The following is a 60,948-nucleotide window of genomic DNA, read 5'->3' on the forward strand; positions in this document are numbered from 1 at the left end:
GAGGAGCATCAAGGCAGAGGAGCATCACTGGGGGTGCCCCAAGGGCTGCGCTTTCCCAAATCGAGGAGCCCCTCACAGGCAGGCAATGCATCTATCTTATACTCTCTGTACATTTATTATACATACTCTACAAATCTCAGGTTCTAAATTACACAAACGCATCCTTAAATGTTTCCATTCAAAAAAATAGACATGTGCAGCTCTTGAACACGCTCCCCACTGCCTTTGCCACGGTGAAGCTCTTCGCTGTCGCCGTCTGTTGAGAACTGGGTCCAGCTACAGGCTGACGTGTGGATTTGGGGTGACGGGCAGGAGCTGGCTCCGTTCCCTTCTACGCCTCCTCTCCTCTCTCCCACACTCCCCGCAGTGGCTGTGGGATAGAAATCTGTTTCTCATGGCCCAGCTCTGACCAGGGCGTCCTCCAAGCGAGCTGCATCTTCCCCCACCACTTTTACAAGTGATACAGCAGACGGCCAGTATTTCTTCATGTATTTATTGATTAATAGCAGCATTTTAGATAAGCGAAGCCCTGCTGCCTTTGAGGGCAGGAATAATGTTGGGTGTAGGTGTCATTCAGCTTTGCGGTCATATGGCAAATTTTATTTGGGGGTTGCTTTCCATCACATGAGCATCTGACTTTTTTATTTGGATTTCTAGAGGGCTTTAGTTCTGAGTTTCTGTTTGAAGCCAGGGAGGCGAGAGGGCAGCAGGGTTGGTGGGAGCTCAGGTTTCCTCAGGAAGCACACCCTGCGCTGGGAGATTAATATTGACCACGGGAGCAGCACGGGGATGGGGATTTACAGCAGTGCCTGGTTTTTCACAGCAAGGGTGAAAAAACCAGGGAAAACCAAGAAGCAAGTGAGAGGGATGGAATCCTATCTCCAGAGCTTCAGATCGAGATGTTCATAAGCCAACAAGTTGTTGGGCTTGATGAACGTGGCAGAGTGATGTTCAACAGCCTGTGTTGTGCCGGAGATCAAACAAAGTGATCTCCTCTGCCTTTAAAATGTATGAAGCTGCAAGATCTTAAGGGCATATAAACTTACTTTGATTGCAGGGCTGGGATCTTGGAAGTTGCATTCCTTTAATTTCCTTGAGCTGGTTGGTTTCCCTGTGAAGGACATGCACAGGGTGGTGAGTTTTCAATGGAAACTGGTTTTGCCTCATTTTCCACTTCTCTCCTGCTACAAGGAAAGAAGTGCAGAGCTCCGGAGGCCTGCCTGCCTCTTTCTATGCAGACAGAAAGGGCTGGGTGTCTGTGTTTAATTACAGCCTGAAAGAACTGCATTTAAAAGACAACAGCAAGCTATTTAATTAATACTTATCATTAGCACACATAGGAATGCCTAGCAGCAAATTGCAACAACAAAGCAACTCCTTTTTTTTTTTTCCCTTGCACTTGGGATAAATTAATTTAAAAAAAGAGTAAACAAACATTTTGCACCAGATTTGAGATGACTTTTTATGGAGTGAAAGTACTGGAATAGTAGGTGTTACCCTAGGACAGCAGAGATCTATAAGAGCAGGCTTTTCAATCTCCAGGTCTCCTGGAGAAGAAGCTTATCTTCATCTATCCATCTATCTATCTTTCTATCTCGGCATTTACACAGGGCTCATCCCCACGTCTGAGCGCCTACTTGTCTTCATACCTGTCCATAAATTACACGGTGCCCCCAGGGCATTATAAATAATAATTCAACTCCCAAACCTTCAGAACACTGTTTTAAAGCATTGGCTTATAATTCACCATGGTGTGGACTCCGCCTCCCAGCCCATAAAGGTAACGTTGGAGCAGAAGGACGTGACGTCCTGGTCAGCGGAGGAAATGCCCCAAAATCAGTTCCTTGGGTGGGAGAGATGGGGTGGGTGGCCATGAGTTGGAAGATGGGGATGGACATTGTGGCAAAGCATGGGGGAAGGCGCGACTGCTCAGCTCGTGGAAAATACGTAGCATCCTCATCCACAGCCCATTGGGGAATTTTATATCCCCCAAAATTTTAGCTCAGCCAGCACTGCAGACAGCCTGTCATCCCATGTCCCCCTTTAATTAATAGTACTCTTGATGGCACTATTAATGGCTGGAGTGAGGAACCACAGCATGACTCCACTGCTGATGTCTCCACACCAGGCGACGAGTGCTAGCTCGGAGGCAGATGGCTTAAAGGGTAGACCCCACGTGTAGCCAGACAGATCCCAACTTCTGCTGGGACAGGCACCCCAATCCCATGTTGGACATGCCAACAGATGGCTACAGGACAGAAAGATGCTTTGGTATGTGTGAGCTATTGGGTAGAAACCTCCAGCTGAGCCATGGGGGCCCTATTCCTCTATCCCAGTCCATTGCATCTCCATCCCAACACATTATTTTGTCCTTGAGGTACATAGACATTAGGAACACGTCCCAGCCATGTCCCTCAGTGTGAAGGGTGTCCTGACCTCTGGGGGAACATGGGGTCCCCGCGGAGGATGGCCACGGGCTTGTGGGCATCACTGTCTCCTGGATCACGTGGGTTGGATCTGCTCGGGGTGAGGGACCTGAAAAGGGAATTTTTGCTGGAGAAAAGCATGAGCAGTTGACGTATGAGATGAATTATTTCACAAGTCTGGCCTGGATTTGTGATCAGCTCTGGAAGGTGCAGAACTAATATATCATTAACCCTGGGAGCATGTCAAGCTGCCAGAGCCCGCAGCCACCCATCAAAGTGTCGAGTGAGGAGATACCCCCTTTCTGCACAACTTTCCTCCCTCCGTTTTCCATCTTTCCATGAAACAAAGCTGACCTTTTCTCGGCTGGAGACCTGAGAAGGAGTGAGCAGAGCCCCGAGCACTTGTTTTGGGGCCGAAGTGGGAGCTCCCGGTGTGGGAGCAGCCAGGGATGCCACGGTCCCTGAGCAGGCGGTGGGACACGACATGCCCACGAGGCCAGGTCCATCCCCGCATCCCGGGCACCCGGGCCACCACGTGCGGCCATGCATTGCCCTCTGTGGGAGCGTGGCCACCCTGCAAGCCAAGCCTGTCTGTTCTCCCTCTGCCTCCACTCCAGGTGTGAAACAGGCTTTTCCTGCTGCGCTTCCGCCCCAGAAATCGCAGAGAGAGTTTCTGGAGCGTGCTGCACAAAACCAGTACGGTTTGGACTGGGGGAGAAGCAGCACCCTCAACCCATAGGGGTATCCTCAGGGATGGTTGAGAATTAAACCCTTTTCACCCTGCATGGGCATCGTCTGCAGCGAGGCTGGACCCTTTTACCCATCCTACTGCTTCGGGGCACTGGGATGGGAGCGTGGGATGTATTTGCCACACTTTCTGCTTGCAAAACACACCAAGGCTTTGGCAGGCTGCGAGCCCAGTGCCCCCAGCCCCGTGCTTCCCAGTGATCCCTGGCCGGGGATCCGGGTCCGGTCTCTCACCCTCCCGCCTCCCCATTCCTGCTCCAGTCCCGGCCAGCAAGCTGGATTTGCAACCTCTCACTTGGATGCGGAGCTGGGTGCAATTTCAAGCCTCTCCCCCCCTCGTGGGGTGTCTTAAGCTATGATTAAGAGCTAAATTACAACTGGGCAGCCATCCCTGGCCGAGAACCGCAAGATTTGGGGAGGCAGCTATTAAAGGCGGTGGAGTCCAATGAGAATAACGTGGGCATCAATGAAAGGGGCAGCTGATTGCGGGGGTCAAACAGGATCAGGGGGGTTTCTCATCGGCACCACCAGTGTCTTGCTGCTGCACCGGCCCCCATTGCAAAGCCATCCTTTGGGGCAAGGTTATTCCTGAAGACAAGGCTGCGTTGCTCCTTAAATAAGAGGTATTTTGCTGGCCACTTTGGCTCTTAAAGAGGGGTAAATGATGGCCTCGTGAAGCATCAGACCTTTCCTGGACCCCACCACCATTTTCCTCCCAGCTGCTCGATCCATGCAACCAGTAGAGCTGTTAGCATTAAAAACATCCAGCATCCAAGCGCTGTGGGGTTTTGCATCATTTTCAACCAAGCTGTTTCCCTCAACCCCGTTAATTAGGATGGGGCAGCCTCAGCCCCCACCTTGGAGGAGGCACGGGTCCCTCCTCTCCTGCAGGGTTTCGGTGGGATGGAAGGAGGCAGCGCGGGGCCGTCTGTGCCGGGGGGAGCGAGGAAAAGGCTGCCCAGGTGCCAGCAAGGTGGCTTGCAGCCCAGGCAAAGCTTCCCACCCTTCCCGCACGTTCTGCATCATCCCATGCCGATTCACTTCACAGAATTTACTTTTACCCTGCTAAATGCCACTAAACCTTCAAATTAATCCTCCCATTACAGGACTTCCTTTGATGTCAAAGGGGGAATTTTTTTTGATGGCAAAGGGGGATTTTTCCCCCCTGGTGTAATTCCTATTTTTTTCCCCCCCTTTTTAGGCACAAGAGATTCCTGCCAGATGCATGACTTGTGGAGGCAGCTCCCACACAAGGTATTTATATATTTATATGTATATGATGGGAACGTGGCATTGAAAGACCTGAAGTTTCAGGCAGAAGATAAGGGGAATTTCCCATTTCCTATTTGTTTCAGTGGAAGTTGCCCGGGAAGAGTCTGCAGCAGGACTAGGACCAAAAGCTGCAAGTTATGGCACTGGAAAGTAGCTCCTTAAGATAAACATGTCCAGGGAAAACTTCGGCTATTTAACTCTATGACTGACCAAGTTTCGATGCCTGGGAACGATCCCTGGCACTGCTTAAATTACAGGGATGGGTAAAGCAGATCCGCTCCAGCCATGCATATGTTTCTCACTGAGCATCTTGGGTGCTACTGGGATTGCTGGGCTGAACATCCCAGCACGGGGCCAGAATCGCTGGATAATGCTCAGGAAGCTGGTGCCTATGGGTAGTGCTAAGGGAGCTTTCTGTAATAGCTAGTAATGATAGAACAGGTGGGTTTATTCAAGGTTTCAATCAGTTTTTATGAATTACTAGGAAAAAGGGGATACAACTGCAGAGCTCTTTACTGAAAATGTTATGAAATAGTCTATATAATTCAACAGCGAAGTGTGTTCTTGCTAATAACTCATTGCATGGAGAACATAGGCTCCTCTCCCAACATAACACTGGGCTCTCCTGGAAATGGAAAATGAGCCAGCCGTGCCCCAGTAGCTCAGGTCTGCGTGCCCCCCTGCCCAGCAATCCCCCACCGCCGTGCCATGGCTTCGATCTGCTCCCGGAGTGCCTGTGCCCAATCCTGTCCCCGCTCCAGGGGAGTGGACCTGGTCTCCATCGCTCTTAAGGCAGTGATTTCAGGGGGGACCTGGGGAACCAGGCCAGCTCGGAGCAGAGCATCCTGAAATTTGGCTGCGGAGGCTGGAGCTAAGCAACACCGGGGCATGCTGAAAAGGAAAGAAAAGCAAGAAAACTTTTGATGTAAGCGAGCCCTGAGGTGGAGGTGCTGCAGGAGCAAAGGGAGAATTGATGCTCTGGTCCCCGACGGTCCCACCGCAGCTTTCCTTACCTGTTCGGCTGCGAGTAGTGGTAGTGAGCAGCCACAGCAGAGTGGGGACACAGCAGGTAGCGGTTTTCCTCCCAGCAGCGCTGCATGGCTCGCACGATGTCCTCGTCGGAGGCTGAGCATGAGCGTAGGGTCTCAGAGAGCTGCGGCCCCAGGGGAAAGGTTTGGGTTTGCACAGGGCATCGCCACCCCATGGGTATCCAGCCGGGCTTGTGCCACGGGCAGTCGGAAAAAGCAGTTGGAAATAGGGATGCTGGAGGATGGGGTTCCTTAGGGACTGAAGGAAAAGGGGTTGCTGCTGCAGCCGGCAGATGAGGCACTGCTGGAAAAGGCCACAGGTCCGGGGTGCGAGCAAGGGGTTTCCATCCCCAGGTGCTGGGAGCGTGGGAGGAGAGGAGCTGAGATTCAGCCCCTCAGCTCTGCACTGCTATTTGCAGGCTCCAAGGGAGTTTCTGAGAGCTTGTAAAACCCACCCCAGTGTAATAGCTCTTCTTTCTTTTAATAATGCATTTTTTTAGTATTTATTTTGCTTCTGCGCAAGCAGGAGCGGGTGCCGGGCAAAGGATGCTCAGTGGGGGACAACATGTGTTGGATGGGAAGAGGCAGGACTTTGCATTTGGCCAAAAAAACCTCACAACTCATGTGTTTGTTTTCCTCTTGTACTTCTCTCAGCTTTGTGTTTGTGCTCCCATTTGGGACAACGATGAATTGCAGCACCGATCCCAGCAGACACACTCCCAAAGGGCACATTCGGTTTGTGCTGGCACCTCCTGCACGAAGCCTCGGTGCACAGCTGATGCCGGCACTGGAGTGGTTGCATGTTCTACTTAAATAATTGTAGGCAGTTTTTAATCAGTTTTGCAAAGAAGAAAGAGGTTTCTTTCAAAAAAAAAAATCAAAAAGGGGGTTTTAACATCTCCATGCGCACACACTGATATAAAACTCCTCTGGCCTCACACTTAAGTTTTTGGTTGGAAACTCTCCACTATGATTTTTTTATTCTGAAAATGAGTTGAAAACAACTGGTAGCAGTAAATCTCCTTACACAGGTATACACACGGCACCGCATGCGTGAGGAACTGACCTTTCTGTGCAAATCCTCCGGCAGCTTAAGGCTTTTTGACACGCTGAATCGCTCCATCAGCATTTTTGTCAGGCGGCTGTCGGAGCCCAAGAGTAGCCAGAGGATCCTCTCCATGTTGTAAGGCTCCTGGGATAACAAGGCAATAGGTGAGCAGCGGAAATTTGAGCATCTTTAGCAGGGGGAGAGCAACTGTGTGGATTCTCTGATGTCTAATTAGGGTTGAGGTCCTACTGCCACGTTTTTCTTGGTGGCAGCTGGGGTGGGCTTTGTGTCTTCCCTCCGCATACCTACATCCCAACACAAGTCTTTGAGACCTCTGACCTGTCAGAGCAGTCTGGCAGTGACCATCGAATTAAAAAAAAAAACCCTAATGAAGGGATCACTGATAAATCAACAGTGTGACCACATCTGTACAATCACCTTGAGGAACCCAGGCTAATAACACACTATGTATTTGAGAACCAGAAATATCCAGCTGTTTACTCGGTGTTGTAGATGCTGCTGTGAGTCACCCAGCTCCCGCGTGACTTAATGAGACACCCAGCTCCCTGTGGGGCTGACTGATAATCTTTATGAACGTATAAGGCACATATAGGGCCTGACTGGCCTGTATGGCTATGTAGCAATCGGCGTTGCAACACTGCAGCAAAACTTGGTGCAAGACCGTACAGGAGGGTCCCAAACGAGTTTCACTGCTCACTGTCTCATTGCTGCATGCTCACAAGCACCAGGAAACGTTCATCCAGGTGATTTGGCCAAGATACTTTGTAGGAACGGACAGGACAAGGGGCACTGACTACGGAGTCCTCATCACATCTCCTGGGTTCAAGTCCTGGTCTTGGATGAGCTCTTTCTATCTTTTAGGAGCTGACAGTGCCTGTGACCTTTTGTCTCTCCATCCTGTCCTACCTTGGTGAGTCATCAGGACTTATTCAGCCTTTCGTGTCCTAATCTGGGTGGTTTATGGCCCGAGTCCTGTTCTTCATCTTCCCACCACCATCTCCCAGAGCCTCCAGCCTGTAATCTTCAGTCTAGTCTGGGTGTAGCCTGCCCTTTGCTTTAGGCTGTCCCCTGGTTTAGTCTGTCCTCTGCTTCCAAACCTGGCTGTCCTGAGAAACTACGTGTCAGCCTGCCTGGACTTCGATGACCTGCTACTGGAGGTGCCTCCAGCACCGTCCTCCTGACACCCCTTCTCCTGCTCCCACATCCAGACCTTCCCCTTCACCCTCCATGCCTTATGGTTTCCACTACAGGTCACTACATTGGCACCAGTAAGTCAAACTGGGCCAGGACACTGGTGCAAGCACTGGCCTTGCCATTTAAGTTATTAGCCAGCTCTCTGGTCTGGTTTTGTCCCATGCTGCTAGAGTTGTCCAGGAGAACGTTGGGGCCCAGTTTGGAGGACAGGTCATGCTGGGGACCGTTCCTAAGGAAAGCTGTGGTGTGTGGACATGAGCTGCATGGTGCTTCCTGACCTCAGGGCCAGAGAACAGCCCCTGTTTGGCTTTAGGTACTGCAAAGACACAGCATCTGCTGTGATTCTCCTGGGATTGCTCCTTACAAGGCTCATGCACACTAGACTTTCTGCTTCACCTTCAACTCTTCAGTTAGTGTTTAACTGGAAAGTTTTCTCTGCTTTAGCTTAGTCTGCAGAAGAGGCAACCTAAAGAGGTTGTGCACTCTCCATCCTTGAAGGCTTCCAACCCCTGGCTGGACAAAGCCCTGAGCAACCCTGTCTGACCTCAGGGCTGACCTTGCTTTGAGCAGGTCCCAAATACAGACCTCCTAAATACCCCTCCAGCATGACTGATCTGTTGAGCTATGGAAATATTTGCATGGATGCTTCAGATGTGAGCTGAACAATGATGTCCCATGAAGAGGGATGTGCAGAGGGATACACCCATCCAGCTCCTCGGGAATCTCTGAGGAGCCCAAAAAATTCATGCCTCAGAAGGAAAGTCAAGCTGCAGACCACAGCAGCCTGGTGATGGGGGGATAATGACTTAGTGACTGCAAAGCACGGCAGTTCCTCCAGGCTCCCAGGTCCTCCTAATGTGTTTGAACAGCTTTTGGAAAATCCAGGTAGCTTAAGGCCACAGTGATCCAACACCAAGCGTTTCACGCTTTGGTCACTTGTTTGGAAGCAGATCCAATCCCTGTGGATCACAGGGTAGGTATGAAATGGGAGGTATTTGCTTCCAGGTGTTTGGTTTCTGTACCTTCATGACTTTTCATTTCTGAGGCCTTTGCCTGCCTGCTGAGACTTGTTTTGCTCTGAGCAAGCAGCAGATGGCCATAGATGAGGCATTTCTTCTGGACTTCCCTACCTTCTTCCTGGTCTCTTCTCTTGCTTTTGGTGGAGCCTTTCAGAAGCATCAACAAAACGCCTGAGACATGATGGGATTTATAATTTTCCAAGTGTCACATTTTGAGAAAACATCCCTCTTGCTAACCTTGCACATAACAAAACCCCAGAAACCCAGCATTTAAGAATGAAAATTACAAAGTCAAGCCCTGAAAAGCGAGGAGGAAGGTGTTTGATCTATCTCAGCTCAGCAGTCTGCAGCATAAATGCTCAATATGAGTCACACCTCTTAATGCATCACTGAGAGGCACTGCCAGTGGCAGAATTATGCTTTCACAAACCAGGTAGAACAGAGTACAAGGAAAAAAATTATAAAAATATATATTTGGTATTTTCCCATTTTGGCCAATTCCTTACATACCTGAATATCCATGGCTGATGCTAATGTAGACTTCACGCTCTCTGACAGTGAGAAATCTCCATGTTGAACAGTCCTATGAATGATGTCATTGCTGTTAACCACGGCAACAAGTTGAATCGGGAGACCCATTTTCTGGGCAATACAGCCAGCTAGAAAAAAAGTGAAAAAATACATGCATGCCTGATGAAGAAACATTCAAGGGAGATTTAGCAAAGAAGTCATTGTACAAAGTGATTGAGCATACAGGTCAGAAGCAGACACAAGCGACATTCCCTAATGGACTCTGAGATACCCGTCTTTAACATTTTGATAGAGCACCAGATTATAAAATCCAGGGATGCAATGCTCCACCTGCCATCGAACACTGACCCTTGGGCATCTCCACATTTAAAGATGGATGGGAAGGGGACCAAGAGGTCAGACAGCTGCTGTTCAAGGAAGAGAAATGAAAGTTTGGGGCTCTTGCAGCTTGTTTATGCTGCCTTAGATGGGCAGCCTGGAAGTGCAGTGAATGCAATTGAGTACATTGAATCCTTTATTGCTTTCATAAGACAGTTGTATGCCTATTTTGGGATTGAGGCAATCAAGGACTCACATTTAGAAGGCCAGATTATGCAATTAAGAGTGGTTCTCTTGACTGCACGCTACCATGCAAACCAGAGTAGGAACAGGCAGGACTCCACACCTCTGTAAATGTCTCATTTAGGAAACCAGAGCCACAGTATTTTCCCTCTTTTCTGGATCAAACACATTCTGTCCTCTTCTAATGTGCTCATCCTGAAGATAGCTACAGTCATCATCAAAGGGTGGTTTGGGATTTTCTGCACCTTGCAAATCATCAGTGACACCCGAATGAGTAATAGCCATACATGAGTAATAAAATGTAAGTGGTTCTGAAGAAATCCTACCAGAGAGTGGGTGTTTTAATAAATAGCAATACCCAGTATCTGTAAAGTGCTTTTAGTCCATAGCTCACAGCACTCTCTCTCTTCCTTATCTAACCTATCTTTTTTTCCCTTCACCTGTGATATTTCCTCCTCCTCCTGTTGGCACAACAATTTCCACCATTGGCAGGGGGGTGGTATCCAGGGATGGGGCGCACTGAAAGTAAGCATAGAAGTGGTGAGCAATCTGCACCATAATCCTAGACCAATTGACCGAATTCAAGCTCATCAGATTGTATTTTCTGGCAAAATCGACATCAGCGAACAGTTCCTTGATGGGCTCATCGATTTCATCGCTGTTCCCATGAGCTGTCAAAAGGAGAATGGAAAGATTAGATCTGCCAACATCAGCGCATCAGGCACAAGGTATTTCTGCTCAGAAATAGGGCCAGTCTCAAGCCCTGGGGTTTTCTGCGGCCAGGGCCGTCCTGAGCTGCCCATCTGCCTCAGGGGTTGAGTAGCACCGCGTGGATGCCGGGTGGTTTCTGCAGACACTGCACTCTGGGCTCCTGCTTATACCAAGTATATATTTGCCAGGATGGCAAATGCCTGCATCCCCTCTGAGATGCCAAGGTGAGACCTGGCTGAGCGGAGGAGTCCATGGGACAGCTCAAGCATCCAGTGGTGATTCCGAACCATGGGGACGGCACAGCGGTAGGGGATGGACCACCCGTGAAGGTGAGGGGACAGAGGGAAGGGGAGACTCTTGATCCTTTTAGTGCCAAGAAACGGTGCTGAATTCAGTGCAGCTAAACACCAGCCACCTGCATGGAGGCAGCTTTGATCTGTGGCCAGGAGAAAAGGAAGCCTTGAACCACTTGGTCATCAAATTGGGGATGTCTGCTACAGGCTCCTGCGAGCCAGATGTCTGGGCATGGTGACCACGATGGCAATGACCCAGCTGGCTGCAACTGCTAAAGCAGCTGGCCCCTGAGACTTTTAGGGTCATGGTTTTGACACAGCAAGGCCATAAACTGGGCAGTCCAACAGCAGTGCCAACCAGCAAAGACGTGGACGTTGTCTTCAATGACAGTGGTCATCTGAAGTTCCTGTATCTCGGTGCAGAACCCCTTGGGCAGCACAACAAAGATGTCCATGTTCTTCTGCCCTCTCACACTCTCGATGGCCGAGCTCCCCGTGTCCCCAGAAGTCCCTGTTTCAAAGTGAGGGAGAACCAAAAAAAGCAAAAAATTGATGCGTCAGTCAAACGTGCATCTCTGCAATTTAAGAAAAAATGCAGAGATGCTCCATGAGATGTTATTGTGGCCCCAGCATTGCCTGGAGATCACTCACCAGCCACCCACAAGGCAAATACTACCCTGGGGCATCAATGGGAAGGGCCATGGGATGACAGTCGTCAAGGTAAAAACCTGCCCAGAAATTTTACCCCCACAAAGAGGCATACTCACCCACCAGAATAGTGACGTGCTGCTTTTTTTTCTCCAAGAAGTACTGTAAAAACTGTCCTGTGCAGGACAAGGACAGATCCTTAAATGCGTAAGTAACCCCATGCCAGAGCTCCAAAACATTCAGCCCATCTTTCAGCCTGGACAGATGGACGATGTCCTTGTGTCTGAACCTGCTGAAGGCCCTGTCAATCAGGTCTAGAGGGAAAATGGTTAGAGGGGCTGTTAGATTGGGTAGAGGAGTATTTTTCTGACTCATGGTTTCCTGCATCTGTGCTCTTCAAGCTCCTGGGAAGCTTTCTGCACACCCTAAGACTCTCAGTTACTGGAGATGTGACAGATATCCAACAAGTTATTCTTAGTTATTAGGAATAAACCAGCCCAGCTTCATTGTGTTCGATAGCTCTAGGGCAAGTAACCCCAGAGGACATCTGACACAATCAGAGCAAACTGTGTTAACACACAAAATACAGGAAACCCAAATTTTATCATAACACACCGTTGAGACAGAGGTTGTAGCTGCCCTCTGGTGGAAGTGATAGCTGTTAAGTGTTAAAAACATTAAAAATCAGATCTCGGCGAGAGCGTGGAGCAGCAGAAAGCTCTGGTGGGAGGGCAGGTCAGCAGAGCAGCAGGGTCCCCCAGCAACAAGCAGGGCCATGGCATCAGCCATCGCGATTGCGGTCACCGGAATCCCTATTTGCACACAGGGGACACCTTTTCCAGGAGGTAACAAATACCGGCGGGGTGGCAGAGAAGAATAGGGTAGAGAAAGGAGCAGGCAATGGTGCAGCAGGCTCCATCCTCTGGGGGGTGTGCGAAGAGGAGGGGGCAAAGGCGGGCAAATGCATCTGAACACCCCAAAATCCTCGTGCACACCCCGGCGAGCAGCTCTCTGCACGGTTGAGGCTCACCGTGGAGCGTGCTCGGCGGGACCAGCTCAGCCGTGATGAAGAGGGAGCACAGCTCCTTCACCAGCTCCCGGTAGGGAAGGCGGCTCCACCTCCGAAGGGTGTCCCGGTCCAGCGAGGGGATGCGCTGGGGCATGAAGAGGCCCCCGTCGGGTGCATAGCCGGAGAAGAGGGCTCCCTCGAAGTCGACGGCCCCTGCACCTCCCCGCGTGCTGACGTACTCCATGGGTGCTGGGGGAAGGCACCGCAGTCACTGCCACGGCCCCAGAGCATCCCCCCTCCAGCGGGACCAGCCCCACATCCCAAGCTGACTCCCCCCAAAACTTCCCAGGTGGACAGACAGAACTCCTCAGGGAAGAAAACGCCTCTTCCCCTGGAAAAAAAAAAAAATCTCACAGCGTGGGGAGTTAGAGCAGACAGAGCCGGCGGAGGACACGCAGCATTTTGCAGGCAGTGGAAACGCTGCCCGAGATTTGCACCGAGGTGGCTGGAGCCTCCTCGTCCCGCTTTCCCTGCGCCCTTCCCACCCTGCCCCGGAGACACTTCTCAGGCTGAGCAAAAGCCCCGACAGCGCAGAAGTCACTGCGCAAGTACGTCATGTCCCCTGCAGGCTATTTGCAAAAGCTGGAGTTTAAAAATTTTAAAAAAAAAAAAAAAAAAAAAGAATAAATAAATATGTTTTTAGAGCAGGTTGATTTTGCTCAAAGGGGTTAAACTAAGGACAGGATTTAACTCAGTGTAGGAAAGGCTGAGCTAAATCCACCAGATTCACGCAAATCCCACGGAGCAGCTGCCGGCGTTGCCGGAGAGCCCCCTCTCGCCCCGATCCCATGAACCCCCCCAAGCCGTTCCCACCTCAGGCACTCCGGCCGGACGGTGCAGCCCCTCGGCACGGCCACAGGCCTCCTGACCCCACGCAGGGCCAAGAAAGCGGCCAAGCGACCCCCTGCCACCACCGCCACTTGTAACCCGGTCACCCTTTGCGCTTGTGCTCACGGAAAAATTCTCCCCGTCGCAACCCGCCAACGTTTCCCCTCGCTGCGGCAAGGGGCAGCGAGCATGAGCTGCAGCTGGGGAGGAATCTAGTTAAATATTAGGAGATAGATTTTAACCCTGAGGGTGATCAAGGACGGGGCGTAGAGAGCTTCTCGTCTCCGGTATTACCGCAGAGAAACTCAAAATTCAACTGGGGAAGCACCGAGCCACCTGATTTAACTGTGAGGTTGGGCTTAAATTTGAGATTGAACCTGCTTAAAGCAGGGTTTGGGTCAGAAGCCTGCAGAGGTCCCTTCCAACTAAAATCAGTCTTTAAATCAGCTGTGCAAAGCCTAGTGTTCAACCTGCGAGGCTGGGATGTCATAACAGTCCCATCCCACCGATGGGGAAACTGAGGCACGGGAGGGAGAGGGGACGTGCACGAGGCTGCGCAAAAAAACTCAGTTCTCCTTTGCAGGGAAGGGCTGTGCACCCCTTCCTTTTTAGTTTAATCAATAATAAGTGGGTTTTGAAGGGCAAGGTCAGCACAGGACTGGTGGCTGCGTGGACCCGGGGTGCTGCTGGACCGCGTGCAGGGACTTCAGCCCAGGAAGGCAAGGTGCAGAGGTACAAAGAATGGCTGATAACAGCCAGCCACGAGTCAGGAAGCCCGTGTCTGCAATAAAGGACACGTAGCCTGCCAAAGCATCAGAGTCCGACCCGACACGCTTTGCCTCTTTAGCTCTGGTGAGTAACTGGAGCCGTGAGAAAAGTCTCTGGTCCAGTTCTTGCCCTGGGCACTGATGGGGAAATGGGCTTTTTCTACACCCAGCATCCAAAAAGGAGGGTTTCTGCAAGCTCCTCAGTGGGAAGCAGAAGCTGAATTTCAGGCTCTGGGCAAAGTTGCCCGTGATTGAGTTGCTCAAGGTCGAACAGGGCAGCTGTAGCAGAGCAGGAAGCAAACAGCAGCTTTTTAATTATAGAACTGAGCTTACCCAGTGGGCCAGAGCACTGTTAATAGTCTCCATTTTCTGATGACCTCTAGGAAATCAGCTAGAAAGGGAGCTACTTATCTATAATTATAAAAGTTTTATCACCCAACCAGCCTGCATCTCCCCACCATAGGGAGACCTCCGTGTTCAGTGTTTCTCATTACATTGCAAAGACGAAGCCTGAGCCACCCAAACCTGCTGTGGCCCCGGGGTCCTCCCCATACCCACAGCCCCCAGGTCCTCACGGCACATTGGCATGTAGTGGGGTGCTGACCCTGTAACGGGCACCTCTCCCCATCCCAGGTGTGCATCCAGGTCCTTCCACAAGGTGCTGGAAAAAACACACAGCAGGGTTGGACCTTGTTCTTCAGGGATGCCTCAGGTTTAAATCGGTGGTGAAACCTCCCCAGGGCCACCCCTGGAGTCACAGAAAGCCTCCAGGGTCACCTGGCCAGTGGAGGCGAGTGGCCGATGTCCCTGAAACAGAGCCTTAGCTCCCCATCGTGGGCCAGTGGTAGCTGACGACACAAAAAAATTCAAGTAGAATCTCTGGGCAAAGAAGTGACATACTAGAAATAAAGAAAATACTAAAAGCTGCAGGATACACAATTTGCCTCCTCTACTCTAACCTCTCCCACAACGGTGTGCCAAGGTGAATTCAGGATTTTCCTTCCTTGCAGCAGTCTCTGCCCACGCAGAGGCAGAGCACACTTTGAGCCCAGCTCAAATTTAGGCTAGAATGAGGACAGGATCAAATCCCCAGGAAAAGCTGCACAAGCTGGTAGTTCTTATTACCAATGTAATAATTTAATATCACCAATGTGCAGCTGATCATCTCCACGAGGGTCAGCCAGCACACCCCAATGGGACCTCACCTACTCCCACCACCATTAGACTTTATGCCTCTGGGCATTTACTTACCATATGTCTGATTCTTTTAATGTGTGCCTTAGCTGTGTGAGATGACTTCACTGATTCATCTAGTTATTTTTTTTTTCAGGTGAAGAGCTTACAATGCGATTGATGATCCCTTTAAGCATTACATCCCTCTGGGGTGCATGCAGGAACTCTGCAAAAAAAAAAAAAGGGTTATACTAGGATACTTGCTGTGCTGCATTTGCAGACAGAAATAGCATCAGGGCTGTTGCCAGCTTTATCTATGCCCTCGGCCTATCAGCGGTGATAGCCCTTGCTAATGAGGTCATCGTTTAATGCTGTGATGGCAGGGGCAGCTTATGTGGCAGCCACAGGTGAGCACAGAACACAGGGCAAGCACCTGGGTCACGCACCAGGAGGACAGTGCCGTTTATTGGGAGGGCTTTTCCCATGCTTGGCCCTGCAATTTCCATGCATTCCAGTTTAGAGTGCCATTTCTTGAATATTATTTTGAATTTTAAAAGAAAGGAGGGGAAGAGAGTGCCCGTGCTGCTGCATGCCAGCCCGTCAGGGCTCATCCACCGCAGCAACAGATCAAGAGCTGAAAAATATAATAGCCTTTAATTAACCTGGTCTTACTCAGTACCTCTATATTCCTGCCGGGATTTGCACTTCCACTTTGGACCTTGTCTGTTCCTGAGCAGTTCGTGCACTTTGGACCCACATGTCAGAAACGAGCTGTAATTGTAAACACCAGCTAAGGCTGCTGTCGGACTTTTCTAGTTTTTTTTTGTACTGCGTCAATTTTACATCCCTCCAGACAGAATTTCCCCAGCCTCCCCACCCACCAAAGGCATCCCAAAGCGTGGCGAGGCCTGAGGAAGCAGAAGGGCACATACACCAGCGAGAAGCCAATTTTTCCCTGCACAAGCCCCCCCCCCCTCCAAAATTCCAGGTCTCACCCCAGAGCGTTGCAGCACCCGAAGGAAAGCACCGCAACCCTCTCAGCTTCGTCTTTGCTGAGCAGTTTTCTATCCTCTCCTGGAACGGGCCCCTCTATACGTCCCAAGCACAAGCAAGGCGTTGGGTTTGGGTGCCCTTTCCATCTCCCCCCACCCCAGCAGAGCATCCCACGGACCCCCGCGAGTCCCCGTGTCACTAGATGGCGGCAGCGCCTTGCGCCCACGGAGGAGATGCACGAAGGCTGCAACCTCGGGGATGCCTTGCTCTGCTCGCACCCAGCCTTTCCCACCTTCCCACTGGTCCCTCCGCCTTTCGGGCCACGGAAACCCAGCCATCCCACTGGGATTTCAAGGAAGAGCAGGGAAACGTTTCTCCAAAGAGGTCCATTTTGGAGGCGAGGAAGAGGAGGCACGGGCGACGTCCGGCGGTGGGAGGTCGGGCTGCGAAGCTGGGTGGCCTGAGCCGACGCAAGAGCTCGTCGAGGTGGGAAGGGGGTTCTCCGTGTTCACCCCATCTTCTCCCCGAGATCCATCCTGGGGTTTTATCACCCTCCTTCCAGCAGGGTCTCTCCTTCCCTGGGGGTCTCTGGAGCCTACCCCCAGGGACAGACTCAGAAAGGGGCACGTGGAAAGACCCCCAACTCGCAACCAGGACCAGAGCACGCCAAATTTAATAAAACGGCATCACATAAGCCCGAGCAGCACAAAAATCTCCCCATATCTCCCAGTCCTGTCTCTGTCTGCAAGCTCTCTGGTGTCTGAAAACCATATACAAACAAAATGCTTTCAGAGCTCTAAGTGACCCAAGCAACTCCAGGCAGGTCCAGTAAGCAAGTGATAAGGACATTTGGGGTTTTGCAATGCCATTTACTATCCCATACAGAGTATGACCCAGTGGGAAGCGTGTTATGTTGCCCGAGAAAAAATATATAAGCTTGTTGCTGGGGATTTTTGAGGAATTTCTGTGTCCCCTGCCCTCTCATGCACAGAAGTATGAACTTTGGCAGAGAAAACAGGGAGATTCCTGGTAAAAACTGTAAGGTTTTGGCCAGAAATCAAACTATTTCAGTTCTGCCTTTCTCAGAGGCAGACCCACACGTTGGTGAGGTTTGGAGATCCATAGCAGGAAGGGGGCTAGGAAAGTTTGCAGAGAGTGTCTGCAGCTGCACAGGCAAACGTGCACCCAGAATCATTTGTTTGAGCCTCATGTCATGGAGATACAAGGCAGAAATGTACAACTGTAAATGAATTAAAGTGCAAGAACCTGCCCCTTTGTTACGGCAAATGTAGCTCTTTTCCCCTCTTTCTAAATCTGATATAAGTTGCCAGTATCTCAGCTGACATGAGGTAGGACTTCCACGTGGGACACATTTTCTCATCTACAAATGTACACACACACACACACACTTTTCCACCTCCACCTCCGGTGATTTTGCAGGGCAAGGAGCTGCCAGGGCATTGGCTCTTTCCCCACGGCTGGGTGCGATGCTCTTTCCTCACTGCGAGGTGTTTCACAACAAGCTCAAGGACATCCATGTTGTGGTTTGGGTCTTGTAGACCAAAGTGCAGGACCCACTCGTAAAGGCAGAGCAGAAAGGAAATGCGAGGATGGGATTGTGCAATGCTGGCTCCCGCGGTGGGACATTGAAGATGCTATTACCTGCAGAGCGTTGTGCAATCTGGTCCTAATATGCCAAAGTTTACATTAAACCCCAGGGCCAAATTTTATCTCAAAATCTACAGACCCATAGGATATGGGGTCTGGGACCACCCGCTAGGGACTCGACAAGGAAGATGCTGTGGAGGCTGAGCAGTTACAGCATGTTTGCTTTATCAGCTTCTCCAGGTGACTTTGGGAAAGTCAGTCAGGTTCTGTGTGCTCTCTTATGTGCTAAATGGGGATACCTGTGCTCAGAGAGGTGCTTTAACTACAGCAAACACGGCAGCAGCACCAAGCAGGACATGCACGGTGGCAATCCTGGGCTTTGTCCACAGCTCTGGCCTTGCTGGCACCATGGTCACGTCCCATAAAGGATCTCCCTGGTGCTCCATGGTGAACCTGGTGAAAACTCTGGTGCTCTCAGACCCCATGCAACCTCTCTGCCCTCCTTGCAGCAGTGTCCTGCCTCAGCACTAAGCCTCTGGTTGGTGCATAGCTCTTGTGTCATTGCTTTCCCCAGCCAAGGAGCACCATCTGCTAGTCTTGGGGTCTTTTGTTTGGACTTTCCTTTATTTTAAACAGAAACTGTGGTTGTATATTTGGCTGAGAGAGAGACAGGAACGATGGTCTTTGGCACAGCGTATCTGCACATTCACTCTGGAGCGGTGAAGATACCAGGGAGATGATCACCCCGGAGCATGAGGCTCCACTAGATATCATAGGTGTGGGACACCAAGTCAATTGCTTTGACAGCGATACTACATTTATGAAAAGCCATTTCAGGGAACGGGACATTCATATAGTGCGTGTGTGTGGTGAGATGGGTTGCACATCAGGACGGACGTGCAAACAGTAGGGCACGCAGATGTACAGGCTCCTCCTCATGTCTATATGGGCCTGAGAAGCTCTGCTTGACTAATTAGCTGCAACCCACTGTGAGCAGTCATTAAGTGAGCGGCTGTGCTTGATAAATCAGGATAGAGGAGAGCACAGGCCAGCTGGAGACGTGAGCACAGGCCCACAGCGACAGCCAGGTGTCCCTCCAGGATTGGAGCTCATCTGACCATCTGTAGGGTCTTGGAGGCTGCTGCTCTGTGCATCCCAATATGCAAGTCTCCACTTGGTCAGACCAAGGTATATTTATCCCCACTGTGTCTCAGGGGCTTTTCATGCGCCCGGATCAGACGGAGACATCTGCACTGCAGACGTGTGGTGGGGTGAGGTGAAACACATTTGCATTGGTTAAATGTTCATTGGCTCTGCTTTGGGGGACTCTTCCAGACCTTCCTTACTCAAGAATATTAACTGCTAATGGCTCCATTTCTTTCCCAACATTTTCTTTCCCTGCCCTGGCACAAACTAGCTCCATAAGCAACAAGCACCATCTTCAGTCCTTGTCCCCTGACTCCATAAGCTGGGCAGTGGGATGGAGGACACCTTCATCCCACCAAAAGCCAAGCTGCAAGGACAACACATGCCCTCTGAGGGGCTGAGCCAGGGACCACGTGCCCGGAGAGAGGCAACAGCACTACACTGCAGATGTTTGAGGCAAGAGGGTGGGAGGCAAGTGGCAAAGCCAGCAGCTTTATTCCTGCTATAAAGCAAGACCCCGACAGCAAAGGCCAGCTCTTCTGTAAGCTCTGCTCCTCAGGTGGTCATAGGCAAGCAAAGCTCAGGCAGTGATACGTCTCATGCTATCAGTGAAACCGCTGCCTTGCCCTTGAAGAAGCAATATTGAGCCTTTGCTCCCTTTGGGACCTTTGTAAAAGAGTTGACAAGGGCTGAGGGCTGGCCTTTGCTGAATTTTGGCATTAATGAAAAGCTTTATCAAGCAGCAGCGCTCTGTACAAGCTGCCGCTTTCGGCAGTCTTATCAAGGCTCTGATAATGGCATATCTAATCTAAACCAATATGAACTGGTGCTTGCATGTCTACGGCTTGGAAGTTACAGCTTGGAGGCAGCCAGCACCCAGGAGACTGCCACAGCTGTTTTAAAAAGAGAAAAATGTAGGAAAGGTGCCGTATTTCATCTCAGTGCTGTCTTGGTAATGCAGCACAATGAAAACTTGGTGGAAACCAAGAGGGACAGAGAGTTGACGGTGGCAGCAGCATCTTTTCCCATCCCATCCAACCTTTTGAAGCAATGCAGTCATGTGGCCTGCTGAAGAAACCTTTGTTCCTCAAGGTTAAAGATAATCAGACCAAAGATGTGAAAACTAGGCAGCAGACCAAGTTCCCAGGTACAAGCAGAGCAGAAATAGGGATCACCCAGGCAATAATGTGGGTTGAGAAAGAGGGAAGCCCACCTGGGGATCTGTGATTGGCAAGCTTGTGTCCAAGCTCTTCAAAAAATGGCTAGGGGTTTTGGGGTGTCCAACTGGATCTGCATTAGAGAAATCCACAACTAAATCAGCAAAAGCCCTGGCTTGTAGCCTTTCACATTTGGGCTAAGAAAAATTCAGCGTAGAGCCCAGTCCCAGATTCCCAAAGCACTGAGGTGAAACCAAAGGCTTCACAAAGTCTCGGGAGTCATTGGTGGGATGGATAAGAAGAGCAGAAGAGATAGAGGAGACGTGCATGAAGACATTCCCAGACCTCCACAAGGCTGCCAGGTACCCCGTCCTGGGCTAGAATGAAGTGCCTCTCCCCACACAGCGCTCCAGCTATAAAGTCCCTTTCATAGTTCAGAGCTTAAATAAGAGCTCTAGTTCAAACTGGAGGAGGCAGAGAAGGATTTTTGCTGCAGGACCCGAGACTCAAAATCCTATTCCCCACCATAACGTCCAAATCATCAAGAAGAAGTGCATGTAGGAGGGTGGTTTCCCAGTGCCCTGGCAGACATGGAGTAAAAGTGGGAGCTGGAACTGGGAATCCCAGGGAAGGGTTGAGGGAAGGTGATAACAGCCTGCAACTGCTCCACGGGCAGCTACAGAGACGACAGGGCCAAACTCTTTTTGATTACGGCAGATGTTACAACATGAGGCACTGGCCACAAATTGCACTTTGGGAGGTTTGGGTTGAGCACCTCTTTTTCAAAAGCTGGGTGGTGCAGCCCCAGGATGGGTACCCAGTGAGGCAGAGAAGGTGGTTTTTGAGGTTTCGCCAAAGCCACGGCTGAGCTGATCTGGTGTTGGTGGTGGTCTTGCTTTGAGCAGGAGGGTGAACCAGAGACCTTCAGAGGTCCCTCCCAAAGTGGCATTTCTTTGATTCATCACCTTGGGACACAGAGCATTTGGATACCTCCATGGCTAGGAGAGACCTCAGAAGATTTGCATGTACATATCTTCGATTCAGGTGCGAAAAGCAGAAATGAGACACTTGGTCCTTTTTTTCTGAAAAGCTTCTAAGATCCTACGCTTTATTTTCAAAGCAACTTAAACACAAAAGTACCCGCTGGCTTCCCACAAGACATGGCTTCCTCAATAATTTTTGAAAATAATCCATGCCTTTTCCTCTTTCTACAAACCAGGTCCAGGTTTTAGGGTATGGATTTAGTCTCAATCAATTGGTCAGTTGACTTGGCCTTCTGTTAATGTAAATCAGGTGCATTTTCTTGGCCCTGGAAAGCTAAAATGATGTCATGTTTTAAAAGATCCTGTATGCTGGTGGGGAGATGTACAAGTATTCTGAACTTTGCTATTGAGATTAAGTTTATCTCACCTGCTGTTTGCTCAGCAGGCCTGGCTAGATAATAATTACCCTGGCCAAATTTCATTCAGTAAAGGTTTCTTCTTTTTTTATAAGAACTTCTGCATTTCTTTACTAGGGGAAATAAAAGCACGCAAGCCTGACAGAACACTTGCAGACAAAACAAAGAGGTTTTATTTTTGATCATTGATCAAAAATCAGTTGGTTGCATTCCAAACTTGCCAGCAGTGATCCATAGTCCACATTTATCCAACACACCGAAGCTGGGTGCATAGATATTTTATATCTATCCACAATAAGTGGAAGAGGAGAGGATGCCTGCAGAAAACAACTTGGGTCCCAAATGGGGTGAATTCTCTCATGAGTTGCCCGTTTCTGCCAACTACTCAAAACAATTTATGGCCAATTACCAAGAGAGTCCTGAAAAATTATATCCCCCTTTTAACATTTGATGGATGACATCCAGACCTTAGGAGCCTGGCCTGCCCAGAGGGAGTTCTCACCCAGTTTCTGGTGGTTTTCTAAGTGGTTTAGCTCCAGATTAGGCATGATAACCATTTAAAAGTCTGTGGTACAAAACCTGGTGGGCTTTTCCAAATCCTTGTCTTAGGCTCAGGTCTCATTAGCTTGGTGGTTGTATCTCCTTTCAAGCTGGAATGGGTCTCCCAGGGAGATTGCGAACCTGGGAAGTCTGTGGTGGCTGAGATGTCAGGCTTCCTCAGGGGCTGGGGAAGATAAGATGCTCCTTCAAGCAGCTAAGATTGGTTTCATCTTGGATAATATGAAACATTTACAAATGCCCTAGGCATGTAGGCTTCATTTGGAGAGGCTGGAGGGGGATAGGCAGCCCCGGGACACTACTCATGACGTGTTTCTCCTATTTCTCACCTTCGACTTACCTCGCTGTCAGCTCAGAGGTAATCATGGCACTGGACGTGGCTGAGATTACCTGAGAAAGGTCTCTCCCTACTGACTTAGTGGTTACCCCTTCTCCCTAGCCTGCATGTGGAAATGGGTGATAACTGGGCATCCCCCCTGGCACTGGGATGTGGTCAGATGTGGCCGGTCTGGGAGTGCATCTCGCTGAAAAATTAATAGAAACCACAACTCCAGGCTGCTCCGGTTGATGACGGTGGGGCGAAAATGAGCCGTACGGAGCTTTCCCATGGTGATCACCCCACAGTGCATTGGGAGCGCTGGGCTCCAAAATGAGCCAGATGATAGAAAAATATTCAGGTGTTTTTTTCAGGTCTGAATCTCTCTCCCCACTGTGCAAAGAGAGGGGACCCGAATTGCCTGGAGGAGCTGCTGGAGGTCCAGAGCATGAATGTGTGGGAGGCACACGTGTGCTTCCAGGTGGTCCGTGGCTGGAGGACATTGCCTGGTGGGAGGCAGGGAACTGCCAGCTCCGGCTGCTGCCAGGACCCGGCCGGAGAGGTCAGTCACCACTGTGCCCATGAAGAAGACACCGAAAAGGGGCATGTGGCAGCACGGCCTCGCGTGACCCCAGGGTATTCACCCAGGGCGGGGGGAAAAAATGAAATGCAATTCCTAAGGTGATGTCATTCCTGTTGGGAAGCGGGGGATAAAAGGGAAAAAAGCTGAAAAGCTGTTTGTTTGGAGAAATTGCTGAATCAGCCCACCCCTCATGAGTGCTCTCTGAACCTGCCTGACGCCCTCCATGGTTTGGAGGGGTGATGTCCTCTGTGGACATCCCCCCCCCCCAGCCAACTTCACCTACCACCCACCCCACCGGCAGAGTTTTTCCCTCTCCTGCCTTGTCAGGCAGACGCTGCCTGTACTAATTAACCAGAAACTGAGGCTAAACCTAGCCCGGGCAGCGTCACTGCGCACCACTGCAGCACAGAGCGTGGAGGAGGGCGGCAGCCCCGGGCTGAGCCTGCAGGATTGGGACAGTCGGCTGCAGAGGGCTCTGACACCATCTCCAGATTGGAAGGAGACAGGGTTTTTTTCATGCTTATCCACGATTTGACTTTTAAAAAGCCAAAGATGCTATGAGAAGGCAGAGTGGAAGAATTGCAAAGAATTGGAGAAGGCATGTGAGTGAAAAAGGGGAAAATCCCTGAGCTGGTGACTTTGGGAGGCAGGAGGAATTCGTTGGGGCAGAGGATGAGATGGGAGCAAGAAGGTGAGCCTGGGAGTCCAGACCCAGAGGGTGGATGCTCAGATGCCGTACAGCAACTCGGGATGCTCAGCCGAGGGGACCACACTGGGAGAGGAGCCCAGCCCCAAGTCCTGCTTTGGAGGGAGGAATTGGGCTCAGCTTGGAGGCTGCTGCTGGCCCTAATTCTGATGTGGCGTTTGGGAGAAGTTCAGCTCTGAGGGCTGGGATGCTCCTTCAGTACGAGTGACTGTGGCTCCTCTGGGGAAAGGAGACGAAAGGTGGTTTTAGTGGTGGCTCCTGGCAATAGCCTTGCTAGATGACTAATGGCACTGGTCCATCTATCCACATGAAACCCCTTTCTTGGAGGCAAGGCCATAGTGATGGAGTCTGAATTAAACTGCAGCCTTCAGCGTGGGCCAATTCAAGCCCAGGATTTCATTTGGAGTCATGTTTTCTCCTTAGGGGACAATGATGATTTTGTGACTACTGCTACACCTGGGTTACACCAAAACCTACCATTACAGAGGACCGCTAGGCATATGAAGGAATTAGCAAGTTAGTGTCTGCCAGCGTGCAGTCACTACTCTTCATGCCAATGCTAAAGACCCAACGTGCACATATCAGTGAATACAAACCCCACCGGTGTCAGCTCCAGGGGACACCATAATCTTTCACTGCTTTCTCCTCTTCCAGATGTGCACTTCCAGACTGCAAGCTCATTAGATGATTTGGCTCGTTCCTCTGATAATTGATCTCTTTGCACAATTTTTTTTTAATAATTGTTTATGGATGCCACGTTGCTACCTCCATAAAATGGGTTTACGGAATTTTCCCTGCCCCCACATTGTAAACTGAGGTCTGTAAAATGTAGAGCAATTTATCACTGACCATTGCCCAGTTTTATGTTAATGTTTGAACATGGCCATAAAATTACATCATCTTACCTCTGACCAACTTTTAAGGCAAAAGGACCTTATAAAACCAAGCTCTGCTTACCAGCAAGGCACCTTCTCTTGTGTTGGGAGCACAGAGAGCTTTTCCATCATGAGCTTCACTGGAAAGTACGAACTCCAGTCCCAGGAAAATTTTGAGCCTTTTATGAAAGCCCTTGGTAAGTGCCTGCATGAGCTATGTGCTGCTTTGCCTCTGCAGATCCCACTGATATTTGGGAATCTACCTGTGCTGATGATGTAGATTGAAAACATCTCTCAGATTTCCTATTTCTGTCTGTGATCTTGCAATTACTGGGGTTTTTTAAATGTATGTGCGTGGAGATGTGATCTCAAAATAGAAGAGAAAGCATCTCTCTGGCTGGTGGCTGGAGGTCAGACGCTGGGTGAAATTTTATGGCTTGCAGGAGAATGGTCCCAGCAAGCTCTGCAGCCACAGGCCAGCACAACAGAGTGCTGCACACACGTGATAAGCCAGCAGGACCTTGGTGGCTTAGGGCAGCTATAGATCTGCTCCGTCAGGCTGTGAAAGTTGACGGCGAGCGGGACATCACTCAGCCCACCGTGCTGCTGCTTAGCGATGCTACAAAGCCCCAGATGCCACCATTCGTTGGAAAAATAGTCGGGGTTGTTTAAATGCTTAATGATGAATGTGGCTAGCTAGATTTCCACCAATGTCCATGGCAGGGAAGGTGCTCCTGCAGAGATTCAAGAGGCTTTGCACTAATTCTGCACAGTTATGTGCTGGAGGGGCTCTACCTGTCAGATCAGCTTCAGGCTTCGAGAGAAGACTTCAGTGAGCTGGTTCTGAGGGAGCCTGAATCTCATAAAAAAACCCACTTGGTTCTCCCATTCTGCCTTGATTTATTCCGTTTTCTCTGCTTGCCTCTCAGTGAAGGAAAGAAAACAGTATTTTTTCTTTCTAATTGATGCTTAGCCAGGAAGTTCTGCTCCCAACCAGGTCAGTGAGACGAGGGAGATGTTTCCACACTGGAATAGAAATCCTCCCAGCTGTGGGTCCCCGAATTCTGCTACATTCATTCAGCAGTAGCAACCTGCCCACCGATGGCTCCAAGGTCCACCTAACGTCTCTTGTTCCCGGGCAGGGCTTCCCGATGATCAGATCCAGAAGGGCAAGGACATCAAGAGCATCTCAGAAATTGTGCAGGATGGAAAAAAGTTCAAGGTTACTGTGACCACTGGCTCCAAAGTGCTGCACAACGAGTTTGTCATCGGGGAGGAGTGTGAGATGGAGATGCTGACAGGAGAGAAAGTCAAGGTGAGTGATCAGCTCCTCCTCTGCCAGGGCTGCAGGGGCTCAGGGATATTAAATTTCCTTTCCAGCCATTCCCTCTGTACTTGAGCAGAGGGAATGACGAGACCACGGGTGTTTATCTGACACAGGGAAAAGACCTGGGTAATTCCCCAGCCTGGTTCTGTCTATCACAGTTTGTGTGCATGATTTAATACAATGGGAAGGGGCTAATTGCTGAAACCAAGTCTCGGATGTGACACCCGCTGCCCTGCAGGTCCTCAGCAAGTCTCTTAGGGACACATTTCTGAAAATGACACTGGAAGCCAGTGTTTTAATAGCCCATTTGGAAAAGGGGGATAGAGATGCTTTGATAAATTTTTCTGACAGCAAAAGGTCTGAAAGATTTGAGATGGAAAAGGGTTGACTTTCTGTCATGTTGCAACATGAAACATACTCCCACCTTTGTTTTGTTGACTTAAAGGTAGTGCAGGAAAGTCAGCCAATGAATCCTAAACCAATAAATCTCTCCTTTTAAGTCCCAGCGGCTGTTAGCTTCTCTGCTAGCCTTTTCCACTGCTTCTGTTTGTACTGGGTGAGATGATTTGGCAAGGTGAGGATCCATCACTCTTCAAATTGGGTCAGCTCCCGTTCCTGGACATTAGTTTCCAATGGTTCGTGAAATGTCAGGACGGCGCCACGGGCAAATATTGCCTCTCACCTCTACCTTGGGAGAAGATGATACTGCAGGGACTTTTGAAAGCAGGAGGGATGATCACCCAGTGAATTGGGCTCTTAGAGCCACACCAGCTATGTCACGATTTCCAGCATCATTGAATTCCCTTGCACATAAACTAGGGGGAAGTGGCTGTTAGAAGAGTTTTACCCTCCATAAAGCAGCAACTCAAGGGCAGATGGACATGTCTTCTAGCTGGACAGACAGATGATCAGAAATGTTTTTTGCTGGGTTATTTATTTGAGTAATTTCAATGATCAGTGACAGCTGCCCTGAGGATGCTGGTGCTGTCTGTAGCCTCTGGAGGCAGAGACTCAGCAGATGTGCCTGTCCCTCTGAGAGCTTTCCAGCCACAAATGAGTATCTGAAAGCTCTTTAAATAGTTTCCCACCTTGACCAAGATTCCCCCCAGCCCCATCCTGTCACCCAGCTCCCCGTCACCCCACCCCAAAGGAGGTTGCTGCAGCAATATGCAATAGGTGGGGGGTGGAGAGGAGTTGACATGGGATGCCCTGACCCAGCTGAGGTGGCTCTGCAGTCCTCTCCTTGGAGGCGTGCAGCTCCCCTTGGTCCGGGTGCTGCATGAGGAGCTGCCCCAAGGAGCATCAGGGCTGCATGGAGGCACCAGCATTGGCAGGGTGAAGAGCCTTCCTTCTTCTTCCTCGAAACTCATGTGTTGGTGTGATGCCAAGGGATGCCAAGGATCCCTGCTGTGGCATCTAACAGTGCGGGAGCCATGAGTCAGTCTCAATCTGAAGGGGAGAGAAGTAGGTACGGCAGCAAAATCACATCCCTGGAGAGGCCAAAGTAAACATCCATACACTTGTGTTGTAGTCACCACCACCACAACCCTCTGTCCTCCTCCTCCCAGGAAAGCCAAAATCACCAGGGGAGCAGCTTGCTCCAAACAGCTTGCAGAGGGGATGGTGGCAACTCAGTACAGAAGGGGAAGGACAAAATGCAAGGGTTGAGATGGTCTCAGCAGCAGCAATAACGTGAATGCCTCTGTCTCCTTCTACCAGGCTGTTGTTCAGATGGAGGGTAACAACAGACTGGTCGCAAACCTGAAAGGGCTGAAATCTGTCACTGAACTCAACGGAGACACCATCACCAATGTAAGTGTAGAAGAAGAGAAAGGCAATGGCTGGAGTAATGGTGCATACAGCTGCCTTCAGCGGCCTGGCCCTAGAAAGCCTACAGAGATGCTGGGGAACTTTGGGAGGTGCTGGAGATGAGCATTTGCTTTGCGCTCAGGCTCTGCAGCCAAAGTTGATCAGTTGGCCAGGCACTGAAGGCAGTTTTTCATTATAGTCTGATCCAAAATGTACTCTTTTAGACCCCAGTAGGCATTGCTGATCAAAGTTTCATATAATAAAGGCATGTTCTCACCCACTCAGCAGTATAGATATGTATGTGTCTGGGCTTGGCACTTTTAAAGAGAGAGGTGCAGCAGACTGATGCCAGTTGAGGGATGCCAGATTATCCCTACCTGCTTTGGGATATTCATGAAGAAATCCAAAGCTTTAATAATTCAGTTTATAGGAGATAGACTGGGGACCAGTCTTGTTTTGATTTGCAAGACCAGATCCTTTCCAAGTAGAGTTTGGAGCCAAGCACCATGAAAAGCTAACACTCTCCATTTGTTTTTCAGACACTGACCATGGGAGACCTCACCTACAAGAGAATCAGCAAGAGAATCTAGAAACCCTGCACACGCCAATCATTTTACTGTGTAAAATGTGTCCATTAAAGTAAAATTTATATTAAAGGCCTCTTCATTATCATCAACCTCTTCCCTGTTGCTATAAAGAGATGCAAGCCTTCAAAACTCACGCAAGCCCTGGTAGAAATTGGGCAACAGGCTGAGGCAAACCTGTGCTCATGTCAGTGAATGGAGCAGGGCTAGGGCACAGGCTCAGAGCCATTGAGTGACCCTCTGAGATGTGCTCCACGCCGATGAGCGTTCTTCCAGCCCTTTCCTGGGGAGAGGTGTCAGTTCTCTGCTGGGGATGTCCCGGTGGGTTGTGCACCCATGGCTGCCCTGGCTGGGTGGGTGGAGGAGCACTGGGCAGGGAAAGGGCTCTGTTCCCTTTTCTTACAAACATGGCCAAAGTGACCCGAAAGGGACTGGCAGGGCCAAAGGATGGGTGGTTTAGGTGGGCTCAAGGAAATGTCAGTGATCCTGCCCAGAAAGCTGCCTTGGGGAAGCGACTAGCATGGGAGCAGTTCGGGTGTCCCAACTGCCATCTTCATCCTCACACCTCTGCAACAGGACCCAGCCCTACAGGCTTTGGCCACACCATCCTCACCTCCTCCCCATTCCTTCCCACCAGCAGGAGGGCCCCAGACAGCCTTCAGACTTGTCCAGTGTGTGTTTCACCCCAAACCACACCTGATAAATTGGGTTGAACTGGAATTGAACACTTCTCCCAGGGTGAAATACAGGGTTTTTTTCCTGGCAGGAGATGGGTGCTGGTTGTTCACAGTGCAGATACAGAAGGAGCACCAAAGTCATCTCCCACACTCTTGCTTGGCACTGGAGGCTGGATGGAGATGTGGTTTGCTGATGAACACAGGAGAGGAAAGCCTTCTTAGCTGCCTTTTCCAAGCCCTGTGCTTTGACAACGATTGGGAATCATCACTGGGAAATTGGTATATAGCTGGTGTGATATACCTAGCTGGGATGATGTTCTTACAACTGCTCAAAGCTGACCAGGATGTTAGGAAAACACCACAAGTGCTTTCTCACCTCCTCCTGCAACCCCAGCATGTGCCACTAAAGGACCACTTTGTCCTCACGTGCATCTCTCCCATGACTCCTCTCTCCTCAGGGAAGGTTTCGATGTTACAGGTCAACATTGATCCTCATGCTGAGAACTGAACCAATATGGATTGTCACACTGGGCATCAGGTGGGCACCTCATGGACAAATGCAAGGGCTTAGCTCAACAGCGCCTAAAAAGCAGATGTTGGCCTCCAGTGAACTCATCTTAGATCTGGAGAAACATCAGCAAAATCACTGAGAAATGTCAAAGAGGAAAAGCCCCAGGTTTGTTTTCTTGCTATTCTGCTGAGGAGCAGGTAGGGCAGTCTTGAACAAACCGTCCCTTTTCATCTTTTGGCTGCCACTGAAGGTCTGGAGCAAACCAGTTGGATTTTAGGTGGGCAGAAAGCAAAGCCTGGTTTTTATCTAGAAATCCTTAGCCACTGCTTTTAGACTTTTCCTTAGCTCCGTTGGCTGCCCACTGGCAGCTAATCCATGGACTATCCCTTTTTTGCTCGGTGTAAAATTGATTAAGCACCTGTCTAAGCTGAAAGGCAGGTGCTGAAAGGCATCAGGGCCCCCAACTCACCCTGAAGGTGAGCAAAGATGGATCCCCCTCCCTGGAAACCACTTGTTCAGTTAGAGCAATCCACACAGCCAGTGCACCACACCAGTGCAACTGGCTTCTGGCACGGACTCATCTCATGTCCATCTGCTGCCATCACTGCAGACGTTTTCTGATTTTTAACTAAGGAGACTAATTTACCATAATTAATTTATCCTGATGTAGGAATTCCACGTAGTCTTGCTTGCAAAGTGCCCACAGTTTGATGTTGCACCCATGTCAGCTGCAGAATCATTTTTCATCAGTTTTTCATCAGAAAAACACCACTTTACACAAAACACCATCTGTGGGTCTTACTCAGTTTGCACTCAATGCCCACAGGCATATATGACACTTTTTGGAACCAGCTTCCTACTTCTACCGTCCCTTGGTCAACCACCCATGGACATCACTGGAAAGAAATGATGTCATCACAAGGAAGTGATGGGAAAAGAACACTTAGGAAAGAATCAATTAAAATTTAACCAAGGACTTCAGGATCAGGACTTGTGTAGAGAGAAAGAGGCTTCCAATAATAATGTAAATTATTTTATAACGGGGGGGGGTGTGTGCTTGATTTTTAATGCTAGTGGTAGAAAAAGGATGTTGTTTCTCTCAAGATCTCTTCTGCTTCGAGCCCTCAGAACATTCTTCAGGACTCTCCCCCAGGACTTCCATGCTGTCAGACTGGTGCCACTGGAAATAATCCTGATGGATAGATCACATTCCTATATCACATTCCCAATGTTTGGAGGTGCCACAGGTGATGTTATCGCACAGGCATGAATGACAGGCATCGTGTCAAGCTCAGGGTTTATTCCTTCTTGTGGAAGAGGCTTGGTGAGGCTTCATTGCTGGGTTCAGGCATGACTTGAATCTTTTGATTTTTGAGGGCAGCTTCCCTCATCTTGTAATACATGTACTCATTCTGCTGGAACATGCGCAGCTCCATCTCCGTCTGGACACGCATGACCTGAGGAACACAACAGGTTACAAAACCTGTGATGCAGGGGATCTCGAAGCAAGTGAATAATGCACTGCCTGAAAATGGGGACCGACCTTCAGGGATGTCCAAGGCCATGTAATGACTGATGCACCTTACTCTAGGTGTCCCACCAGCAGGACCAAAACTGACTGGCCACAGATATCCAGTTACTTTCTCAAACCTGGTTGCCCATGTACTGTGAAGGCGAAGAAGGCATCAGCCCTTCCTGCACCCAGCTCTTCTACAGGCTGCTGGGAAGCCTCACGCTCCCAAACCTGATGCAGGACCTCGAGGTGGTGCTGTGCAGAGCCAGAGAGCGAGCGTGCTTCCCATCCACACCCCGGGTTTGACTCTTGGTGTGACCCATCACGGGGGTGGGGGTCACCTCCTGTGGGAGGAGGGAGAGGAGGAGGAGAGGGATGCTCAGCCCCTCTTCAACCACATCACAGTCGCACCCCCTGCATCCCAGGGTTCACCATGAGCAGAGTCATTCGTTGTGCTGCATTATAGCAGAGGCTTAGAAGGGATTTCAGGAAACCTTTTTACACCTGTCTGTGAGTTTATTCAACCCTTGCTTTAGGAGCACAGAGATAACCACATGCCATATATCCACTATTTTCCTCCTAAAGTGAGTGGGAAGGGAAATACAGAAATGGAGGTGCTGGGGTCTCACCCTCTGCTATATATAGGGAAACAGTCAACAGACAGGTTGGCTTTAGGTACTAGTTACTCATTTTTCTAATGATATAAAATTGCACTACTAAAGGTTATCGCTCTGCTATAACAGGAACTAAGACATCAATAAAGTATTTCATTTGGTATTGTGTAAGTTTTTTGGCTAATAAAGGAGAATGCTGTAAAGCCAACAGGTCACATCAGGTGAGTTAAAGGCTAAAGAAATTATAGATCCCCAGCTGCAGTTGTAAATATTTCATCATAGCTGAGCAGGTGTAATTCCCCAGGATCTGCAGCTCCTGAGCCTAAGCTAGGAAATACACTTATCAGTCATTTGAGGAAAAAATACATTGCAGCTTAGAAAGACTGGGGAGTGTTAAATAAAGAAGAATGGACACCAACAAAGAAAATCAGTCGGTAAACTGGGAACATCCACCATATGTAATCTGATATAGTCAAATTGTAATGCCATCCATCCGAGAGTAGCGAAATCAGGGTGAAGAATGGGAGGCTCTGTCCTTGGGCACAGCAGTTTCAAAGAAGATTCAGGGGCTAAGCAGCCATTTTTAATATATGTCCCAGTGCAGGATAAAAGCTATTTTTCAGGGATGAAATATTCCCATAAGAAGGGACATGCACTTCCCAGCAGACTGTAACATAATCTAGAGAAAACCACAGCACCAGTAAGAAGCAGTCAGTATTTGATACATATCTCAGCTCTTACGGATGGGTTGTTTCTACAGCTTGAATGTTATTTTGCCCAGAAAGACAGCAGAGACAACACAGGGGATGACACCTACCTCCAGGTCTTTGGTAATTGGGTGGGAGGGTCCGTGGGTTATCAGGAGAATGGCATAGGCTTTACAGATCAAGCCATGCCCAGCTTCAATGAGACCAGCATGCCAGTGAGTCACTCCTGCCCGCATCACGGCCATCCCCAGCTGTGCATTGTTGGGATGGTATATTTTCCTGGAAAAACATTGAGTAATTTTAGTTCAGGACAGATCTGGGTTCCCAAATGTTTGTCAGTGATGTGACATGTTTGCCAAAGAGCAGACTGTTTACTCAAGTGAAGAGCCTATTGCCTTCGGTGCCACTGAAATGTGCAGCCCTGCTTAGAAAGGGGCAGACATGAGTTACACGAGGACACGAGTTATACATGGATGTGAGTTGTTGTGAAAGGGGATGAACAACTTGTGACCTGGGAAAGTTGGACACCTGGGTTAGAGAATGCCAAGCTCTGTCATTCCATATTATTTAGGCACAAACAAAACCTAGATCTGACCCTACAGCCCAGATAGATAGCGCAAACTTAACTTCAGACACTTCATGCAGTGCCTAAATTGAGAATGCAACAACCACCAGCTTCTCATTCAAAGTGAGGCGAGAAACAGGTGGTTCCAGAAACTCCAAAATTGTTCATCTCACCCCCTGGAGATGCATCCCTGCCTCTGGAGACTATCAGATCACTCCCCTATGGCCAGTACCCGAGGAGGGAAAAATGAAACCTGGCCTCTACAGCCAACTTTAGAAGCTGAGGCAGAGTTAGAAGCTGCTTGGACTTATCTGAAGTCCTGCCTTCAAGGGCTTATTTGGCATATTGAATTGGCAGATCTTAAAGAAAGGAAGGAAATTACTGCAGTCCTCACTCTGGACTGAAAAACTGGGGGGGGTGGGAGGGAAGCAATTTCCTCTGTGTCATTCAGTTAGCTCAGTGCCAGGGCTGGGACGTGAGGTGGCTTGTCAGGCCTGCAAGACAGGGAGGTGAGTCTGTCACCCCTCTGAAAACAAACAAAATATCACAGGCCTTTTGGGGCAGAACTGACCAAAAAGAAAGTAATGGGTATGAGATGCTCCCAGCAGGAGGGTGAATGAGATGATGAGATGGGCTTTTCTCTCTTCTCTATGGTCTCCATTACTTTTTAATTTTATTTTTTTTTCTATTTAATACTCATCAGTCCTGTAGTAAAACCTCAGTAATAATAAAGTACATCATTTTCCTGTGAGGTTTTCCCCGGATCTATGTGAACTAAGCCTGAATTTCTTTATTCTCACTGAGCTTTTACCACAGGACTTGTGTATACTAATTAGCCAAGATAAAAATCCATGTATTATTCAAGAATGAAGGGATATCTTCAGTGACAGCCATTTGACACGGTTTCTCTTTTCTCTACAACTTCTCCTTCCTGCAGGGTGCAAGGGAATAGACCATCTTCTGCAGTGACAGCCTCTCTGTCCTGTACCCAGGCTCTGTGTCTTGCTACCAGGGCAGCCCTGGGGTGCTTCTGAGACAAAATGAAAAGGCTAATGAAAGATGTACCCAGACCATTTGCCAGTTACAGTTTAGTAAATCAAGGTGTTTGGGAGCTCTTGTGCATTTAAGAAGGAGTCCCTCTCTGTCTGGTGATGTAATCAGGTCCCAGTCTGAATGCCAGCACCGCTGCCTTGATAAGAGCAGACTAAAAAAAATTATTCCTGTAACACACTGACTAACATTGCACAACCACAGAGAGCTGCCAAAAATAGGGCACAGACATACAGGTAGCCGTCCACCATCCTCTTGGCATAGTCAGCTGCTTCCTCAAACATCTGGAGGTAGGAGAGCACCTCGGAGGCAATGCTGAGGATCCTTAGGAGGTAGATGTTCGTGTCTCCCAGCACAGGCTCCTGTTTCTTCAGGCACTCGCGGCACAGCTTCACGACCTGTGCCCGGAGAAAGATGGAAGAGGAAAGGCAAGTCAGAGAACCTTTGGCCCTGAAGCTGCCACACCAAAGCCCTGCGGGTTGCGTGGTCCATACCAGTCCCAGAGGCCAAGTCAGCCTCTGTGAAGTTGGGGGAAGATAGGATATGTTTTGATTCTTCAAGAAATATCAGCCTAGCAAAAGGATTGGTGCTCAAAGCTTTCTCTCCCAGGGTTACATTCATAAAACTGGTGAGGAAAAAGTGATGTCTACGGCTCAGGAGAAGAAAGATCCCAGGAGGTTGGGTTTTGTCAGATAGCAAGTGCCTGCAGGACTTTTATACCCCAAAACCATCCACCCAACCTCCTACAAGCACTTGATATAATGAATGCTCTTAATGACCCCATGCGGCTGGAGACATGGGGCTGCACTGCCCCATGCCTGTCTGCTCAGCTGTGTCACATCTGCACCTACCCGTGACCCAATGTCCAGATTTCTGCTCTGGGGGGCTTCAGCCTTTTCCCAAACTAAGTTCAAAACCAGAGGCTCTTGCTCAACCTGGAGTGTTTTCCTGAAGCTGTTATGCTCTGAAGAGAATAATTAAATATTTCCTGGGTCAGCAAAAGAGGGGAAAAGGAAGAAGTGACTTGAGCTCTCTCACCCTTTGCCCTTGTGGCCTGTGGTCCAGGTAGGATGTGGGTCTCCCACACCACACACCCATCCTCAGCACCTAACAAATGAGCAACATGCAGGAGCCAGGAGGTGAAGAGGAGATCAAGAGGCAAACAGCCCACAGCTCCGTGTGTCAAGTCTCCTGACTGTCCCATTCATCTCTCAATCCCACTGTCCCCCTTTTTATGAGGCTACCTGGCAGAGTTGACTCATTAAACTTGCCCTGTGACTCAAGTTTTTTGCCAGGGGGGCTTTTGGTTCAACACCTGCGTCAACTGGAGGTGCTGGAAGTCACCTGAATCTCCTTATATCATCACTATGAAAGAGATCAGCCTGGAATGTTGTCTCAGACACAGTCGTGCTTTACAGAGGGCAGAAACCAGTGTCAGCTTTTGCAATTTGAGCTGCTCAAAAGGCGGGAAGCACATGGCGGTGTTCAGGTTACAGCAGTAGGGGTTTGTTTCATCCTTAAATCACTGACGTAGAGAGGGAAAAGACCTGCTTTCCCTGGCAGGCTGTATACAGCAAGAGAGCAAAAGTAGTGGGACTCACTTCATGGTAAAGTCCCTCCATGCGGGCCTTGTTGATCTTCTCCAGCGTGTCCTTGGAGAACTGGATGACCTCCTTCACTGTCTCTGCAGAGGGCTGGGGACAACATTTGGAAAACCAGTGAGGAAAACGCACGGCCTGACACATGCCAAAATACCCTAGTTGAAGGGATGCTTGTTCTGCAGTCTGGGAACCCAAATCAGCTCAGCAGGATGCTTCCCACATTACCCACTACCTTTCTACCGCTGGCTGTATATCCCAGTGTGCCTCTCAGACCTGCCCAAGACTGGGCTGAAATGGTCCCAGTGCCAAGTTGAGAGGTGAAGCTCCTGCTGACTTCAGCAAGTGTTGCTCATCAGGGTAGCTGCCATGTACCTCTGGCATGCATAACTGGGTTCCTCAACTCTTCCCCCCGTTTCTCTTCTCTAGAAAAGGGATGGAATTGACCCTGAAACTGGGAGGTCTCATGAGACACCAAAGAGGCTGTGAAAGTCACCGTTTAGTGTGTATCAGGTGCCCCTATTGCAGTTGCTTGAGAGAAATAAGGCTCTTGAATGAGAGATGGGTGGAATAAGGATAGAAAAGATCACTAAATTTTACCCACTCTGAGAAATGCTGTCATTAGATCCAAACACCATAAGATGGTTGATCTCAGATTTCAGCTGCATCCAGAGAGTGAAATGTGTTTTCTCACACACCTCAAAGAAGTTTGGATTTCACCGTGTATTTGAAAACATGATGCACATCTAGGCATGCCTGGCAAAACGCTAACCAGCTCAGAATTAGCTGACTCCTCTTCCTTAATTTAATGCTGAAATATAGCATTATGATATCCAGCACCATCATTCATCTTCCACTTTTCTGAGCCTTTCAAATTTGCATTTTCAAACTATTCTAGCTCTCATGACCCTCCTTTTCATAAATGGGAAATCTGAAATCAGTCCACAATCACATGATTCCAGAAGCTTTCAGGAAGAGCCTGGTCTGGAGACATGTGGTAGAGCCAGAGCAGAGGCATGTGCCCAGCAGCCAGGAAGGATCTCTGGGTGCAGATCAAAAGCAGAGACCCAACACTGTAACAAAGGACGCAAAGATTTGGCGTCAAGACATAGGACTGTCCCATTGTCTTTTTCCCACATCTAGTCAATCAGATTTTTGAGGAATCTGTGAAATTCAGCTAGTTGGGGAAAGCTCTTGAAAGTTTAGGAAGGAAGGAAAACGAGATATATATATATATATATGATTACAGACAAATAGTCTATATTATTAGACTAAAACTACCATAGCTAATCAGATTTTGGCAGCTGTTTGAGCAGCACACAGGGTGTTCTAGGGCACAGAGCACATTCAAAGGCAATGTTAACATCAGTGCAAATCACATTGCTATGCTGTCTGAGTAGACTCCCAGAATAGGTACTTTAAACAGCACTTGCACAGTAGCTTTGTCTAATAAAAATCCTCTCTTGCATTTACTAGACCCCTAAGTCTATTGTCATTATAAACAATGGGAACTTTGCTACTATTTGGAAGGGGTGAAGGACTGGAGGTCAGAGCGGCTGTTGAGGATGTAAGCTGTCAATCTTGCATATATTCATAGTGCTTTTTCCACACAGCTGTGAGCATTGCTGCTCTGAGGCAAGTGAGCCTGAATTCAGAAAATGTGATACAGCCGGTGGCAAGCAGACGTGTTCTGCGGGTGAGGTCAGTCTGGATACTTATTGTCTGTGGGAGTGTATTTTTAATAGCTGAAATCATGCACCTTGCATAGTTACAGGCGTTTTTCTATACAAGCAATTCAGATTGTGGAGGACGTTTACCCAAAAGCGCATGTCTTCCTACTGCATGCTGCAGAGCATCTCTAATGCTCATGAAAAGCGGATGGTGCATCTCACTGCTCAGTCAAGGCTTGATAGCAGGTGTTGAATGAGAGCTGAAATTTTTTTATGCTGTCCTCTGGAGGAGGTGTTCGAAAATATTTCTACAGAAAGTCAGATGAAAATGCTTCTGCATCAGAGGACTGAGCTCTGGGACAGCTTTATATTAGAAGTGGGGAGTTTCTGTAGTTAAGATGAAGCTTGATAATTTAGTAATGGGATTATATAGCAGGGTCTTTTGCACTAGAGGAGAACTTGACCCAGCAAGCAAAGGGTCTCCTTTAGTCCCATGTCCTATTTCCTATGAGAGCTCCCTGGTACCAGTTCGATCCCATTTCTCCAAACCTTTCTCAAGGAGAGACTTATACTCTGCAATATCCAGCCTTTCCTGACTGCCACCTCTATGAAAAAAGAGTCATAGGACTGAGCTTGGCTTTCTGGTAACTAGTGAGCTGGATGCTGAGGGGTTTGTGCTCCTTCCCGGGAAGGTGCAGCTCACTGGACCTCTCCTGGTGGCAGGGCTGGTCTGAGGTCACGGTTCCTCATCCCACCTTTGCTGTTTGGTCCTGCCCCACATCAGCCCCTGAGCTGTGCTGTCTGATTCATTACATGACTGCTCAATAGTGCAGATCAATGGCTTGATAATACATTAAATTGCCCTGCCTTGCTTTGCCTTCCCTTACACACCTTGTAAAGCTTGCAGGAGCAGAAACCTCCTAAGCTAACACTGCCACAGAGGACAAAAGATATGACCAATTATATCCTTGGGCAGAGGAACCAAAAAGAAAATTTTAGAGCTACCAGAATGTTCATAAACTGGTGCTGCTGGCCAAGCAACACATCCCACTGCCAACAGCAAGACACAGCCTTACACCCTCCCACTCAATGACTTGTGAGACCTCCAAGGAAAATGTAGATTACTTAAAAATGAACAGTCGACATGTGAATTCTTCGCAGTCAGTCTGCCCACAGCAACTATGCACAAATGTCAAGCAATGTTCAGGCTTCCCACATTCCTGGAGCCAGTGTGATGGTACATGTTTTACAAACCATACAGCTTCAGCAGCGCTGGTTAGTCCTGTCACCATGAATCACCTGCAACACATTTTCCTTTCTGCTGTTCAAAACTTTGATTCCCTTTCAGTTCCTCAGAAAAAAAAACCACAATCTAAACGCCAGCATTTTCTCAGCTTTAGACGTAATTTTCCAATGTTTTAGCATTCTGCCTGTTGATGGACTTTTAGGTTAGAGTCAAAGGCAAATTTTGTGGGCTTTTTTTTAAATTAAAAACTGCACTTATGTTGCATAATAGGGATTAAACTGGCCTTGCATGGTGGGCTTGAATTGGTGTTGTGCTCAATCAAGGTTCAGTTCTGTTCTCATTTTTCACATTGGCACTAGCCAGGCTTCTGCCAAAACCTGACTCTGTTCCTATTGAGAGTGTTCCCGGGCTGAGGAACCACAGCCACAGAGACACACAGATGCCTTGGTGGAGGAGACCCAGCCTCTCCTGGGTTTGGACACAGCAGCACAAAGCATACCTTGCTTTCCCCCTCCTTCGCTGCCAGCATCAGGTCATCCTTGATGTGTTTTTTGCAGTGCTCGCAGGTGCAGTCGAAGTAATACTGCTTCTTCAGCTGTTTCTGCCGCTCCTCACTCACGTTGAGGAAATCCACGTAGGAAACAGTCAGCTCGTCCCCTGGAGAAATCTTGCTCAGTGCCCGCAGCTCGATCCTGGGTGCAAAGGAGATGAGATATTGACTTAGAGATGCAGCAGAAGCAAAGGTGCAGCCATAGAGCCATCAGGGACAAATCCTGTGACCTGCCCCTGCCTTGCAGAGGTGAGCCCTTGCCCTAAGGTACTGCTGTAGCTCTTCAGGGAGGCAATGCAGAGATGGGCAGAAGTCTGGTTAACTGAATACAGAGTAAAACCACAGTCATACCAGTTTCTCCTGCCCCTCTGCATGTCCCTGGCAGGGATAAGTAAGAGTCCGAGCTATAAACAGATTATGGCTCCATTACTTTATCTGAACAGGGGCTGAACCTGGACATAAAATTTTATTATGTTGCAGGAGATCTTGCCAGAAGAAAACCCTGAGACCAGAAATACCCAACAAGCCTTGCAAAATGCTGAGTTTGGACTTTGGGTCTTTTTTTAAGTACTGCTTTGCATGTTACCCACACATCCCTGGCTAGACTCCCAGATTGAGCTGTGCTGCTTTCAGTATCATTTTCACTCTGAAAAGTTAAGACAAATTCCCTCTGGGTGCTGGGTAAGAGATGCCCTCACCCTGTTCATGCATCTCTACATAAAGACCTAAAAACAATTCTCTGGAAATAGTCTATTTTTTAATAGCTAATGTGATCTGCTGCCTATTGTTAATACAAATGACAACTCAATTGCCATCCACAGCAAGCCCTTGATGACAGGCTTTTAGAAAGCCAGACCTTTGCACCTGCCTTTCTCTCATGTCGTTCCCCGCAAAAGGTCTTAAACAGTGTGGACACTCAAAAGTATTCCCTTGCTATTTCACTCTACGTGCTAAATCTCCTGGTTGCTCTGGGCCATCTCTCAGTTGCAGGGGCTTGACAGGCACAACTGAACTGAACTGGACAGGCTGAAGAATTTGGCCAGAATGGGAAAAAGCTCCATCAAATACCAGTTGCAAAGTGGTGCTTCTGTATCCATCTACTCCCCCATCTAGTAGTGACTCCACCCACGGTTAGAAATAATTCACTGCACTTGAAACCAGTGACCTTGGGCTCTCTGCTCAGACCAGTTAGTTGGTTAAACATATTTTTGCAGGTAGGCATACTTACAGGTTATCAAAATGAAGCGAGTCCCATGGTCTGAGCTGCCACCCTACCGTTGCACTACAGTGTGGTACCTCAGTCCTGGGACTCCCTCACCGTGGGCAGCGTGCCTTGATCATCCTCCTGCTGAGTTCAACAGCGTGTTTGATCTACACGCCTGCTATGAGGTGGACCTGGGGGGGACCTGCTGGCTCCCACCTGAACATGAGGTGCTTTAGATGGGACCCAATGAAGGTTTCACCAAAGGCATAAGTGACGTAGGACTCGAAGGTGTCACCAGGTGCATTAAAAGTAAGTCCTTTGGGGAGGACACGACTTTTTCTGTGTGATCATATTTCTGCAAGGGGATTGTAATTCTCTTGCAATTCCTGTTACAAGCTCTCAGCACCAAGGGGGTAGCTCTGAGCCTTTCAGCTGTGCTACAGCTGCTGTGAAAACTACTCTCTGAGGCTGGTCTTGACCTTCTCTGGGTGTTAGAGCATATCAGTAGCATATTTCATACAAAATTTATCACTAAACATGCCGTCGTCACGAAGGGCAGCTATTAGTTACATCGCAACCACAGGTAAATGCCAGCCAAAGAAAGGTGCAACCTGCTACTCCAGGAGAAAGTGCATAAAAAAGAGCAATTCCCATCAGAAAGGTTTACACATATAAACATCCCTGTTCACACTTAGCAGGATCCTCATTAAAGTGAGTCATGCAACCAGAGAAGCAAAATCAAGCCTCTGACTTTTATGATGCCCCTGATAGCCTAAGCACCGTAGGTATATTTTAAGCAGCCATCCCTTGTGTGGGGGGGATTGATAGCGTCTGGGATAAGCCTGGAAACACATGGCATATTTTAAATGCTATAGTTAAAGAGACACTGTCAGCCAAGAGCACCCCACCGAGCTTGTCCTGTGCTCTTTCCCCAGTGTCTGCCCCAAGCACCAAGGACCTTGAAAGACACACGCACAGGCACAGTGAGTGCCCCATAGGTCAAAACTCAAATTGCCCCAAAATAGCAACTCTAATCAGAAGTGAAACTCATTTGCCTCTCTTTATGGTCCTATCTTTAATGCACCGAGTAAGCGTCAGTGGTGAAGAAGAGCACTTCAAAAATATTTCATGTCTTATTTGAGGAAATTGCATGTTTGCTTGAAATTAAAATTTAAAGACAACAGTGTCCCTTTAACAGGACTGACTATAATATACCAAGTGCAGTGAGCTAAGCAGAGAAGGTTTTTTTTCAAATATTTTTGTGATTTCTTTAGTTTGGATCAGGTAACAGTGGCATCATTAAAGGGTAAAACATTAATCAGGTATTATGATAAAAAAGGATGAAACCTACATCTCATGGCACTGCTACTGTAGGCAACGCATTCAACGGGCACCGTTTGTTGCAGAAGAAACGTGGACTATTTAGTATGTCAGTAATGCAATCATTTCTCATCTCCTAATACGCAAGGTTTTATTTTGGGCTGTACAAGATTAGCGAGACCTTGTTCTGACTTTCATGCTCTTGCCGTAGTCAGGGGAGGAGAAATGAGAAGTGGAGAAGGGAAATACTGACAGGGAGGAAGCCAACAGAGAGGGTGGGAAGGCAGAGAGGGAATTTGCAGTGGGGGAGACAGTCACGGTATTACCACTATCATTTTAATTTACTACAAAATGCAGAGTTAAGTGAGGTTTGGGTTTAGTGGGGCTTTACATGGGGGGAGGAGTAGAAGTTCAGAAAATGGGGAAAGTGACATTTTTTGCAAACAGAGGGAGCCCCTCAGGCTGTTTGCAGCTTTTCCATTAAACACGGGGCATTAGGGGTACAGGGCAAGGGGGGAGGATGATGCTTTCAAGACCGACCCACCTCATCTGTGTGTGGAACATTGATCTTACAGCCTCATGACTGAAAGACAAAACAAACATCTGCAGTTTACACAGGTACAAGTACAACAACAACAAAAAAATGGGTACATGGCAGATTTGGTGGAGAACTGTCCTGGCACTGTGATTTTAGAAGTGGTCTTGGCCAGGGGGTGTGCAAAACCCGCTTCTGATGTTTGGCAGGCACAAGGGGGCTAGTTCTCCTGCACAGGAGTGTCTCCACTGACATCAGTAGTTGTCCTCTCTAAAACACAGCTTGAAACAGAAATCAGACTGGGATATCAGCAACAAGGACTGTGCTCTGTGTGATGAGTTTAGTGTGTCCTCAAGTCCAGTATTGTGCCTTGAGCACTGATAGAGTGCTCGGTTCCCACAACAGGGGCTTATCATCAGGTTTCCACAGAAAGACAAGAAACCTTCATAATTTACCTGGCCAATAACCAGATGGTCAAGTTTAAAGTCAGTAACAGGATACATGTGGGAGCTTTGACAAGCTGCTAGGCAAACAAAATGCCATTCCTCTACTTACCGCCCAGAAACTCAGACTTCAGGCTTGCTATCACTGCTAGTTACCTCCTCCACTTCCCAGACTGATTGGAGAGGTTCTCCATTATCCCACTATGGATCTGATCCAGGGCAATTGGATATCAGAGCACAGACTCCAATCTGACTTTGGATCAGACCCTATTTCCCACCAAGGTAATCATCCTAATGCAGTTTTGTTTTCTCTTTGCTCGTTTATCAGCTGCTTGATAAACACTGGTACAGTTTTATCAGGTAAAACCAGCAGCGGTAACTGGAGTGCACAAACAATGTGTTAAAGAAGGGGAGGATGGAGGGTTAACTTATAGCACTAAAGTTTGGTGAACACTGGAATTTGTAAAATCTTAGCAGAAAATTTGGATGAAATACTGTGGCTGTGCAGTTCTTGGCAAGCAGTTTCCCACAGTTAATGTCTCACACACGATGCAACTTGCTGAATCAGCAGCAGTTTGTACCTGTTACAGCCTGGAGGCTGGGAAGGGCAGAACATCCCTCCCCAGGGCTGCCCCGAGCACTGAGAGCAGCAGCCTCTGCTCCCTGCTCTGTTGAAACATCCCTGCATTTCCCACTTTATCTCTTTCCATCTCACATGTCCTGCAGAAGTTTTCTTACAGGACTTGAGTGGGAATGGGGAATGCCCAGCGGCTTAGGGCAGCCTTCACTTGCACGTGACTCAGTTTGCAAATAACAATCACAATTGTCATTAAGATCCCATTGCTAAAGAGTTAATCAGTGATTAATAGAGATGGTACACTCTCACAAAGATGAAGGTTGTGTTAGGAATGGTTATAAACACATCAGCAGATGATAGTGATACACAGCTGATTGCAAGCTTCGGTTACGAGAAACTCTTGGACAGTGGACTCGGTATAATCTTTAATAATTTATTAACCATAATTGTTTCTTAACTATTTATAAATAAAGCCTCAATATAAGGGGTGATCTAGGCAGCTACTTAATACTTTATCTACCTATTTTGAGTCTGGTTTCAAAACTCACAGAAACCAGGGGAGAATTCTTTGCTGGTTCACTGGATTTGGGGTCAAACCTTGTGTATTTGTCTAGTGCATCAGACAATAATTTTTAAAATAACAATAATGAGAGAGAAAACAGTTCCTCTTTAGAAAGTAAATCCTGATTTTTTTTTCTGAGCTAGAGAAGGAAACAAGAATGAATAGATTTTCTGGGGCAGGGGTCTGACACTGTGGGGTTAGCAGAGTCTGCTGAGTTGCCCATTAGGATGCATCCCCACTGTGCCCAAGGAAAGAAATCCACTCACTTGCCATTGTTGAAGATGACGGTACAGTTGGGCCAGCAATCATGGTTGGCCTGGCAGAGATTGGGGAAGATTCCCACACCAACAGCCTGCAGTCCTCTCTGGTCACTGAGGGTAAAGCCGTTGCAGTTGATCTAGTCCCAAAACACAGGCAGGAAGAAGCATTAAAGGAGAAAAAGCTGAACTCAGCTACATTCAGGATTTCTCAATTCCCACTGATGCTTTAGAAGAGGTATGTCTCTAGCATAACACCTCCAAACTTTAAGGAGAAAGGAGGAGTGCCTACGAGATTATTGCAGAAGGTAACTGTAGAAAAATCTTTAGCTGGGATAAAACATCAGAAGAGAAGCAATGCAGGACTCATGCAGATGGACCAACCCAAAGCAGAGCTCTGCAGAACATTTGCTGTTATTATTCATTTGGGATGTTTAAGATAAATTTGGTTTGACCGTGCATCAGTTTTCTTATATTTGCTTCCTGCAAATAATTCAGAAAAAGGTCACAGGAAAATGAATTTGAGGCAATTCAAGCAGAGCATCAGCAGAAAGCAAAGTTCATGCTTATTAAAACAGGTATCAGTTAGAAATTTACCTTGAGAGCTACATTCAACATAGCCATATTTACTGGATGACCCACAGAGGTTATAAAAACCAGTTACTACTCTTTGTTATGAGTCTCAGACAATTTTCAGAATGACTACTTTTGGGTGACATATATACCAAGAATAAATCATTATACTTTTCTATATGGCACATTCTTATCACATAAGAACAGAACGGTTTTCAGCTGCAAACATGAACCAAGGAAGTAATTGCAAAGAGAAAATGTGATAGTATATACCAAAGGAAATAATTTCATCAGTTGCTAATTATTTTATTCTGTTAATAGTCTTATTTCCTTTTTTTAGCTGATTCTGTATTTTATCTGTACTTCCTTACTTCTGCATGGGCAAGTTATGTCAGTCACTAGTACATAGGTCTCCCTGAGCCCAGTGGACTGGATTTCCTTTGCGGGGTGTGTATGAAAGGATGCTGTGTCCCCTCTCTGGGCTAGGGCTGGCAAAGACAACTTCTCCACCACACCAGCAACTGGCAAAGGTGCGAGCAGAGTGTGCATCTCATCTCAGCTGACGCTGGCTCCTTGGGCAGTGTTGCTAGCTGAGAGGTTAGTGCAGCCCAGAATACACCCTGACTTGTACCAGGGCTGGAGGCAGAGCAGCTCAGCCTGAACTGGCTTCTGGGAATTTCCCTCTCTGCTACACTGAGAACAAAAAGTTGTAGTTAACAAGTCAGGAATGGATATTATTAAATATATTTAGTATATTTTACCTATTTTTATAATGTATATAATATATATTTATAATATACATGTAAAAAATCTAATGCACACAACGTAATAGACATTAATGCATATACTAAAACAGTTCTGTTACATTCACATATATTCTATGTATATTTACTAAAAAATATATTTAAATAGATTCTCTCAGCTCTCCCAGGTGCAGAGAGATGCCCAGCAGGACTTGTGATGTCAATGCAGCACCTACAGCTGAGCAAGCTGCTTGCCTGCATGTTATAAAATGTTTCAGACCTTGCCCTTGCCATGCCTCAGTTTCCCAGTGTCAGTGCAGAAGTGATGCGGATGGGGAATGGGCAGTATTCAAACCACCTGCAGCAGATACTGGTCTCAGCTATCCCAAACGCTATGGTCTTTTATGGGCAAGAGAGGGATGAACTCAGCCATCCTCAACTCAGGCCAGTTGGAGACTTTCTCTGGGAAGCTGGCATTAAAAGCAGCCCCCCATTTGCCCTCCCACCCCTTCAACGTACCACTCCGAATATGTGGGAGATGTACTGCATGCCAAATTGCTGGCTCTGGGGCGGCCAGAACTCGAGGAAGCTCTCCACGTCGGCACGGAGCTCCTTCTTCTCCTCCTCACCAAGGCTGTCCACATGGTTCTGCAGGTCATCGATGGAGACCAGGCAGCCCTCTCCCAGTCCGCTGCCTTCCCTCTCTATCTTCCACATGATGCGGGCAGCCAGTCTGGCCAGGAGAAAGCCCCAAGTGTTAGCACCACCACCACCCACTGCAAGGAGAGGGACCGAAGGACCATTGAAATTCATTTCATGGGTGGGAAATTGTGTGCAGACAGACCGAGGCAGGCTCAGCATCAGATGGCTGATGGCTGGTCACCATCCACGGGTTTCTGAAGGAAAGGGAGATGCAGGGCTTTGCCCTGGCGTCTATGTTCTCATCTGGAGAAGTGCTACAGACCCTCTTCAGGTCCCCAGCCCTCCACAACAGCCCTCATTTCCTTGAGGATTCCTCTCATTTTCCATGATGGAGCTGGGATGTGAAGCCAAATCAATGTATCCTATAGATAAATTGGGGAAGAGCCCATCTCCTCTTCTACTTTTCCACCTACTCCCCACTTTCCCACACCTCCTAAATCACCCTGGGTGGGTTTGCCTCACCATGTTCAGCTGCAGTAGACTTTTTGGAGCCCAGCACCAAAAAAAAAAAAGCAGAAGCACAACCCCCTCGCACCCCAGATGCTCCTGCAGGTCCCCATCCCCTCCGCTCAAGGATACTCCTGGCCTTTCCCAAACCATCTCCCACCTCTACCCTCTCCAAATCAGGCCACCCAGCTCTTCCTCACCACCCTCCGGAGGGATGCTCTGTCCTCTCCCGCTGTCCCCAGGCAGCCAGCTCAGTCCCTGGGGGTCAGCTCTCACCTGATGTTTTCAGTGGGTGCCTTGCCGTGCCTCTTGATGGCGGAGCACTCATTTTTGTGGTTCAGCCACGCTGCTCGCTGGCAGGTCCGGTCGCAGTAGTAGGCGAACTTGCACTGGCCGCAGCGGTGGAGCCTCTCCTGCCGTTTGAAGCAGGTGTGACAGATGACGTGTGTCAGGCTGGAAGGACAGAAGGACCCGTTGGCTCATACCTCGGTGAAGGGCCAGCTCCACCCAGCAAGGGTTCTGCCGGCTTTTTGTCCCTGGGCTCCCCACAGCCACTAAGGATGGACTGCCAGAGATTTTGGGGGAGGATGGAGAAACATCCCACCCAGCGTAATCTTTCTGTGCTTGCCCAGCGCTGTTCCTTTTCTGTCTGGCTACGCCAAGAGACAAGCATTTTGTTTAAAGGAGGACAGCAATAAAGCATTCCCCAGCTCTCAGCCCTCTTGCCTGCAGCTCATCTGCTCCTCCTCAGCACCGCCGCTGTTAATAGGATTTTCAGGCTGTTTTCATTTTCTGTCTGGCCCCTGCTGAAGCACCAGCCACCCATTTGCTGAGAAGAAAGCAGATGCCTAATGAGTCTGTAGCTCAGGCGAGCACAAAGAAGAATGTGAAGGCAAAGAGCCAGCCTGAGAGCTTCGCCTGCCTGCAAAGCCTCTGAATTTGGCTGAAGTGAAGCCGCTGCTGAGCACTAAGGCTTTCCTGGGCCCCCCATGGGCCACTACCATGCCCAAAAGACTGAGGAAAACATTGGGCGAGAGGGACCAAATGGGAGCATGACTCTGAGCTGTCCTACCTGCTCTCCTAAGCTTTCCTTAGGCACAGGCACGCTGTGGGGATAAAAAAAACACATCAGAAATATTCTGCTAGTGAGGTGTATCACGATGAAGAAGACTGGTAGACCAAAGTGGTTGCATAGGGAAACCCTGTGTTTGTACTGCTTGAAACCAAGATATGTTTTCGTGGATTAAAAAGCAGCTTTGCTTATCACTTCTTTTTGCCACTGGGCCAAAGGTGTAGCTGTACTGGACACACTGCACTTGGCAACTGTGGCATTATGTTGGAAATCACATGAGGAAACCAAGAAAACTGCCTCCTTCAAGGTAGATCTTCTCATCACAGAGTGGTTTATGTCTTCTCCTCCTTCCTTCGGTCTCAGTACACGTCTCCTGGCTGTCCACCCTCAGGAGACAGCAGCACAGAGCCCCAGACCAGGTGGGTTTGGGGCTCTCCTGGTCCCAGTGATTCCAGACAGACACTTACTGTGGATTAGTGAAGGTCTGAGGGACCAGGGCAGGCTCCCAACCGTTCTGCAGGACCCCAGGCATGAATGCTGAGGCACGAATGGATTTTCAGCTGCCCAGGGATGGACAAGGAACATGAAACAGCTGAAGACAGAGGAAAGATGAACTCTCAACAGCTCGCAGGAGCACTGGCTGGGGTAGGACATGGGGTGGGCTGGCTGTAATGCCAAGCTTAGAGAGCAATACTTGCATTTATGATCACCATCAGATTTTATCAATAAATCTAGGGGATCGTTCATCTTCACAAGGCTGGTATGTTGCTGAGCTGAGAACATCAATGATTTACTGCTGGTCAGTGGCCCAGAATATGTCACCAATGGAGGTGTTGTTAAACATTACAGGTAATGAGCACAGTGCCTGATGTGAGGATGTCCTCTGCTCTCAGGGCATGAAGTCCTCCCTGTTTATTCCGGCATCAGCTTCAGGGCTATGCTCTTTAGGCCACTTAAAGCCTTCCTGCAGAGGGGCTAGTGATGCAGATTTCTCCTCCAAATCCAAAAGCCTGATGTGTCTTTCTCTGGTGCCAGCGGTGGTAAGTGTTCCTCACTGGCTATTACTGCTCCTGGCTCTGATTTAACTAGTTGACAGGTTACTGTGAGTTAGATGGTCACAGGATAACTGGGAAACACCTTTCGAAAGGAGCAAGTTGCTTCTTTAGAGTGTTCAAAAGAGGATTTCAATTGTATGTATGTAACTATAACCAAGGCTGGGGGAGAAATGCATCAGAGGATACTGATGAAGAAGTCTAACCACACATCCTCCCTCTGAGAGTATCCAGGGACCCAGACCAACAGGAAACCTCCCCCATGTGCCCCTTTCACATGTCCAGCTGCTTGCTCCTAGGACTTAATTCATTGGGAAAGAGGGGGAGACAATTTGGTCTCCGGCCCAAACAACTTTGGGACTTTCCCTTTGCTGCTAGAGAAGGCTATTTACTGCCTGATTTGGTGATCCCAGCTGTCTGCTTCTCCAGGCAACTGCCCACTTTATCTCTGCCTCCAGCCAGGCTTGACAGGACAGGAAAATTTAAATTCCCATCACCTAGACACTGTTGGTCCCAGGAGGGAGATTCTCCTCATTGCAAAAAGGTCACTGACCACAGAGGCTTCATTATAAAGGGAACAATATTATCACCCACAGCCCACAGTGGGGAAACTGAGGCACAAGGAAATAAAATATTTATTGATGATCACACGAGGAACCTGTGCCACAGGCAGTAATCAGACCCACAGTCCCCAGCCCCAAGACTGTCCTGCCTCTCCACTATACAGATATACATATAAACATATGTGTCCATATTTATATCTATCACAGTAGAATTAAAATGCACTTTCATTCCTCTGGCACTGCTGCATGAGCTGCTGACACAATCCAGCCTGCGCTTTAGCTTTTGCAGGATTAGGAGGGCCATTGATTTAAAGCAGGATGACCCACAGCAGACAAAACCACGTGTGAAAATGAGGTTTGGAAGATGACAGCAAGCAGTGCCGGAGGGAGCCTGACGCAAGGCAAGCACCTGGGATGGGGTGTGGGGCACATGTCCAAGAAGAAGGATGCAGCCAGCTCCATTAAGTCAAATGAAAGAGCTGGGAGCTGGTGAGAAATGTGAGGCTGTTCTCTGTCAGCTGTCAAGTCAGGGGAGTAGAGAGGTGCAAGAGAGATTACATTCCTTGTAAGGCAAAGGAGAGCCAGAGAGCTGATAAAACCCGCATGGTTACATTGTGCCGGGAAGCACAGGGAGATATCTCACACAGGGAATGGGGCTCCCTCCTGCCGCCTGTGTGCTTTGAGGGGAGTCAGAAAGCAAAAAGGCAGTCAAAGAAGTTTCCCTGTAAAGAGGAGTGACAGGTTGGAGGGGAATGTGGTGCAGCAAAACCCAAGTCCTCAAAGAGAGGCTTGTCTTCCCCCAGCTCTCTCCCCAAGAACAGAAAAATCCTGAAATGATGGCTTTGCATTTGCTGTTTATTGCATAAGGTGTCCATAGTTTCCAAAGTAAACCCAACGGGTGGAACTTACCGTCAGTCCTAGAAAGCCCTCGTTTCTAAGGAGATGCAGAAATGCACAAAAAAAGTTATACCAGACTTCCCAAGGAGGTGAAGGAACAGTTCATGTAGTATTGAAACTGCAGACACAATTACTCATAGGTAATCTGACTGGCAGGTATAAGAAATACCACATCTCTCACAAAACCCTCATGGGATCCTCCCTGCTCAGAAATCGTTTAAAAGAAGACTGGATTTATTGATAATGTGCATTACCAGGACTCTAGAGGCTTGGGCTCAACTCTTGGTCAGAAAAAAATATCAGGGGACACAGGTATTTGAGATCTATTGCCTAAATCTTCAACAAACATTGCTTGAACACTGCCTGGCCCTCCAAGCACCTAAATCCCCCAAGTGCCCCTAGGAAATCGTACAAAATTCTGCTGTCCCAGAGGCACTCAGAGCCAGGTGCCCCAAATGGGGATGGCAAACTGGGGCTCTCCCTTGGCCCCAGGGCTGGACCTTACGACAGGCTCTGATGGCATCTGTCCTGGAAGGAGAAAACACCAAGGACACCAAAGGCTTGCAGTGGTCCACAGTCTCCCCTGTCAACCCCTCTGCAATGGTTAAGGTCCCGCAAGGACAGGGGGAGCAGCCTCAGGTTAAACCCAAGTCTCTCAGCCTGTGGAAATCACTGATCTGTAAAGGCTTCTCTGGCCTAGAAAGTGTTTTATCACAACGTGAAATGGCTCCAGGTGGCCCAGATGGAGCTTCCTCTCCCTGTAGAGGATGCTGCATGGCCAGGCAGCACTGAACATCTCTGAGGAGATGTATGGCACCTACCCAGGAGCCCTGAAGGTTTTAACCCTTACAGACTCAGTGATCAGCTTCCCTTGCTTTAACATGGGGACAATAGAACTGCTTTCTGCTGTGCCTATGTACACCATGGCCTCTGGGGTGATCTCTGGCCCTTCATTCACAGCCATCTTCCACACACAGTGAGAACTTCTTTTTTTCACCCTGCCCAAAAGCAGGATCTTCACTAGCACAGTGATTTCTCCAGCCCGTCCAAGCTTTGCCAGGTCAGGGATTTAGGACTGACTTGGAAGGCAGATGCCACTGACCAACTCACTAAATTACTTTCTTGGGAGCCTCAGGCTTCTTTGGCCTCTCATCCAAGCATCAACCGAGCTGAACTCTCAGGGGCTCATGAGCTCTGGTGTTATGTAGATGAGATGCACATAGCTACAGTCAGAAAAGCAATGATTTGATGTGCCAACCAACAAATGCAAGAGGTGACGAGCACTGTCAACTAAACCGTGGCTCCCACAAGCATGGCTCTCAGTGAAATCAGAAGCAGCAAGTAGTTCTTGTGACTGCTTGGATTGGATTCAGATGGATTAAGATCTGTTGGACCTGCCAGGACAGAGGGCTGAGCACTGCCATAGGAAATATATTAACCTCACCTCTGAGACATGCATAACCCAAACATCTGCCAACCATTTCCCATCCAGCACCCACAGCATCTCATTCACTGATCTGGAAAAGCAAGGTGAGATGGCTGTAGTGCAAAGGAATTAAAGGAGGATTTCATTGAATAGCTAATGGACATGGTGAGAAGCTCACAAACTATTTAACATGAGTTTATTCTATTCTGTACATGACAGATGACATGCACAGATGACCTACCTTACACCTAAGTCCACCTGCTTCATATTTATTATTGGCTGACTAGGCATCTCTCTTCTCAACATCCTACAGAGGACGGCATAAGAATAGCCTAAGATGTAGGCAAAGTTCACTTGGCTTTCAAAGCAGAGGCTGTAACACTTCATTAAACGCAAAAGCCTAAGGAAATGCACCTACTCTTTCAGCAGTGAAAGGAAAAGGGAGGTATTCAATACCTAGCTTCTACTGAGGATACCTATAATGGTGAATTATTAGCAGAGTAATAGTTTTGCTCCTTTAAAAAGGGGGTTGGAGCTTAGTACTTTTATCTTTAAAATGTCAGGAATGACACATTCTGGTCTGTCTGATTTGAGTGGAGGATTTATTTTAGACTAATTTTAGACCATTTTATTTTTAGTCTTTCATTACAAAATTTCTCAGCCTCTTTTTAGAGGTGTGGGTGTGGTTTTCTTTAAAAAAGCTAGGTTTTCTCCCAGGCTTTATTTAAGCTTTTGAATAAATGAGATAATAATAAAAAAACAAACCCCAGAAAATTTAAGCAATGTGAATATGATCACATTAGCTCTCAGTTTTTATTGGGATCAGCTCAAAGAACTTGTTTCTATAATCTTTTCAGAGTCATACAATTATGGAAAATCTTGCATTTCTTATATCCCTAGGTCATCCCAGCTACAATAATGGAGCTATCCACATTTCCCTTGCAAAATGTTTTGGGCCTGCTTCATACATCAAAAAGGAGTGCAAAGATTGCATGATCTCAGGTTTTTAGCAATTTGCAGATCACTCATCAAGCAGATCTTCAGGTGATCTTGGCTTTCTACCACATGACACTGTTTGCCTTGACTGTCTCTCAAATGCCCCTGGTTAAAGAGCAAACCTTCTCTTGAAGGTTGACAGAGATATATTAGGCATCCCCATGTCTGTAGGAAATGTAAACTCTTACACGTGTGAGAGCCAACTGACATGCCAGAGGAGAAGGTCACATACTGTACACTGAGCCCAGGCAATGGGAATGCCATCGACCTGAAGGTGGCAGTGAGGAAAGGAGACACGGGCTCTTCAAAGAGAAAGTGAAGAGGGAAGGAAGGATTAAACCCCAACGCATAAGCAGAGCACTAGAGAAAGCTTCAGTGAGAGGTAATGTCAATGGGGAATGCACAGGGGCTTTGCAAATCAAAAAATGTCCCCAACAAAGGCAAAGAATCCCTTGAGAAGATAGATTTCCAACCTTCTGCATCTATTTTAGGGCAAAGCAGGCCTGACACTGGCATTTTCTGAGTGCTATTTCAGCTGATAACAGCAAGGCTGATTCAAATGCAGATCAGAGAGTATGTCTGCACTTTATCCAAACAGCAGAATACTAGAGATCACACTGAGTTCTGCACCCCCTCTCAATCAGTATTCACCGTCTCTCTAAACAGCCTGCTCTAGTTCAGGTAGAATTAACAGGCTTGATGCAGGAGTCAACGCCAGGTAACCACTGTATTAAGCAAAAGGTTATAGAATCACAGAATCGTAGAACGGTTTGGGTTGGAAGGGACCTTTGAAGGTCATCTAGTCCAACTCCCCCTGCAATGAGCAGGGTTAACCTTGTGAGTCATACCCTGGCCTTAAAAATCTAAGAAACTATGAGCTGGCTGATGTCTATAGGAACCTTCTTTAGCTTCACTTTGAGTTTTATGTACTTCTGGACTAAAAGTCTCCAGTACTGGGTAAGAAACTGCTGCTCAGACGACCATCATTGAGTTGAAGAGTACAAGCCCACATTAGCCTTAATGACTTCAGGGACCTTCAGGGTCCCTGTGACCTTCAGGGACTTCCAAGGTGGGATGCAGTCTGCAGATTTAGACACCTAGATGTGCTCATCTGTACCCTCAGTGTCTATGTAGAGATTCCATCAAAACACTCAGTGGGGTCTGGAAAGTCATTCAGATCAAAGGTAGGTGTCTGTGTTCAGTGCACATTATAGTGCTCCATTGACTGTAATGGGCACTTTGGGCTGGATTCACTTGCCTGGACATAGGAGCCTAGTGTTATTTTAGGCTCTGCAAGAACACTCATCTGGCTTGAGAGGAGGCCTGAGTCTCATAAATCCTGGTTTGTACCTGTCAGCTCTAAGAGGATGTCTCAAACACCCTGGGGCATCTCAAGTGACACTAAACACCTATGGCAACTGAATCCTGCCATTAGCTATATGCAGACACTTATAACAGACCTTAGTTTTGGGCATCTTAATTTGCAAGCTGAGACCCAAAGCATATTGCTGGACAAGCCACCACATCACCTTGTAGGGTGGTCCAGTTAAATTGATGGGTCTTACTTGCTTATTATAGAGTTTTGTCAAAGAAAACGCTTCTCCTTTCCCTGGCAAAATAAAATTCTCAACACCTCCTCAAGCTCAGCCTCCTACTGAAAGACATTCATACAGTGCAGTTGGTGACAGCCTCAGGTCCAAATTACTTCAGCAGTTCCTCACATCAATATATAGAGAAGAGCCTTTGCATCATTTAAGCCCAAAGTGTAGTGTATCCACACTTTCTGCTGTGAGCACCTAACACCAGGTGCCAAGATTAGTTGTTCAGGCTTCCTAGATCCCTGTACAGTCGGGACAAAGAGGTTTGTTCTTCCTATAGTTTCTCAGAGTACGAAAGGTAGGTTTCTGCTATGCAACAGCCCTACAGAGGGGTTTCTCACTTACACACCTGAAGTTAAACACCTATAGCAGATAATGCAAATTTTTCATTTCATAATTATGTTCTTCAACAGGTCAAATGATGATCAGCTTTTATGGAGCTCCCCCATTTCTGAACAGTAATACCTCCCATCCCTTTGACAGCTTTGTGCCCAGGCACAAACACAAGGTGCTTTCCATCCTGTAGCACAGCCGAACCAAGAAAATTGTTATATCTCTGAAGAGCTGCTCCTACTAAACTGAAAAAGAGACCATCGCTTTGCCTGCTCTGTTGCCACATCACATGCAGTCACACAGAAGATTGCAGTGTGGCCACTGCAGTTTGATTGCCATCTGTATACATCACATACAGAACCTGATTTCAACAGCAAAATCAGGGGCGGGATTACAGGGGCTCAGCATCCACACTGGGACCAGGCTTCCCAAAGGACTGAGCTCTTCAAAGGGCTGCAAAGTACAGACCAACTCTGCACTCTAGGGCTTCCATGGTGGTCTTTATACACAAAGCAAGCTGAGGTTTGTGGAAAATCTGGTCACATATTTGGTAGGACCTGAGCCGAAAAATTAAACCCACCAATCACTCATATTTGAATCCCCTCTCCATAGTACACATACACACTGCTTTCAGCAAGAGAGAAAGATGCTGAATGGAATTAGGATGAGGGACTCTGGATTTTGGGTTTCCCAATGCAGGGTGAGACCCTTTTTAATAGTGTAGACTCAACACCAATTTTAGGACCTATACATGTGTGTTTGTGGCCAAGGAAAAACACATGCCTCTTCATTGGAGTCTTCATCCATGCAGAGGTAACAGCAGTTTTTTCAGGGCAAAACCAGCCACTGTGGCCTCGTGTGAATTTATTCTTGCAGGTCCTACAAGGATCCAAGCTACCCTTCTTTGATAGCAATCAGTTCAATGGGGTTTTATGCAATTGAATACCCTGGGACAGCAGTAGAAAGTACCTTCAAAACCAAAGCCCTGTGCATGTGGGAAAAGCATCAGGGCAGTTTTCACAAGAAAAATGCATATTTCCATTATATCTCAGGCCCAGGTTATCCCCTGCCAAGCACTAACCAACAAGCATTTAGTTGGCACCACCTGCTTCGGACATTTTGGGAATGTATTTCACCACTGACGTATATGAAGTGCTTTGGGATGAAATGTGCCCCAGGAGGGTAAGAGTCCATTACTATTGCACAGCAGCACGAAGAAGAAGCAGAGAGATGACTGAAGCTATCCCCATCCTCTCCAGTCACAGAGAAGGGATGTGTTTACCTTGGCACCTTGCTGCTCAATATCTGGACCTGCCCTCTGGGAGCTAAACAAACCCAGCCTGGGGAGGGAGGGAAGCACATCTCTCCCCATCCGAGGTTTGCTCTTGGAAACCTAAGCCTAAGACAGAGTCTGCAGTCTAAGAGCTGATGTGGTGATAGTTTCTACCCTTATCTCACATTACAGAAGTGACATTTGAAAATGCAGTGAAGTTGTAGCTCTTGCACACGGACAGCTCTACTCTGTGCACAATGCTTGCAACATTTCACACAGAAGGAAAAAAATTCTCAACCAGCAATCAAAAGGCAAAATATTTTCAATGGTTTAAAAGATAACTACTATTTTTAATAAGGCATATGGGAGAAATAATTGTCCATAGCCACTTCTGAAGTATCACAGCAAGATTCCAGCTAGTGACACAAGTGAAACTGAAGTACAAGAGCTAAAAGGACACGTCAAGGAGAGATGGTTTCATCACTAACTACTGTATTTGTACTCAGGGTTAAGAATTCAAGAACTTAACATTTTAAAATAAAAAATGACATTTCTAATGTGAGCTCTTGCAATGACAAAATAAAAACTAAAAAGTGTCATTGCTGCTATTGTAAAGATTCATAAACATGTTCACCCTCTGACAGTATAAGGGCAAGGAAAAAGTGAATGAAAGACACAAAAAACACTTACTTTCCGCTCTGTCCATTTAATCCCCAATTCTCTGCTATTGCCAGATCACACAGTAGCACAAATCAGCTCCAGCTACAAGATGACCAGGATTGAAACAGCAGTATGAGCTCTGCTTCGGCCCCAGACTTCATTAGTGGAGCTGATTCGATTGGGGAAAGCTCAGCTAGGCAGAATCACTCACCACCCTATTTAGTGTGCACAATATTCACTAAAGTCACTGGCAGTTTGGGGCAAAAAATTCAGTCTTGGGACTCACCATGATGTCCTTGAAGAATGCTCACAAGTTTCCTAAGCCCAGAATGAAACCTTCAGCTGACACCTAGCTCCTCAGTTAAAAAGTTTGGGCCAAATTCTGTTCTCAGCATATTATAAGGCTGAACAAATTCCATTAATGTCTGAGGCTTTATTCTCGATTTATCCCATGGAAGATTAACATAGAAATTGGTTCTCTGTGTCTTTTAGCTTTCAGGGTATTTAAGTAAATCTTCCATTGATTTGAAGGGCAGAAGTGGGCACCTACCAGCCACACCGGCAGCGCAGGTTGATTGAATGTTGTTCGTCCTTGAAACAAGCAGCAGAAAAGAAAAATGCATTTGCACCAGAATACAGTTGCTGGCTACATCAGTGTGAACAAAAATTTAAAACCACTCTCGTGCAAAAGTGAAAGCAGAAACTAGTCTCCAATTAACTTGGCTAGCTATAAATATAAAATCACTTTAACAGAAACAATATCACTCGCAGACCCCACTAGCTTCTAGTTCGAAGGCAGCAGGCGATGAAGCTGCGTGTACAGCTGGGAGGTGGTACACGTAAGCAGAGCACAGTGTAACTCATTTTTATCACGCATTATACATCAGAGGCTTCAGCAAAGTCAGACTGATATGGCTGTACTTGAATTACACTAACTCCTGGCAGTTCACCAGAGTGTAACGTGGGTCCAGTTTTGTGAGGCACTGAATACACGCAACTTTTACCGCATTTAGTAAAAGCTGATGGCACCGAGCACCTTGCAAGATCACATCCTGGAAACAGATTGCACCATATTAAAAGTAAAAAAGCTGATCTGAGCCCTGGGAAGGACATTCACTGTAAGCTGTCTTTACAGAAGTGCTTCTGACTTCCCTTTGCACCCTTTTCTGATGTTGTCCAGACACTTTCAAACTTTTACCCACCCGGCCAGATGAAATTTTGCATCGAGATTACTTTTGGTCTGTGTTTTACAAGTGCTTTTCTCTTACCTATCAAAAACCACGGCTGCATAGGCTGGCTCCGCAAAGATGACATCCCCAGGCAAAAATTCCTTCCGGGCTTTCAAGCCCCTGCCTTTGCCTTCAGACGCGAACACTTCGACTGACTCCATTTCCCCTTTGGTCATCCCAGGGACCCCAAGGCTTGGGAGGTGGGTATCTCGGAGCGAGCCAAATCTCCTGTCACTCCTGTCAACTTTGACTTGCGGCAAGACCAAGCTTATAAAAGGGCTGGCCTCCCCCCACCCCCGGCCACACCGTTTCCCATAGGAGGGCAAGGGGGTGGGAGCAGGAGAGGCAGGAGGCGAAGATCCTCCACGCAATATCACCGATCTACGCAGGGAAGGCACAGGGCTGGGACTGCTGCTTCATTAGGAAACCCCTCTCCGAAAACTACGTTTGGAATTGTTTCTCCCAGCCACAAGCAATTGTATATGTTACGACTCGGATTAATTCATACTCTCCCATTGGAGAGAGAATGTATTCTCTTTGCAGGGTATTTTTAGCAACCACATGCTTCTGTCTCTCAGGAAGCAACAGCTGAGACAGTGAGACAGGAAGGGCTGGTATGCATATTTCTGAACTCTTCCACTGTCATCTGGATTTTTCCAGAAATCAAACAATGCTGCTTTATTTTTACCCTCTAGGAGACGGATGGCATATTTAGAGGCAGGGATAAGAGCGAAACACACACCCTGAAATTCTCGGCATCCTTTGTGGCCACCAGAGCCTGGAAAAGGGGAGTCAATTCCCAAATGCCAGTGGTGGCGGGCGCACAGAGACGCGTGGATGGAGCTGGAAGGACAGCAGCGGTTTGGCACGGGCTGCAGAAGCAAGGAGGACATCTTAGATACTCACGCAATTTTGCATGCACTAAACCTCTTTGAAACGGCACTGCATTTGAGAGGTCTCCCCACCTCCAGTGCTCAGCTGTGGAAGAGAGATGGGGGAATTTGAGCCACCTGAGTGGAAAAGGAGGGTACACCAGGCAGACCAAACCCATGAGAAGCCAGGTTCTTGCTTTGCTCTCTGTCCCCAGCAGCCAGTGCAAGTTTGGGGTGAAGCAAGGGAAGGCCTCCATGTATAAGAGTGAACCTCACTGTGAAAATTGAACCCAGCCCAGATTGTCATTCAGCATTTATCATTTAATAGCACTTTGCAGGCCTGGCTCCTGCTTATCTCACCCTCTCACCCCCAGGAAATCTGATGCTATTTCCTCCTGGATCCTTAAGCACTGCACAGATACCAATGTTTGCAAACCTATTCCCACACCTCCTTGCTCCACAGAAAAACCTGTCTGATTTAACAGAGAAAGTGAGGTGTAGAGAGGGTAATTCCTCTGCATCCCTAGACTGCAAAACAAATGCTTTACCTTGCCAAGACAATAAGAAGTATCATTGTGCTCTTCAAGACAGTCACAGAACTGCTCAGCATCTGCTAAAAGCTTCTGGCAATTTTCCTTGCCTGAGAATGAAGTAAGGTATCACGCTTCAGCACAAATATCCTGTGTTATAGTTTGCCCATGTGTCCCAAGCACAAACGATCTCAATCCACAACTCCATAAATTCAGGGTGATCCAGGTGTTCATGTGATTATGAGCAATCTTCTCCAAACAACCAGACTCCTCCAGTCATCCTGAGGAGGGCCAGAGCCATCACAGAGCCATCAACACAAACCTCCCAGCATTTATGCTACACAGCGTAGAAAGGTCACTACAGGCAATGAGACCCTACAAGCAATTACAATTTTAATTGCAATGCTCTACTTGTGTGATACATGATGTCAGGATGCTCTGGCCTCACCTGTTACCCATGCTGAATTCCCCTGGGTGTAAGCACATTTTAGATATATATATTTGCCAGCAGTACTTTAGCACCTCCAAATTAGGTGCTGGGGTTTTTTTCCCCCAAAAAAACACAATTTGGAGTGTGGCTATATTGAACCCAGTCATTAAACACACTAAACACTGTTTCTGAATCCCAGATAACAAAGAAAATAGAATAGGATAGAAAAAACAAAGAATATAATTATAACAAAGAATGTATCTTTTCAAAGTAGCCAACTAAAACCAACAGATCAAAGTCCTTCTAGTACAGAGTTACAAGCTACAAGGTCTCTGCATGGGCAGACATCTGTGGTGTACCCAATACAATGCACCCCTCACCCCTTCAGATCACAAAAAACCCACGTTTTGGCTGAGAGTGTAACGAGACTCATTTCTCCCCTTCCAGCCTGGTGAATGCCACGGTGGTGTGTGCTCAGCCAGGTCATACGGGAGGAGATCAGCCATCCAGCTGTATATCACACACTCGGTACCACTGGGCCACGGTTTCAGACCCAGCTGTGGGCAAAAATATGGTGGCAAAACCATTCATTTGAAGAGAAAACAGTGGGAAAACTGGGAAGTGCCAAGAGAAGCTGGATAACAGGGTTTCCTGCTTAAATACCTATTTGGAGCAGTGACCCTGCTTTCAACCCCTTGGAAACATATTGAATTTCAGAGCCAGCCAGAGAGGCATGCTGATTTTGGAGCACCAAGCAAGGCTGACCCTTCAGTAGCGAGTTATTCTGCATTTTGGATCTGCCTGGATATTGGGCGGGAGGGACAAGTAGCCCCATCCTCCTAACAAGAGAACAAACAGCACCTTCTACTGCCCTCTAAAAATTTATCCAAAGCACAATTTTATCAAATGTAATTGCCACAGCTTTGGATTAGCAGTGAACAGTACTCAGACAAGTTGTGAATTAGAGGAAAAAAAAGAGGGGAAAAAACCTGACTGTCCCAGGTGGGTGCTCCTCAGACTTGTCCTGTCATTGTAATTCAGCTTTAAACATTGAGTGCAATCACCTGCAGGGCAAGGGTGGGCCCTGTGTCCTGATGAAACCCCTTTTTGGGGTGACAGCAGGGAAAATTTGGGGGAAATTAGACCATCCATTCTCCCGGGGGTGGGTGTAACAAGGGCTGAGGGGAATTGGGCCCTGAAAAGGGATGGATTGATGGGGTGATCGAGGAGAGGGCGGGCTGGTGGATCAGCAGCCTTTTGGGGGATTTTGGGGGTGATTTGGGTGCTGGGGGCAGAGAAGAGCCACCCAAGGTGAGGGGAGAGGCCTGCAGTTACTAGGAAGTTACTAGTAATTACTAGGCAGTTACTAGCAGACATTGTTACCAGGCAGTTATTACAATGTTACTGGTCTCTTACTAGTAGTTATTGAGCAGTTATTAGGCAATTACTGGGCTCTTACTAGTAGCTACTGTGCAGTCATTAGATCCTAGTAGTTCTGAGGCAGTTACTAGTAGTTGTGAGGCAGATACTGGGCAGTCATTAGGTCCTAGTAGTTC

The 60,948-nt window shown here is 48.0% G+C and overlaps 3 protein-coding genes across 7 annotated transcripts; 1 reads left to right on the top strand and 2 right to left on the bottom strand.

Moving 5' to 3' along the window:
• Positions 1-4,867: 4,867 nt before the first annotated feature.
• On the bottom strand, positions 4,868-13,522 carry THNSL2 (threonine synthase like 2). 3 transcript variants are annotated; one of them, XM_075048897.1, is made up of 9 exons: positions 12,923-13,521; positions 12,530-12,757; positions 11,619-11,813; positions 11,210-11,362; positions 10,288-10,518; positions 9,266-9,414; positions 6,540-6,665; positions 5,459-5,598; positions 4,868-5,336 (listed from the first exon to the last, which is right to left on the bottom strand). In XM_075048897.1, exons 2-9 carry the CDS (start codon positions 12,750-12,752, stop codon positions 5,108-5,110), a joined length of 1,446 nt encoding a protein of 481 aa, XP_074904998.1. In that variant the 5' UTR covers positions 12,753-12,757; positions 12,923-13,521; the 3' UTR covers positions 4,868-5,107. The 3 variants fall into 3 exon arrangements, with proteins under 3 accessions (XP_074904998.1, XP_074904907.1, XP_074905079.1); XM_075048806.1 differs by having other exon boundaries at positions 12,530-13,522; XM_075048978.1 differs by lacking the exon at positions 11,619-11,813 and having other exon boundaries at positions 12,923-13,519.
• A 9,875-nt stretch (positions 13,523-23,397) lies between these two features.
• On the top strand, positions 23,398-28,860 carry FABP1 (fatty acid binding protein 1). Of its 2 annotated transcripts, XM_075049417.1 has the most exons (5): positions 23,398-23,787; positions 24,726-24,874; positions 25,820-25,992; positions 27,724-27,816; positions 28,353-28,860. In XM_075049417.1, the coding sequence occupies exons 1-5, from the start codon at positions 23,774-23,776 to the stop codon at positions 28,401-28,403; spliced, it is 480 nt and encodes a 159-aa protein (XP_074905518.1). In that variant the 5' UTR covers positions 23,398-23,773; the 3' UTR covers positions 28,404-28,860. The 2 variants fall into 2 exon arrangements, with proteins under 2 accessions (XP_074905518.1, XP_074905434.1); XM_075049333.1 differs by having other exon boundaries at positions 27,724-28,860.
• Positions 28,861-30,596: 1,736 nt separating this feature from the next.
• Positions 30,597-57,940, bottom strand: SMYD1 (SET and MYND domain containing 1). Of its 2 annotated transcripts, XM_075049110.1 has the most exons (10): positions 57,600-57,940; positions 46,738-46,914; positions 45,832-46,045; positions 44,006-44,136; positions 42,167-42,205; positions 39,048-39,240; positions 35,636-35,728; positions 34,269-34,432; positions 32,530-32,698; positions 30,597-31,042 (listed from the first exon to the last, which is right to left on the bottom strand). In XM_075049110.1, the coding sequence occupies exons 1-10, from the start codon at positions 57,734-57,736 to the stop codon at positions 30,884-30,886; spliced, it is 1,476 nt and encodes a 491-aa protein (XP_074905211.1). In that variant the 5' UTR covers positions 57,737-57,940; the 3' UTR covers positions 30,597-30,883. The 2 variants fall into 2 exon arrangements, with proteins under 2 accessions (XP_074905211.1, XP_074905299.1); XM_075049198.1 differs by lacking the exon at positions 42,167-42,205.
• Positions 57,941-60,948: the final 3,008 nt, after the last annotated feature.

Source organism: Buteo buteo, chromosome 1, assembly GCF_964188355.1.
Source record: "Buteo buteo chromosome 1, bButBut1.hap1.1, whole genome shotgun sequence".
In the NCBI taxonomy this organism is placed as follows: Eukaryota; Metazoa; Chordata; class Aves; order Accipitriformes; family Accipitridae; genus Buteo; species Buteo buteo.

What these genes read in the sequence shown, in the direction of transcription:
- THNSL2 (XM_075048806.1), bottom strand. Translation starts at nt 12,752, where the DNA reads ATGGAGTACGTCAGCACGCGGGGAGGTGCAGGGGCCGTCGACTTCGAG. An exon ending in AGGAGGAGGAAATATCACAG is followed by an intron (nt 9,415 to 10,287) that starts GTGAAGGGAAAA and finishes CTTTTTTTCTAG; the next exon opens with CTGGCTGTATTGCCCAGAAA. An exon ending in CATCAGCCATGGATATTCAG is followed by an intron (nt 6,666 to 9,265) that starts GTATGTAAGGAA and finishes TTGTTATCCCAG; the next exon opens with GAGCCTTACAACATGGAGAG.
- FABP1 (XM_075049333.1), top strand. An exon ending in GCCTTTTATGAAAGCCCTTG is followed by an intron (nt 24,875 to 25,819) that starts GTAAGTGCCTGC and finishes GTTCCCGGGCAG; the next exon opens with GGCTTCCCGATGATCAGATC. An exon ending in TGACAGGAGAGAAAGTCAAG is followed by an intron (nt 25,993 to 27,723) that starts GTGAGTGATCAG and finishes TCCTTCTACCAG; the next exon opens with GCTGTTGTTCAGATGGAGGG.
- SMYD1 (XM_075049110.1), bottom strand. Translation starts at nt 57,736, where the DNA reads ATGACCAAAGGGGAAATGGAGTCAGTCGAAGTGTTCGCGTCTGAAGGC. An exon ending in TGGAGGGACTTTACCATGAA is followed by an intron (nt 34,433 to 35,635) that starts GTGAGTCCCACT and finishes CTCCGGGCACAG; the next exon opens with GTCGTGAAGCTGTGCCGCGA. An exon ending in CAATTACCAAAGACCTGGAG is followed by an intron (nt 31,043 to 32,529) that starts GTAGGTGTCATC and finishes TGTGTTCCTCAG; the next exon opens with GTCATGCGTGTCCAGACGGA.